This window comes from Carex rostrata, chromosome 3, assembly GCF_964058835.1.
Source record: "Carex rostrata chromosome 3, lpCarRost1.2, whole genome shotgun sequence".
In the NCBI taxonomy this organism is placed as follows: domain Eukaryota; kingdom Viridiplantae; phylum Streptophyta; class Magnoliopsida; order Poales; family Cyperaceae; genus Carex; species Carex rostrata.
The window spans coordinates 728327-787462 of NC_135920.1; the positions used below are offsets into that span (position 1 = coordinate 728327).

Sequence of the window (59136 nt, forward strand, 5' to 3'; positions counted from 1 at the left end):
TCCCATAATTATTTCCATGCGTATTATGAGTATGGGTTTCCACAAATAAAAAAAATGAGTTCCCGAACCGGTCAAATTCCATCCCACACAATTCGTGACAAACAAACAGGCTCTTAGTCTTAACTCTTAACCTATAAATCTTCATAAAAATTCAAAATCTAAAGATGCTTGTTCTATCTGAGTCCGCCCTGTCATTCAAAGCATTTGTCTAATTCTTGACAGCAAAGTGCAGATCGGGAGTTTGAACTGAAGCAACTTTTCTTATAAATTTATAATTTGTGAAAGGACTGATAGATCGATATATGGTTTGAATTAAACTCGAAAGTTTAGAAAAATAAGTTCGCTATGCATTCAATATATATAAATGCACATATGTGTAAATGTTACGTTACGAAATTTTTACAATTAAATTGAAATGATTTAAAAGGAAGAACCGATAAATTGTGTTAATAAAATGGAAGTTTAAACCTTAATTAAGGTTTCCCTAAATAAGTAAGTTAATTGTGAATTGAAACCGCGTCGAAATTTCGAGATTTCGGAACCTTATGGGCTCAGTGCGGATTAGATTGACCGCAGTGCGGATCAACCTCATCCGCAGTGGCTCAGGATTTTTCTGGAATTTTGACAAAAATATGACTAAGTAGTGAGTGCGGGTGAGGGATCCGCAGTGCGGATTAGTTTAGCCGCACTCATGAATTTCTGTATTGCACTGAATTTTCCTGAAATCGACTAAGTAGTGAGTGCGGGTGAGGGATCCGCAGTGCGGATTAGTTTAGCCGCACTCATGAATTTCTGTATTGCACTGAATTTTCTTGAAATCGGCTAAGTAGTGAGTGCGGATCAGGTTCATCCGCAGTAGGCTCGGACTTTTCCTGGATTCGGCTGACAACCGACTAAGTCTCGAGTGCGGATTAGGTAACCCGCAGTGCGGATTGGCTAATCCGCATTCAGGGTAATTTTAACCCTAAAACCCAAATTAAACCTTCTCTCTCTCTCACTTCACCATTATCCCCATTTCTAAGTTATTTTCGGTTAAGAGAGAAGGAAAAGATCCCGTGAGTTTCCGTTTCTTCCAGACTCCCGATTGTTGCGAGAAATCGAGTTTGGAACCGAGAAAGCAGCCGAGGATCTCTCAGAACCCTTCTATTTGGTATTTCTTTCTCTCCTTTTTACTTTCGAAACCTCGAATTTTCTCGATTTCTCGGATTCTCGTTTTAAACCCGAGATTTGTGCTCGAATTGCTCGAGGACTAGTTCCTCTACACTTCTTACTAGTTTGTTTGTCATTCTTTTTCCCGATTTCTTCCGATTTATGAAATCTGATTTCTAGGGTTTCGTGCCAAAATTGAAAGTTGGCCTAATCGTGATTTGATTTGCTTAACCCGACCAATTAGACTTGTAATCGGTAGGGTTGCCTCCTGATCGTGAATTTTTAGAACATTTAACAGCCGGTTTGAGGTTTTGACCAAATTAGGGTTAACCAAACGGTAAATTGAAATGAACCGAGAACCAAGGTAGTGAACCGGTGATTGATGGTCACCAAATGGAGAGTTGTATGGTCCCGAGGACCTAGAGGATTTTGGTAAGAAATAATGAACCGAACGAATTGATACCAAAAACATAGAAATTGAATAGGGAAGGTATAAGCCCTAGCACCACTCGATTAAACTCCTCGATCCTGAACCAATGTTAAACCTAGTATACGTATAATATAGGTGTAGGCTCGGTCGAGCAAGAACTTGCGAGACCATACGAGACGTCCGATCCTTAGCTTAAGCGGTACGCTCGTCATAATAAGGTGCGGGATTCTTGGACTTGTTTGATACTTTGTTTTCAGGAATTAAACTGTTTATTCGTTTGTCATGTTGAATGATTAATTGTTGCATATTTTGGAATTCATGCTGTATATTGATTATTGCATAAATGAGAAGGATTGAATTGTTTTAGTTAAGATTGATTTGCATGTTGGTATGGTTATTAATTGTTTAGTTCTATGAATTGTGCTTGTTGTGAATGAATCTGCCAGGCCGACCTGTTTAGGTGGCTGGATAAGGTAACGGTGACCTATCCGTTGACCTGTGTTTACGAATTTGCCAGGCCGACCTGTTAAGGTGGCTGGATTCAGGTGACGCTGCTGACTTATGCGTCGATCTGTAGAATTTGCCAGACCGACCTGTTTAGGTGGCTGGATTCAGGTGACGCTGCTGACTTATGCGTCGATCTGTAGAATTTGCCAGACCGACCTGTTTAGGTGGCTGGATTCAGGTGACGCTGCTGACTTATGCGTCGATCTGTAGAATTTGCGAGACTGACCTATATGTGTGGCTTGAGATATATTTGCTTGAGATTTAGCAAAGTTGACCTGTATAGGTAACTTTGAGTCCGTGTGTTTGCATATGTGTCAAGTTGACCTGTATTGGTGACTTGTAACCGGACCTTAGGAAATGGTTAAGCCAAACAGCAATTACAGATGGGTGTCCGATAAAGGGTCCAGCTTGGTTGGCCATCTGTAGGCGCTTGTAACCCTACAGATGTGGGTTTGATAACGGTTCAGCTCGAGAGAACATCTGTAATTGCTACAAGCCCTAATGAACTGCGTTAGGAATCGAGTTAAGCCAAAGTACATGTTGTGTGTTGAAATCCATATTGAAATTCCGTAAACTGTGTTTCAGGTTGATTAACTGTTGTCGAGTAGTGGCATTCTGTTATTTATGTTTTCTTATATAACTGTTGCATTGTTTATTGTTTGGGTTTCATCTTTGAATATAGAGTTTGATTGCAAGTCCAATAATCTAAACTGTGGCAAATTCGCACTGAGAATTTTATTCTCACCCCCACCCTCCCGGTTATTTTACAGGTACAGGTACGATTGATTCCGGAGAGGCACGCGAGTAGTGGGCCATAGTAGCTGACCATCTCAGGACCCTAGATATGTTGGTTGTATAGATATAGGGTAGGCCTCATGGTTGGTATCCGGATGCGATACTTTCGTTGTATTATTACTATCCAGACTGTGTACTCTGATTTTATATTAGAAACTTGTTTTGAATTGCGTGTTGTTTGGTTTAAATTGTGATTAGCCTTGTAAGCATACACGGCGTTGTATGCTTACGGCGGGGGACTGTTACTACCCATGGCCGCGGGGTGTGACAGTATATCTCTAGGAAAAAATTAAAACCTGCACACAGTTTTAAAGTTTTCTAAATTTGCATATTATTATTGTGCCTTTCACATTATAATTTCTCAATTTTGAACATCGACCTACAATACTCAGTGAACAGTGGAGCTTCGATCCACACCCGTGCCATCTAGGGGTACAAACAGATACAAAAATTAAGGTTCAGTTCTTCAGTTGTTGAGGGCTAGATCTTTTGGTGTGTGGTTATTAATTTCATGAAGACATGCATATAATACTTTGTCGAGGAATCCGGACCATATTAAAAGAGCAATTTCATCAGAGTTTTGGATATATAGCATACCATTAATTACGTACTAGGATCTGCAATTTATCATTTAGTTGTAACCTGTAACCCAAATCAAATGCAATCTCAATACATGCATTATTAAATTTAGAAGAGGAATGAAAAGGAAATGAACGACATTCATGATTAATAATGATTATGCTAGCTTATTGCATGTAAATCAATCCCCTATGGCTAGCTGTACATACAATTACATATCTTTACCAAACAGCTACAAAAATTAGTTACATGCATCTCAAGTACACTGATCAATGATCACCATATCCTAATTAGAAGTTAGAAGGGCAACTGTTACCAACATAACGCGCATGCATGATATTTACACTATTTAACTCCCACTAAAACTTCTATGAACATATTCACCGGCCTGTCCAAATTAAACTTGATATGAATGTCTATTAATTCACCCTTCCAACTCCAAAGACCCAAACCGGTTCATCGTTCATAGCCCTGTAAGCAAATGAGGAAGAAAGGGAGGTATTTAGTTTGGAATTTTCCAATTATATTTTCAAGATGGGTGATATATAGAAGATATGTGTACATGATATATATTTACATGTTATGTAAGAGCAAGCAATACCGACCCTAATCAATTGATGCTTGAGCAGCTCTCTTTAGGCGCATACGGGCTGCCCATGACAGATTCTCATCACAAATATTTTCCTTCATAGCACTTCGCTTCTGTAGCTCTGAAATTTGATCTTGCCATCTGTTTCTCCATTCTGCTTTACTTTCCATTTCCTGTCAGAATTTCATTCAATTGTTATAGTTTTATTTCATATCACAAGTTATTGAATCTTTTTTACTGTTTTGATCATGTATATTGTATGTAGAGGACAAGATAATTATTACTGAGTTAAATTGATGGGTTAATTACAGATGTAAGGCTCAACTCAATCAATTAGGGATTCTATTGTCAATAAACAAATATCATACCAGTTAAACTTAGACCTGGCAACACAACTTACCAACCAAAATTGAAATCCATGATCTGAATATATTACAACCAACAACAAATGACAAGTTCAATACAAGACAGTACACTTTCCAATTTGATTGAAATTGGATTTTTGTTACATAAATTGGGGCTTAGGACCAATTAGAGAGCCATACCAATACCACGCCAGTGAAATTAATCTAGTAAGTTTTACCGGATCATAGTGCCTGGCCGCCCGTCCTGTGAAGGCAAAGCGGGTAAACCCGCGAGCAAGCTGCTTATCATACTCGGCTCTGCGAGACGGATCCGATAAGGTCTCGTATGCCTCTTGAACTTCTATGAACAACTTAGTGTGTTCCTCCGTGCAATCAGGCGGCGACACATCGGGGTGGTACTTCCTAGCCATGCGTTTGTATGCTTTCTTTACCTCCTCCGATCCATCTCGCGTTGTGATGCCTAAAAGGTCGTAGAAGGATAGCGAGGAGGGGCGGGTCGTTTCTCTTCCCGCCACGGTCGCCCACGTGCGAAAAGAGACGTGATTACTTCGGTGGCGGTGGCCGTGGCGGGGATGATCGCCGGAGAAGCGGAGGAGGGATCCACCTCCGCCTAATCTGATGCCTCCTCCGGCAACGGTCGTCATTATAGGAATAGGAATAAATTTATTTTTCTGAGGAGTGGGAGGGAGGAGAATAGGAATAGGAATAGGGGATAAGTACGAGGTGCTTGTTTGTCTATCCCGATTTTTTTTTTAATTTATTAGTGGAGAGGGGACTGTTTGTTTATCCCGATTTTTTTTTAAATTTATTAGTGGAGAGAGACGGAAGAAGAGGAATTATATGACCTAAAGTAACTCAAATATTGTTTTTAAATCTGGACCGTCCGATCTTGTTTGGCACGCATATTAAAGGGGATTGATTTATCCGGATTCTGATTGGACGGTTGTAGCTCTAAATTCAAAATTTGAGTTACTTGAGATGACCTCTGGAAGATTAGGACATTTGAATGATTGGTGTGTGGATTTGGTATTGATTATTTTGTCTGGTTCCCATTTGGTTATCATGCACAATTGTCAATTTGACGTAGACCCCAACTTATTACAGTTTTTTTTTTTTTTTTTTTTTTTTTTTTTCTGATCCTCTCCGATTGTACTTTCATTTGAGAGATATTCTTGTAGACCCCAACTTATTACAGTTTTTTTTTTTTTTTTCTGATCCTCTCCGATTGTACTTTCATTTGAGAGATATTCTTGCTTTTTCTTTTTCTTTTTCTTTTTTTAATTTCAACGCCCGTGGGCAATATTCTTGCTTTTTCTGAGCGCTAAATCTGAACCAAACGACAGTGATGTTGGAAGGGGCATTTTTTTTGTCTACAATTCTCTGTAATTTGAGAGGAGCTGGATCGTTTATTTAAGAGGAGTTGGATCATTCATTTATAATTCTCTGTAATTTTTTATGGATCGTTCGTTTTGATTTTTGAAGGCTGCAACTCGCCTCCAAGTCCTCATAAAAGGAGCTTCAATGTCATCCGGATGTCATTGTTAAAATCTTTTTCACTATAATTATAAGGAACAAATTAAAAAATAATAGAGGAAGAATTCACTTACACTCTTTTTTGATGACACTGAATTACATTTTATATTTTTAAAGTCTAAACAGTTAAAATGTGCTTTCAAATCAAATTTTACACTTTTTAAAAAAAAATTACTATTTATTAAGATGAGTATACAAATTCAATGGTCTGAAAACAACGATTTTGTAAAATACTTAATAAATTAAATAAATGTAAAATTTGATATGCAATCACATTTTAATTTATCCATCATGTTGAACGGTTTGGATCAACTATTTGAAATTCGAAAACTTTAAAAATTTAGAATGTAATTATGTGTTACCAAAAAAGGATGTAAGTGGAACCTCCACAAAATAATATATCTATATCGCAATATATTTGTATGATATATGATTATTTTATAATTATAGAAAAAAAATAACTATGAAGATCTTGATTTTTCGCCAAGCTACATTGGATAGCTAGATACATCTGTACAGGGGTGTCAATGGGTACGAATGTATGATACAGGTAGGGTAGAAGCATTTTCATACCCATACCCATTAAGAATAATTTTATCCATATCTTACCCTTATCTATTAAGATTTAATCTTACCCTACCTTACCATTTTCCGTTAAAATTATCGGGTAACGAAATGGTAGCGAGTGAATAACGAATAATGACTACTATAATAATTAGTTTTATTATATTTTACAAATAGAACATCAAAACTCATTTATTTCGCACATATGCAATGATATTACTAATAAAAAATAAAAATAAATGTGCAATCAATTTCAACTAAATTGTATTTTTTATCAAACAAGAGAATTAAAAAATATATATATATATATCTTTCAATAAATTTAATTATTTAATTAAAGAATAAAACATACAAACAAAAATAATATGTTTAATATTTTTCTTACAACAAAAACAATACACTAAATAACAAAAGTACTCACTAATTATTGCAAAAATATTATCATATTATTATATTTTATATAATTACCCTATAGGATAATGGGTACGAAATAATCTTTACTCATACCATTATCCTTACCCATGTCCATACCCAATAAGCTAACGACAAAAAAAACCTTACCCATACCCGCCTTATCGAGTATGGTACAGATCGGATAAATGGCTAAAAGGGTATCATTGACACCCCTATATCTGTATGATTTTTTTGGCAACCATCTATGTGAGTTGGAATTAAACCTTTTCTTATACTAATTATTTAGAAAATAAAAGCAGCGTGATAATTGGAACATGATGGTTTCTTAAAAAAGATTATTGGGAACATGATGAATTTCTTTATATAGCACTCAACAATTCTGATATAATGGGTATGAACTTTGATGTACCTCTAAAAACAGCTAAAATTTTCAAATTGTTTCATAGGTCATCTTTTACATAAACTAATAGTGTGATGGCGATAGCATCTTTTATAAATATAAATGTCAATTACTGACTACAAGTGTCAGACACATATTAGTTATCGTGAACAATAATAACAACGTTTTGTTATTATTTTAAAAATATAATAAAATAAGAGGAGGGTTTCACTGTCTCATGCCCTTCATATCTCATCATACCTCATATATTATATCTTCGTTTTATAGTCTAAATTGTCGATCCGAACCATTCAACATAATATCCATACTAAAATATAGTTGAAGATGAAATTTTATAATTTTTGAAATTTTTTTACTATTTTTTAAGATGGGTTGAAAATCACTTTTTTTTTTTAATGGTCCAAAAATAGTAATTTTGTACCTATCTTAAAAAATAGTAAAAAAAATTTCAAAAATTATAAAATTTCATCCCTAGACATATTTTAGCATACTTATCATGTTAAGCGGTTCGGATCAACAATTTAGAGTTTGAAAACAAAGATATAAAATATGAGGTATAATGAGGTATGGAAAACATGAGTCATTGGAACTCTCCTCATAAAATAATTTGATTGGAACAAGTCAAAGCTTCAATTACTTGAGGATAAGAACTAAGTCTATTTACCAAACTCTACAACCCTCTTAAAAAAGACATCAAGCAAAGCAGTCTTACTACAACAACAAAGCTAGTAGTTCCTTGTTCCTCTCAATCTAACAAAAACCCTCTACTTCATTCCTCTAGTCTATTTTGAGACATATACAAATCATACTTGCCATTTTAGGAGTCTAGCTAGTATAACATCAGTGTCGTTTCAGTCTATATAACATCAACTTCAAAACCTATCGAATTGACTTCAAACAGTGAATTCAAACCGTTCAAACCGATCTACTTCATTAGTTGCGCGTTTACATGCAAATTTATTTAGTACCAAGTCAAGCGGTGAAATGAGTGAGTTTTAAAGTTAATTTTAATACATTCATTTTTCAACATTTTTACCGCTTGATTTGATACTAAAATAACTCGAAAATATAAAAAAAATTTGTATGTAAACGCATCACTCATAAAATAAATCGGTTTAAACAGTTTGGATTAATCGTTTGAAGTCTATTCAATCAATTTTGAAGTTAGTGTCATATAACACCAATATCGTACTAGCCGGACTCATTTGTATGATATATGATTATTTTATAATTATAGAAAAAATTAAAAATAATTATGAAGATCTTGATTTTTCGCCAAGCTACATCGGATAGGTAGATATATTTGTATGATTTTTTTTTGGCAACCATCTATGTGACTTGGAGTTGACCTTTTCTTATACTAATTATTTAGAAAATAAAAGCTACGTGATAATTGGAACATGGCGGTTTCTAAAAAAAGATAATTGGGAGCATGATGAATTTCTTAATTTATATAGCACTGAACAATTCTGATATAATTAATGGGTATGAACTTTGATGTACCTCTAAAAACAGCTCAAATTTCAAATTGTTTCATTGGTCATCTTTTACATAAACTAATATATAGTGTGATGTCGATGGCATCTTTTATAAATATAAATATCATTTGACTAACGTAAACACATCAATTACTGACTATAAGTATGGAGAAAAAGAGACACATATTAGCTATCATGAACAATAATGAAAACATTTTGTTATTATTTAAAAAATATAATAAAATAATTTGATTGGAACAAATCAAAGCTCCAGTTACTTGAGGATAAGAACTAAGTCTATTTTCCAACTCTACGTCCCTCTTAAAAGAGACATCAAGCAAAGCAGTCTTACTACAAACAACAAAGCAGTTGCCCTCAATCTAACAAAAACCCTCTACTTCATTCCTCCAGTCCATTTTTAGAGATATACAAATCATACTTGGAATTTTAATATGTAATCAACAAAATATTCTAAATAACTAAATAAGGGGGAATTTCATGTTTACCTCTCAAAATTTTTAAAATTACGTATTTCCATCTCTAAAATTCATAATATCATATTTACCCTTCTAAATTTCAAAACTCACAAATTTACCCATTTTATTGTCTTTACTATTAAAATTCATTTTAAATTTATAAAGTCAGCTATTTTACTTATTTAATAAGAAAAATACATTATTCTAATTAGTCAGTTTCCAAAAAGAAATAGGTTGGCGGTGTTAATTGCGGAGGGAGGGAGTTGAATGTTGATGCCAATAAGTTGAGTGTTTCAGAATTCAGATCCTTGGATAATATAGAATTGGCGGTGTGTTTTTGTGGACAAAGTCAACATGCATCATCATCAAATTAATTCCTTGGTATATGTGGGTTGTAGATTTCAAACTTGTACATCTGCTCCTCTACTTGGATTGTAAGAGATGCGCTCCTTTGCCGTGCGAAGGAAACATAATCATCACAGGACTGTTCTTAATTTTCAGGGAAGTACCCATAAAAGAAACACTTATAACTGTATAAGATGACAACAGCGTTGAAACTCTGTATATACCATCCGAAGCGTCATAATTATCATTGATTATACTTTCATAGTTATTGTTATTAGACCTTTTCAATTCTCAACTAAAACTGAGTTTCATATTTCGAGTAGAACTAGGGTGTTCTTAAGTTCACCCAGCTGAACTCAAGTCTAAAATCTGTCAATTCGGTTTTAAATAATGAATCCAAACCGTTGAAACTCATCTATCTTACAAGTGATGTGTTTACGTGTGAAAATTTTAAACATTCGAATTAATTTAGTATAAAGTCAAGCGGTCAAAATTAGAATGTTAATTTTAATGCATTCATTTTTTGAAACTTTTTTGACCACTTGACTTTATGCAAAATTAATTTCAAATTTTTTTTTTTTTTTATGTAGACGCATCACTTGTAAGGTAAGCGGGTTTCAACGATTCAGACTTGAGTTTACCAAGAGGCTTGGTGAACTCAAGTCTAAACCCCGTCAAATTGGCTTCAAATGACGAATCTAAACCGTTGAAACCTGCCTACCTTATGAGTGATGCGTCTACATGTGAAAATTTTAAACATTCGAATTAATTTAGCATAAAGCCAAGCGGTCAAAAAAAGTTCAAAAAATGAATGTATTAAAATTAATTTATTAACCTTCTAATTTTGACCGATTGACTTTATGCTAAATTAATTTAAATGTTTAAAATTTTCACATGCAAATGCATCACTCGTAAGGTAAGTGGGTTTCAACAGTTCAGATTTATCATTTAAAACCGATTTAACAAATTTTAAACTTGAGTTCATGTTGGTGAACTTAAGAACACCCTAGTTCTACTCGAAATATGAAACTCAGGTTTAGTTGAGAATTGAAAAGGTCTAATAACAATAACTATGAAAGTATAATCAATGATAATTATGACGCTTCGGATGGTATATACAGAGTTTCAACGCTGTTGTTATCTTATACAGTTATAAGTGTTTCTTTTATGGGTACTTTCCCTGAAAATTAAGAACAGTCTTATGATGATTATGTTTCCTTTGCACGCCAAGTAGAGGAGCAGATGTACAAGTTTGAAATCTACAACCCACACATACCAAGGAATTAATTTGATGATGATGTTAACGGATTTTAGACTTGAGTTCACCAAGAAACACCCTAGTTCCACTCTTCATATTTCTAATACCAAACATTTGAAACTATCAAACTATATACATCAGATGCGCCGAGCATACAAAAAAAAATCATATATTTATGGACAATCACTTGAGATCTAATTACCAAAGACTCACGTCTTGGCGAATTAATCATTCTCATCATTCAACAAAATCTTTGAAAGCATTTAAGTCGTCGCCGCATACGTCCTTAGTTTTTTATTCAACATCACCCAATCTTATTTAGGTTACAACTCATAAATATGCCCTTGAATTTTAGAACATCGACAAAAAGAAATCTTTTATACACTATCAATGATGTCACCAAAATTTTCTTCACTTTAAGATCAAACAGATCACATAAGCCAAAAATCGACCTTCAGAGTCAAACAGACTGAAGTTCCAATTAAACAGATCACTTAAACCACGAGTACTCGAAAAGGACACCCAGCAACCTACTGCGCCAATCAGACTTCTATAATCTGCTTCGACCTCTCGACAGAGAATAGTTTTACTGTGCAACAATTTACAACACAAAATCATACAAGGCTGTTGAAGAAAGACTCGAAGAATAATAGCTTTGGCTTTATAAATTTATGAATAACAAAATAATAGCCGAATGAGCATTCAAAATTCTCAACTATAAAAAAGGATCCAGAATTCTCAATATTTAAAGAACAACAAAAAAAAAAAAAAAAAAATCAAGCTACATCCGAATGACTCGGTATACCATTCTACAACATACATCAGTGACAATCAGTTGAGCAAACTTATTCCCCTCTGGATTGAGGGAAAAATAAATAACTCCGCAACCTATAAAAAAAGAAGGAAAATTGCTCTCAGGACTGTCACATTAATAAAAACGGACCAACCCAGAATTCCAATTCTCCGACCAAAGCAGGTTCAGATATTAAATAAATATTTCCTAACACATGCACGCTACCTGACAATTAAAAAAAAAAAACTACTTGGGGGCAGCTGCATGAGGGGCTGATGAGCGGGCCCCGCGGGGACCACCAGTGGAACTGTCAACCTTCTGGTAATCACTGCCCCCACGAGTCCCACGGTTGCCACCTCTGAAGTCTCCGCTACGGCCATAGCCACCCCGGTTCCCGCTACCGCCATAGCCACCCCCACCACGGCCACCCCTTGGACCCTCATTCCGGAAGCTTGGCACACCACTACCACCTCTCCCTCCAAACCTTCCCCTACCGCCGCCGCCACCACCGCCACCACCTGAAGATTTATGCAAATGTAACGATTAGTTAATTAAACATAATTTTAGCCTAGTGCTATCACCAGATCATTACAAAACATACAAGCTACTGCTGTGCATCACTTTCTAGGAGTCGACATTTGGTCTAGTGTTTTATTAGCCAATGTAAAATTGCACATTTTTTTTCAGCACATTTTTCTTTTTCAAATTAGAGATTTTTTTTTAGGGCATATCAGCTTTATATAATGAGAGCAGCTTAAACCCTTCATTATTCATACCCTTGAAACAAAAAACAAGGCCATAAAGACAATATATATACTGATATTCCATAAGTGACAATTACTTTTGCTAGGGTCAAATAACTTGAAAATTTGTGTTAAGTGAACTCCACAACTACTTCAACTATTCAAAAGCGCAACATCGATAAACTTCTTGTCAAATCTCCTTTACATGCTTGTATATTTCGAGCAAAAATCTATCTTTAAATCTATATCAAAATTTGTAGGAGGCTAGGAGCTCAATTTATAAAGAAACAACTTGAAGGACACTAGAAGTTTGATACCCGTACATATTATTAACTTGACAATCTTAATAACTGTAAAAATAACTTGTAATTTTTGAAATCCTAAACTGAATGTGATCAATATGTTTTGCATATCGAACACATGAAAAAAGAATGAAAATTGATGGCAGAAGATGACTCCAATTTTTTTTTTTTTTATCAAAACTTCAATTTAAAAATATGCAGCATACTTGAAGACCATACATCAGGTGACCATACTTGAAAGACACTACAGAAGTTCAAATTTAACAGTCTTTGATGGAGTTTCAAGTGACTCATATTCTATGAAATCTGATAGACATTCAATCTATGCAAGTTAACAGCATGTTTACAAAATATTTTCTATTTCTAAAGTTCTTTTTGGCTTTGATTTGAGAACAGTTGTCAATTTAATGATCCCTTGTCAATGGATCCCCACCCAATTGTTATCAACCCTGCATTTTCATACTACATGCTGCTATCAACAGATACTTAACCTATTTGTTATCAATCAACAACACTTTACTAGTTCAATATGTTTCGTTTTTTTTGTTAAAAGCATTTCCATCACATTTTATATCTTATGTAAATGGATTTTAATGTTTAAATCAATTAAAAAGAAAAGATGTGACAGAGCACACGTGTAATTTTGATAATTCCAAAGGCATAGATGTATTCAAAAGTTTAAAATAGGAGTAAAAATCCCCCAAAAGAAGGAAAAAAGCTTGCCTCGGGAACCAGATGCCCTCTTTTCCTCAACAAAGCATTGGCGACCATCTATTGTAACAGGTGATGCCTGATAAGATCAATAGAAAAATTATGCATAAGCATTCAAGTTTGTACAGAAAATATATGCATGATATTTTATGATCAGACAAACTTTAGGTGCATGATATACTTATTTTTTCCATAAAGACGACAAAGTTTTTACCACTATGGGCAGGCCCTGTAAGAGTATAAACTGGTCTGCACTAGCAATTGCACAACTATGTGGGAATACCAAGAATTAAATTGGATTAATTGACCATCTAACTTTAGCTTCAAATCTAAACATACCTCTACAGCACTTTGGATTGCACTGGCTTCCTCGAATTCAACAAATCCGTAGCAAAACCCTTGTGCCTGTCAATTTACATGTGTAAAAACATATGAATTTCCTTGGGCAAACAAGATCTTCCAAATTGAACACAATTTTTCTCGTGCTTTTGAAAAAAAGAGAACGAGAAGTTTTCATATTTCTGACCCCCCCCCAACATTATTTTTGCTACTTGCACATAACAACTAACTTTTCATAAAGATCGAATCACACGATAATGACAAATTGACTTCATTAAAGGAAACAATCACACATTATAACAAGATTATCCCAACTTGAAGAGTGCTGCCCGAGTCCCCACTATTAGCAATTTCCTGGCTTTACTTTGGCTCATTCCGAGAGAGGAAAAAGAATAGGCAGTTGCTTGAAATAATAGGAACTACTTCATAGATGTTATGTACAACCAGCAAAGTGATAAACATCTCAGCACACAGTGAAAATACCAAAGTTTTCCACAGAAGCCATTCTGTGGATAAACATCTCAGCACACAGTGAAAATACCAAAGTTTTCCACAGAAGCCATTCTGTGGAAAACAGAAGTAAAGAGTGCTATACACAAGTACAAATGACCAGTCAACGATTTGTAAGGGTATTTGTAACGAATCATATTGCAGAGTTATATTGGATGATAAGCCATTTGCAGGTAAATAGATAAAATGTCCCTTTGCAACCTAAAAATATTGGTTGGAAAATAAGAAACCTTGTGGCTTCTGACTTGGATACCGCCAGTCCTAATAGCTCCATATTTCTTGAACTCATCCTCGAGTTGTTGAGGTGTCGCATTTAATGGAAGATTCTTCACATATATGGAATGTCCATCTGGTTAGAGGAAGTAATAAATTCAACTATGAGAAGTTCAGTTTCACAATCTTCAATTTTGACACTGGTACATTGGATTTCTGTAACAGCCAACCAATAAGTCTTTGTAAATTTCTAAAGGTAGCTGCTTCAGCACACAGACAGAACCCACTGATTACATACATTTATAAAGAAACGAAGAAAAAAGAAAAACAGGGATAAGAAAAGACTACAATTAAAAACATAAGATTACAAAAGCAATACAATAGATCAATAGGTAATCATCACCATATAATATCTCTTGTACTGAACAAAAATTAATCTATAATGAGAACATATGGAATCAAATAGATACTGTATTGCATGTTTTGACAGCTAAAAATTGATAGGGAAGATTATATACCTTCCAGTTCTTGAACAGTGTTGCTGTCAGCATTAGAACTGAAGGCAGGAGAATCAGCAACAGGAGCTGGTGCAGGTGCAGGGGCAGGGGCCACCTGCTTCTCTGGCTTAGCTGGCGGTGCAGACCTGGGAACAGGCATTGGTTGTGCAGACCTGGGAACATATGCTGGGGCAGAGGCAGAGGCAGCGTTTTCTTTCATCACCTTGACCTATATGTACCAAGCAACATGTGATTCAACGAATGAATTTCTATTCTCAAATTAAAAGAACACAATGCTATAATATGTTCATACGGAAAATAATAATGACGAAAAGAACTCCTTGAGTGGTCTCTTTTACTAATAATGCAGTGAGAACTTATATTGGAAGTTACACAAAATTATTACAGTCACAATAACTATTGATTTTTAAAACTAGTTAAAGACTTTCAATCAATTTCTATACTGAACAATCAAAGGATTCCATACACAGTTTGTTCACTGTCTTTTACAGACATTTATATGATGATTAATCTAATTTGAACTTGCATTATCATGGCTGTGTGCATCCAATAATAATCTGCCATGACAACTTGCAACTATGGCATTTCATGGAACCTTTTCCCCATTAATTGCGCCAGGTGCATTTCAGGGAACCATTATCCATATTTCTTTCCAAAATTTGCCATGCATGGTGATACAAAATATATTTAGCTTCATGGGTGAACACCTTATATTTATTTGTGCAGGATCCATTAATTAAGTACTATGTACCTTTTGTTGTCAGATAAAAAAAGACAACGACAGCTTCCACAGCTGCTTTTTTTAGAGATGCTGATCTCCATAAAAAAAAATTCACAAAGGACCACTCTAAACAATTTAGAAAATGGCATATTGGATAAGAAAAAAAGAACAAGGACAATCAATTATATCACATTATCAAAAGGTACACAAGATCACTCAAGCATTGAGTCAACAAAGGAATAAAAGGGAAAGCTTGGGAAGCTGAAACGGGCACACATCATTTTTATCATTTACTTGTGGAAGAAACTTACAATGGAAGCATAAGATTTCTTTGGCGCATCATCATTTGTCACGGTGGATGTGGTAATCACAGCAGGAGGACCAGTAGTAATAACCGCAGATGAAACTGTAATAGGCATGTCTTGGGAAGGGGTAAGAGCATTATCCGGCACTTCATTAATGACCTCAGGAATTTGTGGTTCCTCCACAACTGACCCCTCATTCTCTGATGGGTTGTACACTCCCTCCTCATTTGTCTCCTCATCTGCCACTTCTAGTTCTATAACATGTTGCTCGTGCAGCAATGCATCTGAAACGAAGTAAATAAAAAGGTAAAGAATATAGACAGGAACAAATAAACACTGCCTAGGTTATTTCTTAAAAAAAACAGAGAGACTTGATCCCAAAAAAGGCACAGTTAAAAAGATGACAAATAGCTTCCACAGTGGAAAGCATACCAGAAGCAATATTAGTAAAAATTAAGATTTATCTAAAAAGATAGTGTGCCTAAAGGATGAAAAGAAAAGAAATGAAGCATTGGACAAACAAATGATTATAAGACAACAGAAGACACGGGTTCAGCTTTGGCAATGTTTTCCACCAGTTAAAGTTTGAGGAATTCTCTTTAAAAATTAAAATTGATCCTAATAGAATGAAAGCAATACCACAAATAAGGTCAAGTCCTGCGTAAGGAATGCTACTGAGTCAATTGGAAATATCAATAAGGTGGAAATCGAACATTTATGGCAAGCCAACAGATAATAGCAGACATTTTATTAACTCTCAACCATTTATAAAGCAGCAACCTGAACAAGCATGAATTATTTGCTAAAAGCAAATCAATCAGACATGGCACAAGTAACAAATAACATAAAGAACGCACCATGCTTGCTCGGATAATGCACAGCAGTTCCATTGGCAAGCACCTCACCAGCTACATGCACATGAGGGGTGTCAGAGGGATCATGATGCTCAGCCACAGGCATTACAGATGCTGAAGTGTAGCGGAAAAGGTCATTGAGGACAAAATAGCCCTTATCCTGAGGAGCAAGGAAGAAGGTTTGGGTGAATTCACGACGCACGCCATCGTGGCGCCCAGTCAAGTGCCCAGTCACAAGCACGATCACACCCCCACTTTGTGATTCCTGTGCATCTACTGTCTCTATCTCCGCCTTTGTCACCTCCATCGACATTATCTTATCGTTTATTGCCTAATCATATTGCAAATACGCATCCCATTAATTTGCAAATCCAGTTAATCTTTCTTTATTTCAGCAAAAAGGTTTAATCACTGCATGCACTATGCCTTGTAATGATTATTAATTTGTCAACATCTCAATGGTTACCCCAGATTAAAAGTTGGTAATTGATAATGTTAAAAGGTGACAGAAATTAAATATTTAGTAAATGGCTATAAATTACTAATATGCAAACAAGAGAAAGTACTTAATTAATAATATGTATTAAGAAACTAGTAAATGTAACTACCCTGCTTGCAGTTGTCAATTGTACCTGAGATTATTTTATATGTTGTGATTTTTTTTTCTATTTACTTTCCTGAGATTATTTGAGACCTCAATTGATGCTTAATCATCAAAATATCATCACGTAATCTCAAAAGAATCCAAAATTTGTATCTTCAGAATTTCATAGCCTGCTAACTGCTGTACTTTGCCCTAATAATCTATTTCATCTTAAAATTTAATCTCCCGTAAGATCAAGGATGAAGATTAATTTAACTAGAGACCTCACCTCTGTGGAAGTGACAGAGGCCATAACACCATTGGCCTCAGGCCGACCAAGCTTGCTTGTCTCCTGATAGAACCGGTGCACCAAATCAGGAGAGGAGTGGAGTATGTGGTAGTATTGTTGCACAAAGGCATTTCCAATCTACAACATTAGGGAAACAAAAGAAAAAAAAAATTAATAGCAAATTCTGGAAAAACACCAAAAGGCTATTGAAGTTTCCAGTATATGTACGCTATGGTGTTATAGCACCAATCAACTGGCACTACATCTCTAAATCTCAAATTTTAAGATTTTGGATGGAGAATATGTGCCACCAATTTGTTGTTCACCCTCAAATGGGGGTAGTGGGCGGATTTTACTATTAAATCCTCAAGCCTTGTCCAGAATTTTAAAAATAATTGGTTTGTCTCCTATCCAAAAGGATAGTAAAAAGTTCTAAAAATATCAGTCCCTTCAAAGATTTTGTTGTGTAGATCACACTTAGCAGTTCGGATCAGCTAATTGAATCTCAGAATTTGAGATTTTGAGCAGCAGCACAGGCCGATCAGTCGCCTTCACCAAACATTGTCATTCGTTTTTTAGGGTATAAGAAGCCAGTGAAAATTGTCACCTTTTCCAATAAAAATTATTATCAAATCTGACTTTTGAGAAGACCACACGTGTGCTGCTCCGCAAATAAAGTGTATGACAATTCTAAAAAAAAAATCTTAAAACACTTTTGATAATACTGATAAAACACATGGACGAGTGCATGGCTATATGTCTAAAGGAAAAAAGAAAGAATGAACAAGCAAATTACATAATGACGATCCCCAGAGATGGGACCTGACTTTGAAAGAGAACGCATATAGCATTCATAAAATAGGTACTCACAGACAGATCAAATTGATTTGGCAACATTTATGTAAATCATATCGTACTTATTCAAGGAATAAACATATCAAGGAACAAATTGAAGTCGAAGATGTAACGGTCAGCTTCCTATTCCTTGAAAAGAAGAACAAATCTCCGCAAAACCAGAGATCTTGACTCACAATTGAAGAGTTGCCAATTGTTTTCTAGAGCAATTATCAGATCAAGCGGAAAAGGTTTGTAATTACAGTATATACTTAAACATTAAATCTACATGTTCTCCTACATTCATAGACAAAGTTAATGAACAATTAATGAAATCAGAAACTGAAGATGCTGAGCAAAGGTTTCTGAAAAAAGAAATAATCCAGTAATCTAGAAGTGAAAATGATGTTAAAGTGCTAACCAATTGTGCCGATGGGGGTGATCCGGACTGATTCTGCTGTTGCGACGCCATTTCCAACGTCGAAGATCGAAGATCGAGCAGGAAATTGGAAATCCGATCTAAATCTCCCGGACCGCAGATGGATCCACGAGATTTAACTCGGCAAAAGCTCTAAAAAATATTGGATCGGCGCAAAGAAGAGCGTAAATCTCAGCTAGGGTTTTTCTTCTCTTCTTGGCTCTTCGCTCGCTCTAGGCTTTGCTTTTTTTATTAATTTCCTTTTACAAACAAGAGTTGGAATTGGAGATGCGTTTCTTGCGCTTTAAACAGCTCCCAGGTGAAAAGTGAAAACACAAGGCGGCTGGTTTTTACAGTTTTACGCATTTTTCTGGGTACCCTCTTAACTCTCAAGTAAACAAATTGTTTCCGAAATAACCTTCGTAAGTTTGACATTTGGATTTTTAGATAATTATTTAGAGATCTACCCCCAAATATTTTATATCTAAATTTGTTTTTAGATCATAGTTCCGGTACATGAATTGTTAACTTTCATGAGTTATAGACCTTAGATAACAATGCATTTTTGATTTCTAGATCATGGTTCCGATATATGAATTGTTAACTTTTATGAGCTCATGTCTGAAACTAACTCCTTAGATACATTATATTCCTTTAAGTTTCTTTTAACTGCTTGTCTGCTTCTTTCCATGCATGTCAATCTTAAACCGAACTTGCTTAATTTGTTTTAAAGTATATTTAAAGTAATGATTTTTATCGTATGAAATCGTCCAAGAAAGACCTAGAATCTTTAACACATGACACCGTATTATTGGATATATTTGAAAAGAGTTGTCAACTTCGATCATTGACAAACTTCCGTTGTATCAAGTACTAGCAAACAAAAAAAAATTTAAAGGAGGTACATCTATAAGCTTATTTTCTGTTAGCTCACGTATTTTATTAATTAATTAAACATCATCCAAGTTTCCCCCCCTTCTAGATATAGAGAATATATATATAAAAAGAATCAAATGCATGCACTAGTTGTACGTAGTCAAATTATGCTCGCCTCAATAAGTTCTAGAAATATAAATTTCTTGAATATATTCGTGAACGTGCAAATGAATTATGCATCACAAAATGTTATGAGAAGATAGTGTATTATTTTTTAATTTCATGAATGCAAAATCAGTTGGAATTCCAAATTTCTAATATCTTATTTTAGGTATAGTTTTTTTTTTTTTTTGAGAGAGAACTTTTTTATTTTAGGTAAACTCAAAAGAGTCTAAGATCGGATCATCAAAATTGGCGTCTCAGCGGCCATTTTTATTAATACCCAAAAAAAAGAAAAATTTAAAAATGCTCCTACCATCTGTTTTTTTTTCAAAACTGTCCCGACCGCTAGGCCCACGGGCGGCTCAATAAACCCACCAAACCGCCCCATGCAGAGGCAAGCCAGTCCTCTATTTTTTTTTAGAGATATTAATAATTTTGTGAAGAAAAAGTTTTCTTGTTTAGAGTGTACGCCAAAAAATAAGACATTTGATATATTTATGAAGTGATGTCGTAACTCTTTACTACAATTTATACAGGATACGCGCATGGGAATCAAATCTGCAACTGTTCAACATAATATCTATATTAAAATGTGCTTGGAGATTAAATTATATATTTTTTTCAATTATTTTACTATTTATTAAGTATTTTACAAAACTATTGTTTTCCGGTGATCTAGAATTGTCTAAAAACAACAATTTTGTAAAATACTTAATCAATAGTAAGAAAATTTAAAAAATATATAAAATTTAATCTCCAAGCACATTTTAATATGGATCGACTGTTTGAACTTTAAAAATCGTAAAACCGAATTATTGTAAGATGTTGTAACTTACAAATTAATGTTGTAAGTGGATTCCTCCTCATATTTAAATATTGACCCTTGTAAAATTTAGAACTAAAATTTGTTAATTATCTAAAATGAACTTTCAAAATTTTAGATCAAGTTAAATAAACTTAAAAAATGTTCATCTTGTCTCAAGCAAAATAAGTCCAATCTAAATAGATTTCACGTTTATGTCGATGATCTTTTGATACTCTTTTAGATTGAATCTATGAAAAAAAAAAAGGTAAAGAAAAATTAATTATATCAATTTTTACGCAAAATAGCTGCAATTTTCATGCATAATAGATATTTTTTATTAATTCTAGTTATTTCACGTGATTAAACAATAAAAAAATGACAATTATACCTCAAATATTACCTAATATTTGCACAAATAACTATTAGAGGAGCTAGCTTTGATTAATACACACACTTATTAATTATGGTTATTTCATGTGATTAAACAATAAAATACTTTTGCGCAAATAAAAATAATAATAATGAAGTTACATATAAAATCGCCAAAATTAATTATCAGTAATTGAGTATTATACGCGATCTATTTGATTTGACATATAATGAATTTGAGGTCTAATTAATACACCATGCAGTGGAAACCTGTAAAGTATTTTCATAATGGGTGATACACTATATATATATATTTATATATAAAAAAAATTAAACGTTGGAAATTATTGGAAAATGTTGGGTATTTGTGATAAAATACTTATAAAACTAGTTATGCCACAATCAAATATGCTATTCCATCTGATTTATTTTCTGTCTTTAGCCGCTAAAGATAGAAAATCGTTGACTTATTGAAAGTGCTCATTTCAGTCACCTCTTAATTATTATTATTTTTGTTTATTTTGTCGATCACACGGAGACAAACCGTTGTCACATTTAATTCAATCCATATACTTTTGAATGTCAAAAGATCGATATATGGAACTCTCGTTAACGGTTAACGGTTAACGGTTAAGAAAGACAGTGTTGTAAAAAACTGTTGTTTAGATCGATTGATTAATTGATTAATTAGTTACTGGCAGTAATTAAATTGTTGTGAATTTTTTCAATTAATCGACTGATTATTTTTCGATTAATTACTTGAGGATATACCGTTAACGAATACATACCGTTATTTACTACACTGAATAAAAATACATTTACAAAATGTATATTCAGAATTTTTCTTTCTAATTACTTTAACATGAAAGTTACATAACGAAGTTAATATAATTAGATTTAAATATATCATCCCAAAGTTATATATATATTTAAAACCTGCAGACTTGATCTTGATTCTTGAATTTCTCTTGAATTTTTAGCAATTTTATTCGTTAAACCTTTAAATTTCTTCATGCTCGTATTTCAAATCTAAAAAACCACTTATAAAATTTATAAGATATTATTTTGTCATATTAAAATATTTTGTATATAGTTCGTACTTAATAAAAAAAAATACTCAAAGACTCAAAGACGGAACTAAAAAATTTAGATTGAAGAAACCGAAAATAAAATGTATAATATATGACAATTAGAATTTGAACCAAAAATATACATGATCACAAAGTTAAATTATAACCATTAAAATATAAACACACATTTAATATTTTACTAGGAAGATCCAACTATATAAATTTTTTCAAGACAATAAAATTCAATCGAATTTCAATATACATAATAGAAAAAAATTACACTATAAAAGTAACTAGGTAGTCACTATCAGTTTTTTTTTTTTTTAAAAAAGAAATAACTAGGTAGTCACTATCAGGTTTAAAAAAAAAAAAAAAAACTAGGTAGTCAATATGAGGTTTTTAAAAAGTACAAAAGAAAAAACTAGGTAGTCACTATTAGAGGTTGAATAAAACCCGTTAAGGGTATACCCGCCCGTACCCGCCAGCTAGGGTACCCGTGCCCGAGCCCGGGTATGGGTCGGGTACTCGGGTACGCGAGTACGGGCAAAAACCGGACCAGACCCGTTATTTTAGACCAATACCCGAGTTTACCCTACCCGAGTTAACCCGTACCCGACTACCCATACCCGTATACCCGAGTACTGTTCATCACAGTTCAAAATTCAAAAAATTTGATTTTTCGCCCCAAAAAAATCAGAAAAATCAGAAAAAACCAGAAAAAAAAACAGCAAAAAAAAAAAAAAAAAAAAATACCCGTACCCGTACCCGCCTTACCCGTCAAGGGTACACGGGTAAGGGTATAGGACGGGTAGGGTATGGATTTTGAAAATTATACCCGCCATACCCGTACCCGAATACCCTTGTACCTGAGTATACCCGTACCCGAGACGGGTATACCCGGGGTACCCGTACCCGCCCGAGTTGCAAATCACTAGTCACTATCAGATTTTTAAAAAAAAGAAAGAAAAAGAAATAACTAGTATGTCACTGGTATTATCAGCTTTTAGGGCGTGTTTGGCCAGATCACTATTTACGTGGGAAAAAAAAAATTCAGTTCAACTGAATTTTTTTTTTCCCACGGGAACAGTGTTTTTCAGTTCAAATCCCACGCCCGCGCCCATTCCCATTTGTCTGCCGAACACGCCCTTAATGTTAATATGTTGTTGTCTCGTAGACAAAATATTTCCGACTAACAAAATTATATTATTTCACAGTCACATTGTTTCATTTAAATATCAGATAATATGCGCAACATTCTTTCCGAAATTCGGTGCATAAATTACCCACAGGATCACGAATTCGTGTCCTCCGCATTAACTAAAAAAAAAAATTCTTTTGAGTTAATATATTTAAACTGTCTGTTCTGTTTTAAAATTCGCGCAAATTAAATATCTACCAATGTTAAAAGACCTCTGCGTAAGCAAAATAGAAATAATACTAGTTGTAATTTAATGCCTGATGATTTAACTGCAAAATAAAAATAATATGAGGGTCCATCAATAAAAGATACCTGTCCTCTCTCTAATGACGCGCCTCTTTTACTTTTTTTATCTTTTACCTTTTCTATAATTTTTAAAAAACTTTGGAGTTCCTGAGAAAAATAACCGAACGTTGCCTTGTCATGTCATGCCCTCTCTCTCTCTCTGATGCTCCATGCACCGCTAGTTTCCTTCTGTATTTTCTAACTTTCTCGTTTTGTTGACTCCTCCTGGCGTGCATTAATTCAGAAAAATTCGAAAAGGTTCCATTAAGAAACTTTATTATTTATTTTTTTCTATTACATTTTTGGAATTGTTTCTCAGTTTCCTAATAAGTTTTGTTTAATTTTGTGAGAAGATTTTCTTCAAATTGAAGCCGAAGAAAAGAATTTCATCTCTCGTACATAATACATTGCATTTGATTCATTCGGATTTGGGCTTCGAAGAAATTCCCTAAGGTTTGATCAATAAATTCCAACATTTTCGATCACTACTATATATTTTCCTTATTAATTACGTAACTTTATTTGTTTCATTTTCTTTTTTACAGGGATTCGAGGCCCCAGAATCTGCACCATTCCGGTTCAATCCGTTCAATTCGAAGGTTTGTCGAGAAAGATTTGCATATATATTTTGTAAATTTTGTTTGTTGAAGTAATGCCATTAAAATAAGAAATTCTTTAATTATGTTTATCAATTTATCTGTCTATGTTACCAGCTTTTGTAATGTTAGTTTGCTGATATGTCACTCTTTCCTATATATATATGTTTTCAGGGATTTGAAATTGAATGCAGATCATCACCTCAAATTGCTAAAATATGAAGCACTTGCTTCATAGGTTTTGTGGGGCTGAATTGAATAGAACAAATCAACCAACCTAATTAAGGTTGTAAATTTAAGTATGTTCACACATTTGTTCTTTCGATTCTCTGTTTTTCTGTAACTTTTTGGCTTGCTTTTTGATTGGTTTTAACTATGTCTTGACTCGCTTCTAAATTTTTATTTATTTATTTATTAATTTGGCGTAGGATTTGAAGAGTTTGTTATAAAGAAGATGACTATATCAGACAATGCATTGGGTTTCCTACTGGCTTTGTCATCTAGCGCCTTCATTGGTTCAAGCTTTGTTATAAAGAAGATCGGCTTGAAGAAAGCTGGCGAGTCTGGCATCAGTGCATGTTTGTTTTCTTCTTCTTTCAATTAAAAGACTACATATTACCATCTAGTTGCAAATTATCTTTACTGATATCTTTATTTTATAAATAAATTTCTTTGTAAATCACATTAACATCATTATATTCATATGCTCATTCTAGTCCCGAACTCTAGTTTGATCATTTCTTTTTTTTAACTTGTAAGAAATGCACTGTTGTTCATAAACAGACTATTAAATTTTGTTATGTGGTGTTGTGTGTTTCAGCATCAGGAGGTTTTTCATACTTGTATGAGCCACTATGGTGGCTTGGCATGATGACCAGTAAGTTGCTAATTTCATTTTTTATTTCATTTTTTTTTCATTTTAGTATTTCGTCGCTTCAATTCAATACTGCCTTAATATAGTGTGGAAGTCAGTATGAAAGTAAATGAAAGCAGATGAAGCTTTTGTACCCATGCTTGATACCGATTCGGGGTTTTACTTGACTAGCACTGATATGGAACAAAAAATTAGAGAAAAAACTTTGCCATAACACACACAATCCAAAACTTTATCCTATACGAAACAGCACTGTAAAAAAAAAATTGTTCGAAACATGAAAGTACAGCTTTCTGTCTATATATAAGAATTTTCTATGTTTTCATGTACTTTATATAGTGATTGGTGGTGAGGCGGCGAACTTTGCGGCTTATGCATTTGCACCTGCTGTTCTTGTAACTCCTTTGGGAGCTATGAGCATAATTGTCAGGTACCATTTATAAGGATGAGATTATATTTTTTTGCATATTTAGATTTTGGCACAAGAAAGAACCTTCATGCGTCAGACTTTACTAGTTACTACAGATAAATATCGCCCGAGTCCTGAGCTGTAGTCTACTTCTTTGATTCCTTCCATTTTTTTTTTTTGCCAATTTTTTTGCGGAAACTACACCTCCTTTCTCGCTCTTAGATAGTGGGACAGAGCGATAAAGCAGGGGTAATGCGAAATTATTTGGAGAAGTGAGAAATGTGTTTCTTCCTTTTGACAAATCTGTTTCTGTATTAACTGGGAATAATTTATCTTTTTGCAGTGCAGTGCTAGCACATTTCATATTGAGTGAAAAGTTGCATATATTTGGTGCAGTGGGCTGTATTCTTTGTGTGGTGGGCTCCACTGGTATTGTAATGCATGCCCCGAAAGAGAGGGAGATACATTCTGTCAAGGAAATATGGCATCTTGCTTTTGAACCAGGTGTTTTGTCTTTGTTTACTGTTCATTGTTCTTAATTAGTAGTAATAATCACCATCACATGAAGCAATGACATCCTCTTCTTTGTTCTAATTAATCAGAATTTATTTGGTAATTTCAATGTAAGTTAATGCTGCTCTTTCTGAAATCTCTTTATACCGAACTTATATACATATAATATGAAATTAAGGAATGAATAGTAGAATTAATAATCGCTGAATACCAGATGCCGAGCTTCATTGAGACAGAGAGGGACTACGGCCCCAAAAGATTTTGAGACCTAATTATATTTTCTTAAGGAGTTTGAAGCATCATACCATGATTATGCTATAAAATTATCATCTTACTATGCAGAGCTGCTGTGATTTAACTGCTGAATACCTAATTCATTTCTTTTAGTCAATCTAAGGGTGCAGTCCCCATATTACTTTATAATCAAGAATGATTACAAATTATATATTTATGCAATTTATTTTTTCTCTCTTACATGCTTTCTTTCATTTCTATGTTAACAGGGTTTATAGTTTATTCATGCATCGTCGTGGTGTTTGTTCTTGTTCTAATTCTCTATTTCGCACCACGAGGAGGGAGAAAGCAAATGCTAGTATATATCAGTATATGTTCCCTTATGGGTTCAATTACGGTAAGTCAAAGGCATAACAAAAAAATGCACAAGCTTTATGTTACTTTTGGTACATAATTATTCCTTGTAAAGGTGAACTTTGCTTTTCAACTTGTTTTATTGAAATGTGTTGAAAATACCATACCCTCTTTCTTGCTCACTACTTGGAGGGATGATTTGTCAAGAACAAGGGCAATTTAGCCCTTTCCTTGAAAGAGATTGGTGTTATGGGGATGAGGAATAATTGAGATTTGGAAGTTACAAACTAAAATTTTATATATAACACTATCTCACATCTTTGTTTCCTATTTTGGGTGCTCTAACAGGTTATGAGTGTAAAGGCTGTGGCAATTGCTTTGAAGTTGTCATTTTCAGGCAATAATCAGTTCAAGTATGTGCAGACTTGGTTTTTCGTGGCAGTTGTTATTATTTGTTGCCTTGTACAACTGAACTATTTAAACAAGGTAAGTAAATTTTTAATCTAAATAAGAACATAATGATTTAAATCGAAAGCGAGTCCAAGATTAGAACACCATGCAAGAATTTGGTACCATTTTATTATGATTGAGGTTTAATTAATATAGAAACAGTGTAAGTATTAAACTGCTAAAACGTGGCACCAATGCAGTAATTGTTGAGGTTTTTATGAAACATGTCCAGTTCCAATTCTTTATTTCTTTCTTAGTGCACTTTAGTATCTAAGGAAATTCGTCTCTTTTATCCATCCATTTCTGAATTGAACTCAAGAATAAGGCACATGGATAAAAAAAATAGTAATGCGTGTTACCAACTTTCTTGTGAGGCATGTTGTTCAACTTAAATCTAAATTTATATATATCATGTGAAAATGTAGGCATTGGACAAATTTAATACAGCGGTGGTTTCTCCAGTGTATTATGTCATGTTCACAATCTTCACCATTGTTGCTAGCATGATCATGTTCAAGGTCATATATTACTATCCACCCTCCTAAAAGGACACAAATTTGTAGTGAAGAAGTTATTAAATCTCATTACATATAACATGAAAAGGCTCAACCTAAATTTAAATGGGATTCTGCATCCTCTGTCCATGCGAGCCGTTTAATCAAACTAAAGTGGTTTATATTTCATCTTGCTTTTTGGGGAATTTTTTAGCTTTTATGACAGCAGATATGAATTCATCCAAATGGATAGGTGCAGGTGCCATACTGAAAATTGACCGGCCATAACTGTTCTGGTGTTTGTCATTATGTTAATACTTCACATGTACTGCATTTCATTACCCTTTTTCTTAACAGACAAATTTGCACCAGAAAAATAATTTGCTTAAGCCAAGTTTGTTGCCTAAAATGCTTAGACCATTAATTATAGCCTAAGTAAATCAGATTTTCAATTATAATCTACTAAAACAGCACATAATTAATTTTCAGGAGTGGGACTCACAAAACATATCAGACATTGTGACAGCAATGTGCGGCTTCATTACAATTCTGTGTGGCACCTTCATTCTGCACAAAACGAGAGACATGAGCGAAAATTTGGCCGCAATACCAACTCAAGTGCCTGTTATCAGAACATCAGAAGTTGAGATTCCTAAGATAGATGTATGCCTTTCTCCTAATACAGTAGATTCTGATTCTCCTACTTCTACTTCAAAATTACATTCTCCCCCTGTCTCACCTTCATGACAGTATCCAATCAAATTTTAGGGGCCAAATTGATGGAAGAATGTCTAGTTCCACTTTTGCCAAGGTGATATTCTTAATTTTCTGAGAGGATATTAGCTTCATGAAAGAAAGATTTCCAGGCTTAGAAACAGAGGATGATTCTATGTATAGAGAAAATTTCAATTAGAGAAAATGCTAAATTAATTTGCAAAAGTTGAGGCATTGAAGCATAATTCATGGATTTATTGTATGAGTAAAATATGTCATCGATCATTTGTATTATTAAGCTAAATTAATCTCTGCCCTTCATAGTGTTACCCTTTACGATTGGTTCTTTGATTGTATAAAACTTCTAATTCTTAGGGACTGAATAGGAATTAAAAGTTTTAGTCATTATATATTGCTATTTGGTCTACAAAGATCCAGAGCTTTCAGTTTGGTTCTGAATATTTATCAACTGTAACATTTCGGTTTTCTTTGTCATCAATTGGTAAAAACTGAAATAAAATGTTAGTCAGTGCTGCATTGATAAACACAATTAAGCCTTTAATGAAATATAACATTAATTAAATGGTTTATCATATCACATTAACATTGAATAAGATTTAGGGTCCATTAATTAATTGCTAAAACGAAATTGTAATCATTTGCCACTTCTCAAACAAACTTCGCACTTAAGCAAACGGCCTCTTGAATAGATAATAAATGCCTCTCAACTACTGCATTGCTTATCGTTTGATATATATAGGACTGCTGATCAAGTTCACGTGTCACTCAAGGTCAAACATATATATATTGGCTAATATCAAAACGTTTGTACCAAGCCTCCCATGCAATCAAGTCATTTTTCTATTTTTAAAGTCCAAATGATCAATCTGAACCGTTAAATGTGATTTCTATATTAAAATGTGCTTGGAGACCAAATTTTATATTTTTTAGAATTTTTTTACTATTTATTAAGTCACTTTGAAAATCAGATTTTACTGTTTGCCAGCAAATTAGCCGGGCTCTCTCTCTCTCTATATATATATATATATATATACAGAGAGAGAGTAAGGCTACGCTACTTCGTGAATTAATGGGGGTGTTTTAATTCACGCTCATTTCTCTAGTTTCGAAGTCCAAATAGTCGATCCAAATCATTAGATGTTTAAAAAACGTGCTTGGCACATTTTACATTTTTTGAAATTTTTTTACTATTTATTAAGATGATTTTAAAATTGTTGTTTTTATTAAAATTCTGCACCATTAAAAATCAGCGATTTTCAAACCATCTTAATAAATAGTAAAAAAATTTCAAAAAATGTAAAATTCGGTCTCCAAGCACATTTTAATATAAATTAAATATCTAATTGTTTTGATCGGCTATTTTGAACTTTGAAATTAGAGATATGAGCGCGAATTAAAACAACCTCATTAATTCACGAAGTAGCGAAGCCTTACTCTATATATAGAGAGAGAGATGAGCTATGCTACTCAATGGAATAAAACACGTTGGTGCTCCATGACACTATATTTTTATTTTGAAAATCCAAATGACCGATCCGAACCGTTCAACATGATCTCTATATTGAAATGTGCTTGGAGACCAAATTTTACATTTTTTGGAATTTTTTTACTATTTATTAAGCAATTTTGAAAATCGCTGATCCGATGGTCAAGAAATTTTTACTGTTCACAGCAAAACAACAATTTTCAAAATTGCTTAATAAATAGTAAAAAAAATTCCAAAAAACGTAAAATTTGGTTTCCAAGCACATTTCAATATGGAGATCACATCTAACGATTCGGATCGGTCGTTTGGACTTTTAAAATAAAAATACAGCGTGGAGTATAAACGAGTTTTTACTCCATGGAGTAGTGTAGCTCATATATATATATATATACCAGAAGTTTATGACAGTACCCCGACCTCCGACCTTCTCCTCTAAGTTGATAGTTTAACTTATTAGGAGAACCAATATTGATTAACGATCATATACTTATCATAATATAATAAAGAATGGAGGTGGATCTTTTTTTTAATATTTTTTTAGGAGAACTATTGAACGATCATATACTTATCATAATATTATAAAGAATGGAAGTGGATCTTTTTTTTATATATATTTTTTAGGAGAACCATTGAACCAATGAATGAAAGGATGAGTGGTTGATCATATATTTTTTTTTATAAAGAATGGAAGTGGATCATAAACAATTAATGCTTAATAACTTTTGCATGCTTTTTGACTGAAATTTAACTAATGCCTTAAATAACTCTCTTACTTAATTATAGTTTAATTGGCTGGAACTCCATGCTGTTCTACTAATTAATGTTGTTTATAATTAAAGAATTGAAAATTACACACCATTGCAACTCAAAAAATAATTTACCATGCATATGCCAATAAGATAACAAACATTTCTCAGGATCTCTATTTTTATTTTCCACGCAAGAATACTATTAAACAATTAATCAAGCAAACTGCAGTGCTTTACCAAAAGAGAAGTATGATATTATTCTACTAATTTCATTATACAAGAAAAAAATTCTAACAACAGCTAGCAAGTTAACAAACAAACTAATTAATATTAGTGAAAGTGTGAAACTACAAGTTAATTTTCATGCAAACTAACTTGTACAATTTAACCTAACTACGTACATATTATGTACGCATGCATGCTTGATCAGTATTCAACAGGAGGCGCCAAATTGAGGTCAAGCAATGGCTTCTCCACCTTTGCAAATTCCTCCATCAGAGGTGAGTCGAGATCAATGCGCGCTTTCCCGAACTCCTCCTCCTCGCAACTCTTTCTCATGCAATCAACAATTTTTTCAACTGACTGTCCCGACATCTCCATGAGAATCAGCGCTGCTCTGGTAACCTCGTCTGTGATATGATCCCAGTTAACGTTGCTAGTCTCCTGTACAGCATGCAGTTTAGGCTTTTGCTTTTGCTTCATATTCATGCCGCGCCATGGACGGTCCGGGTGGCAGCGCATGTGGCCGAATAACGCCTTCCATGAGTTGAACTGCTTCCCGCACTCGGTGCAAGGTGCAATGGCAGCACTGCTTTTGAAGACTGAGGCACGGTTAGGGTTTGGTTTTCTCTTCATAGGCTTGCACTTGAGAGGCATGATGGTGGTGGTGCCATGTAAGAGACGGGAGGAGGGAGCGGAGTTAGAGGGGAAAGAACCATTGAAAGGTGAACAATCCATGGTGAGCAGCGCAACTTGACTTAATTGAGTCATTAATTAATTGTTAATCTAGGGTTTATATATATGCTACTGGGATCCTGGGGACAAAATTAATGGGGATAAACTACTTAATGGAGTGGCAAGTGGCAACTGCCAACTGGCAATTGTGGAGTAGTGAGCGGTTATTGTTAGTGGGACTATAGAGGTGCGTCGAACAGGCGCCGATAAGTATCCACTCGTTGATCACGATTCACTACGTGGAGCAAGAGCAAGGCGGTTCGAATCAGATCGTATTCGTGTGCGTGCCTAAGAAATTACTTATCGGCCCAGTTTAAAGATAAGTACTGTTCTCGGCCCGGAAAGCATTAGGATTTGGGCTCATGGGTTCCGTTCAGAAGCCCAAAAACCGAAATCACAACCACGCAACGCATCTATCGAAATCAAAACAAATTATTAGATTAGATGTGGCCAACTGGAATTCTGATTTCATTTGTTAATTGAAGTGCTGATGCAACCAACCAGTAGTCCACTATGGCCGATGCTTTCGAAAAATTACCCCAAAGTATTTGGTTATATTATATAAACTCAGACACCTTTTCAGGCCGCAAAGTTAACACTAAAAAAATGTGTTTCAACCTCGTTATAAATCACAAAAGCACACGTCTAATCCAATGCATTCTGATGCAATTAAAGAATGTTTCTCCAAACTAGCTTTTTCAGCAGTATTCTTACTTACATTTGTTGTGAGAAATGAACCAAATCCCTCATTCTAACCAACAGTGATTACAATATTTGCAAATCGGAAAACAACTAGAAAAAACATGTACTACCAGCTACCAACATAACCTTAAAAATACATGTAATTAAATGCTATATATATTATGATAGAGCTAGTTGCTTGTGGTCACACGTGAACCTTCAATTAAACATTCCTAAGCTGGAAAATTACACCGACGAACAAACTCCATGTCATAGTCCACATACTTGGCCCACAGAGGCCTAAACTGGTTCATGGCAATGTCAAGCCATGGTTTCATGTTACCATTAAAATGCACCACTGCTGCATTTTTAATCTCCTCCATGCTTATACTAGGGTTATAACCTAACCCGAGCACATGCCACGATTTATCAAGCGGTTTTGTTGTCGAGTAGTAGGTGATGAGACCTGGCGGTAAGGTTCCCAATTTCCATAGAGTTCGGTTCTCATTCTGTGTAAATAAAAAATATTGTTTTTTGTTAGAAGAATTATTAAAGTGTAGAACCAACAAGTATAATACATAATTTTGGTGGTTCTGCTTGGGTATTGATCTCATTTGATCAAGATTTAGCCACTTTTTAAAATCATATCTTAAACATTCGTTGATACATAAATTACAATACAGGTATTGAGACACAGATGAACGAGGCTCAATTGCACACCACTTGTGTTCTAATTCAACAATGTCGAGGATTAGTTGTACAATTATTAATTGAGCTGTGTCCTGAGTCCAAACAAAAGTAAACTATTGCTCCCTTGCAATTGGGAATCAGTTGGGGCATAAATGACCTGAACTAACACTTGATTACATATTTTACAGTGTTCTGAGGTTCGATTGGGCTTTGTTACGGCCTATATTTTTGTACAAGTCAAAACTACCAACATCTAGTTCACATACCAGATTCTGCCAATAGTGGTACTGCTCGGTGCATTTCTCTTTCCTCCACGCATCTAGGTCAAAAAAGTTCATACCATAAGCCCATCCACAGGCATTTGGGTCAAACTTTTCCTTTATCAGTGGGTGTGAGAAGTTCATATACTGGGCATACCTATTATTAGATGCAACATTATTACCCTTAGTACTATTCTTCTTTGAGGCATATGCTACAAAATAAAATAATATGGAAAAATTTAATTGCTAGGTCCATTGTGTAAAGCATTAGTTGCAAATGTACCAAACTTTCCAGGTGTTGTTCAGATAACTCCCAAATATTCTACAAGAAAATAGTAAAAACTAAAGGTAATAAACATCCAGACAATTCTCTCAAAAAAACATCCAGAAAAATTTATGAAATGCCTTTGGATTGTAGTACAACTACAAAATTTGGTTTCACTACAACCCACTAGTGAAACAAGGCAAAGTTCAGCTACAGTATTTGGTTTATGCTACAACCTACTAGTTGCACGAGGGAAAGTTGATACCTACAGCTTTGAAGCAACAAAATTACAAAATCACCATCTTGCCTCTTAATTAAAAATAAGGATGATATCTCAAAAGTATCTTCGAACTTTCATCAACAAAAATATTAAAGTAGAAAAAACGAGAACAAAATTTCAAAAATAAATTCAGGCAAGTATACCAAAATACCCCTGGATAAAGTGTAGCTTTACCTGTGAAATGATCCAAAGCACGTCTCAACTGCACCATTAACCTTCCCATCCATATCAATCTTCCAAAGGTCGGTAAGGTCACGCTGCACCACCACATCATCATCCAAGAACAATATGCGGTGGAGCTTGGGGTACATTTCAGGAAGGTAAAACCGGAGATGGTTAAGCATGGAGAGATACTTTGGGTTTCTGAATTTCATGTTGGTTGTATCCTTGGTTGCATTTTCAAGCTTGTTCTCAAAGTAGAAACGCTGGAGGTTGGCTGATTCCAGCTGGCGTAATACCGGTACATAAGAAGAGTTGAGGAACTTGTAGTCTTCAACAGCTTTCACTTCTATGTGGGCACCTGCATATTCCTTTAGCCTGAACATGACCTAATAAAAAGGGAAGGAATAATGAAGTTATATTCCACCCATAAAACCCCAAAATGACTTTAATAAACCACCAGAAAACTAGTAGGAGCTAGACATACTCTACTTTCTCCCAAGTCATTTTCTCCTTAGGAGCTAGACTTACCCTAAATTCTGTTTCTACTGATATAAATGAAGAGACCAAGGTGTAAGTGCGGACACTTTTGAAATATAAATGAAGATGGGGGATTGGAGCTATTTCTCATATGCAGAGTATGTACTAGATACCTCAAGGTTTTGACGGCTGCTATGAAAAGCAAACCTAACTTCAATAAAACATTTGTAGTACTGTATACCAATATTGTGCAGGTCAGGTGGCATAGCTGATCATACTACTGTCAACTAATCTTACTGCAGTGTTGTCAGTACACACATATACACAGAATAATTAAAACAAAAATGTAGCAAAATACAAATATAGAATTCAAAAGATATCTCATTTGTACCAGTGATATGGGTTAGTAATTCATGATGGCCATGTTTGGTAGAGAGATAAAGTAGAGGGATAGGGTTATATATGGGAATAACTGTTATCGCCATTCTCACATGGGATCAGAGTCATCTATTATCCCTCCACCTTATCCCCTACCAAACATAGCCTATAACAATATAGAGAATGTGCTACAGCCATGGATAAATGGGGAGAACTTTCTCCTTCCTTACTGTACACCCCCTCTATCCTTCCTTCCTCACTGTTGTCCAATTCTACAAATTTTCTGATAGAATTTGAAAAAAAACTGTGGACTGTAGCCATGTAGGAAACCAAGGAATGTGAGATATCTCCTTTTTGAAGGGTATACATGACATTCAGAGTTATTGCAGGGCTATGCATCGAATTCTTACATACTTGCATTGCACCAAGGTTCATACGGTCAGTGACTACGTGGAAAACATGGCGTGAAGGGTCCTTCGAATTCTTCACAGCTGAGTTGACCACAACTGAGGCTGCGAGCACATTGTCAGAGAAGATTGCATAGTGGTAAAGCCGCGGGTCCTCCAGCTCCGGAGCAGGTTGGACTGGGTCTGTGTACTTTTCTGGGTGAGCCACCCGCTCAGCAGTCAGCTTCATGGCCAGACAGTGGAGGGACTTGGGGATCGATTTTGCTGCAATGAGACTTGAAAATGCGCCACTCTTCTTGGCCTGAGAGGGGGAATTGGAGATTAGATGAAATCTAAGACAAAATAACAGACTGACCTTGAAAATGGATGGTCTGTGCCGTATCATGTTTGAAATGAACTGGTATCAACTTGCCATCCAGTATGGAATGTATAACTGATAATTACAGGAAGAAGAACTGACTGGTTTGCTCTAACCAGGTATGCACAGCTGGCACAGCACCAACCTAACTAATTAATCATGTATCAGAAAACCCTAGTAGTCTACTGTTACAGGTTGGGCTGTGGCTAGGAAGGGTTCGCAAAATTTTAATGTCATTAATTAGTCAAAAATAGAAAGCCAAGCACACAGCACACTCATGGCAAATCAAACTATGCTTAATAGCCAATTAAAGGAGCTTCGTTCAGTGCTGGCTCAATATTGAACCTCACCGGTATGGTTACGTGAAATTATGCAACCTCCTACTGATGGATATACTACATTAGAAAAAAAAAATATCTACAATTATCTACCTTAGTTAACTGCTCATTTGCTGCAAAGATTGCATCTTTGAGCCGCTGGATCTTCAGCTGGGGATCAAAAGAGTCCTTTGAAGAGGAGATGAGCGCACGTGAGGATGAAATGAGGGCACGAGCATCCCTCTCGAATGTCGACATATCCTGTGGCGGATTTGAAGAGAGCAGGGTAGAGAAATTTTGCGAGAGGTTAGAGAAGAGGCGCGATTGTTTGGAGGTCTCCAGCGATAGCTTTCGTGAGGAACCCGCGTAGAGAGAAGAGACATAGGAGAGATCGGTGAGCTGCTTTCGTAGGAGATCAGCTCGTGCTCGAATTGGATCTGGAGAGGAAGTGGCAGTGGAAAGCAGGAGTGTTGAGTAGCAGAAGAAGAGAATGGGGAGGAGAAGAGAGAGAGTAGGGTTTCGAATCCGGATCGCCATTGACGGTGGAGCGGGGGGGAGTGAGACTGTGAGTGTGGGTTCTGGCCTTCCGGGTTGATTGTGATACTTAAAGTATCTGTGTTCTTTTCAACGATGATAATTTTTTAAGGAGGTGGCCTCTGCTTACACTGATCACTGGGTCCCATTTCAAGTATAACCCATTTGTCAGTGACAATGGAACTTTTGAAGAGCACCCTTTGATGGACGTGTAGTAATTTATTGATTGAAGTTATGCAGACCGACCAGATTTCTGGTAAAAGATGACAATAAAAGCGGGGATTGTTAGCGCGTTTAGGTTCCCTGTAGCAGAGAGCGTGTGGTGCTTAGTTGTATGACTAAGCTGCTAAGCTAGTACAGTGACAAATGAATTATTCAGGTTCCGATCGACGGGGTCAAATTTTGTCATTTGAGAATAATTTGAATATAATTTATGAATAATTCGAAATTATATATTAAATCTGGATCAGAGATTTCAGTTCCACAAGAGAGTAAAAAAAATTCATAAATAATTCGGTAAAAACTCTTCAACCGAATAATATGTTATTCTAATTAAAAAAATCCGACACCCAAAAAATGAATTATTTACAAATAAATTCCGAATTTTATCACTATGCAAGCTAGAGTAGAGACTTCGCACCTAATTAGAAAAATATGAATAAAAAATATGCATGCTGTTTTCTATATACATACAACTGATATATTTGAATTTTCGAAGCATTAATGAAGTTCAATGTAAAATAATTATCTAAGTTCTTATTTGAGCTTTTAACAATCACGACTTCTTATATTTTTTTTCTGTGTATATATTACTAGAATTATATTTCGGACTACGCCAAAAGAACGTACAAATTGGAGAACAAATTTGATTTTTAAATTGATAAAAATAATACCAAATGGAATTCGACATAACGTGTATAAAGTTTTAATAGACGATTACATAATAAAGTAATTAATTTGTATCTTCAATTAATGCCTCATGATAGACATTTATTAGTAAAATTATATATAATTTACAGTCACTACGATTGAAGTTAACAATAATAAATAATTAATTTAATTACTAAAAACGATTGATGACATGATACACTTTTAGAGGTCTTGAATCTCAACCAATTTTACAGAGTAAAGTTATACACGCGCAGATCATGAAATCAAATATTCAGGTGAAGAACCATGTCCTTTTTATTTAAAAAATAATAAATAATAAATTTAATTAATAAAAACGATTGATGACTTGATAACAGAGGTGATATATCGTATTATCATGGAAGAATAAGTTTTCACATATCTCATTAAATCACGCGATGAAAACATGAATGAAACCAAACCAAAAAAACCAACACTTGATCACATTCCAAGTATTACATCAATATCATATTATCATACATCAAATACAATGCAGATAACATCACTGAAAACATATCAGGTAACAGTACCCAGAATATTGCTACAACACTATAACATAACACACTTGCAAAACACACCTACATTTTTTTTTTTTGTGATTTTGTCAAAACAATATAAAAGTCCGCCTTATTCAGTCATAATTGGCTTGTTCTCATTGGCCTTGGGCTTCTGCTCCTTGTACTTCTGCTCGTCATTTTTCCTGTAAGAGATTAAATACAGAGAATTAAGAGGATATTTTTGGGTGAAAACAATAAAGAGGAAGGTAGGCCAATTTTTTAATAGCAAAATTAATCTCTGCACAAAGTATACCATTACCAAGGTTAGCATCCAGTACAAGAGAAATAAAGCTAATAGCAGAAAGTATTAGATCAATACAACAAACAATCCGGGTATTAAGGGTGGAAGAACTTCCATATGTTAGTGTCAAGTAATATTTTTGGAACAAGAAAAGCTGAAAGAAAGAATAAGCAAACAAAGCAACAAAATCAATATATCTACTAAGTATTTCTGTAATATGATATATAAAAGAAGAGGAGGGCTCAAATGCCTCCATTTTTTGTGCCTCCACCGTGCCTCCATTTATAAAACATTAATAACTCAAAATTTAAATCATAAATATCAAAATAAAACCGTTAGATGTGATCTATGTTATTTTATCTATGTGCTCATAAATGATAATTTTTTGCTGTTTTTATGTGAATCAATAATTTAAAAAATCAACGTCTAAAAATTATCCACATTAGTACGATTTTACAAGCTCGTCATGAGAACCAAAACAAAGTTGAAATGCTATAATTTTTTACACGTGCATAGACAAAATGATGTAGATCATATCCAACGGTTTTATTTTGACTTTTTAAGTTTTAAATTTTGAGTTATTAAAGTTTTTAAAAATAGAGGCATTTGAACCCCCTCGTAAAAGAATCAATTTATTTACAACTACAAACAGAGCAAAAATCAATTCCAAACCAGTGGTACAAATTTCACAGTAAACTAAGATAACTGTTATACATGAACAAACGAAAATAATCAGGACAGTGAAGGTGGAAATAATTTTACAGTCACCCCTAAAACACCTCAAAATATTATCCACCACAGAAAACTTGAATATCTGATTTATAGGCCACTGGTTGCAAATGCTAATTGAAGACCTTCAGCAAAACACATTAAATAACCCAACTTTTGAATTAACTATATTTTTATAATTCGCCAATCCTGCTACTGAAGAATTAAATCATCCAATATACCAAGGGTGTACACACAAGTAAAATTCACACTTCACCAAGGAAGAACATCAATTTGGGATAACAAAAAGCAAAAAATAATATTTGTTAACAAACTCAACAAATGGTACTTGTTAATTTTTCACAAAACTAATAAAGGAAGCCTTCTCATTTAAATACTAAACAATGCAACAAAGGGTGTTTTATAACCCTTGACCTAAGCAACTGAGAAAGCATCCCAACATCATTAAATTATACAAAAAATATGAACCAAATTTATAATTGTATCTCAGGACATTTAAAACATAAGGTTTAAAACCAATATGAAAGAACCTGTCTTTTTTCTAAGAAATTAGCCAAAAAAAAAGGCTTTAGAAATTATCACACATCTGCAAAACTAAAAGCCAATAGCTTCTATAATATCCCTAAAAGCGATTGGATTTCACTAATTCCTACTTTTGTTACAATAATTCAGGAGGGAAACAAAAAGTGTATCTACTGATTCCCTCTCTATATCTCTCTATTGTAACAATCGTGAGAGCTACTGTCAGACACAACAATCAACAAACAGCAACAACGTACGAAAAAAACAAAGGAGACAAGGAAGAGGTGAGGTTACCGGCGATCGGAGGGGCCACCCTTCTGGCTGAGGAAGGAGCGGAAGAGGGGCGAATTCACGTCGTAAATCATCTTCTCACCGGCGGCGAATTCTAGGGTTTTCCTTTTTCTGCAAAACTGAGGCCACAATATTTTACTTCTTTGAGATTTGATCCGAATTCATGAGTCTTCTAGCCGACATTTGTATGTGCTTCTACGAGGTTCGAGGTTCGCTATCTAATTGGGCCGTAACCGACGTCCAGCCCAGTTTGAATTATGTAAATTTAGGCCCATATTAGAGATTCCTGGCTCAATTCCGTTACAAGGCACTGGTGCAGTGGTGCATGAGTGCATCGGTTCCGCAACTCCGCTAGCGCCAATACTCCGTTAAATCCCTTTTGATATTTTTCAGTGATCATCAGCAACTGTCCAACATGTCCTGTTCTGTTCATACTCTATAGGGGTTTAAATTGTGCAGGAGCTTGAACTATTTGCTAATAGTATAGACTATAGAGTGAGGCTATGGTACTTCACAATATACACCTATCAAGTGTGTTTTGATACAACAGACACCAGATTTGTGTCAAGATGTGCGCCGAATAAAAAACCGATACACATGACATGCTTTGCAAAGCAATCTCACTCGTAATACTTTGAATTTCTTTCCCTTGTAACATGCAAAAGCATACATATGTGCTATTTATGCCTCTCATCTCATTATATAAGTTCATCAGACTTGATTTAGTAGGATGTCAGAATAGTAAACTATATTAAGGAAGAAAAATTTAGTATTTAGTATAGAGTATTTTAGAATATGTCATTTATAGAGTTCTCTCTTTAGAGCTTTATGTTATTATAAATATATCTCATTTGTACTCTACGCAATAATGAAATAAAAAATACAATTAAGATCATTACTCATAAAATTATGTCTCTTGTTTCTAGCCTCTTCTTTAGGAAACCCTAACAATATGCTTGTTTATTAGTTCTGGATGTACTTCTTTCATTGTTTATTGCACTTTATAATTAGACTTGTTATAAGAAGAACGATGGACATTTTTCAGCTTCTATCTGAGGAAAAAAAAATGAGAACAGCTTTGAGATTAACTATTGTTTTTCTTACTTTTTTTTTATACTTTGTTCGTATTAAATAAAATCGGAGACTCGATTTGCTGTTGTTTTATTTTATTTCGAAATTTTATGTGGGTGGAGTAAGAAGAATATACAAGTTGATAAAACACAATTGGAACAAAAAAAATAGGCAGCTTGACTCTGTTTCATATTCTATATTTGTTGTAAAGGATTTATGCATATATTTCGCAACGAATAAACAGATGCAAGTATTTAAAAACATGAATACAACGATGTATTGAACCATGCAAATGCAATGTTTCTCAGAGGACGTGACATCAAAACCTGAGAAGCCCTAATAGGGGCTTCAAACCTCATCACCCGTATGGTTATGGTATACTCTAATACATATGTAAAGAAATGAAACCACAGAAAAGAAGACCAAAGCAAGGATTAAGAAGCCAATGCATCAGGATCCGTGCCATCAGATTGAGATGAACTGCCATCACTTTGTGCCTCAATCTCCATCCTTTTACGCCTCGCACCACCAAATTTCCTTTGTTGCTCTGCCACACACAACAACAACAACAACAACAAAAATAAAGCAGAGAAGAAAACCAAATTATTTCTTCAATTATTAAAAATAGTAAAGCCCCCAGGCAGTGGCGGAATATGAACTCATAAAAGAGGGACCAAAAATATATACGACAGAATTTATTATAACCACCAAATAAATAACATTGATGTCAAACCCCAAGGGTCCACTTTGGTCCCAACAAACAACAATTATCAGAACCCACCAAAATAAGAAGTGTCTCAAATGCCCCTTCCGTCCCAATTCTGGAGTCAAAACCCTAAGAACCCCTTCTTCATCCCTCATGTTATTCTTTCAAGAAAAAAGAATTCAAAATCTTCCTTATGGCAAGCAGGGTAGTTTAGAGAGGTTTATAGGTGACAAATTCATGTTTATATGGGTATTATACATGATTTCACTTTCCTTTTTGTCCGGGCTCGAAGGAGTTTCTTTAGTTTTCCAGGCTGTACTCACAGGTTGTTCGAAATTTAGAATTGATTAAAAAAAAATGAAAATATAGACAGAGCAAATATTTCTACGACTTCAAGGTGACTATGAGTCTATGAGATAATCTTTCCTCTGAATCAGAATATGATATTTCTAACGCTAGACTTTTCTTAGGGGCATTCAGATAATATTAACCAAAAGAAGGAACGATCTCATGATCCATGAACACCCCACAAAAGACCAACCAATTTGACCTTAACCATATTATATTTAATTTTACATCGGCATATAATCAAATTTCCCAAAACAAGATATCTTACTTTTGTTGTTGATATTGTTGCGTGTCATCTCTAGAAAGGCCTCCCAAGTGTATCGCCCAAGCTCCTCTTTTTCCTCCTCAGTTAGTTCAAAGTTCGGTTCTCTTCCACACATAAATGCCGCTCTGTTATTAATCAAATTGAAAAGGTACCGAGTTGGGTATAAATTTTTTTTTAAATATACATAATAACACCAGACTATAATTATGCAAATATTGCTTTTGGTGACATCTCCTCCCAGCTTCACAACTTTTGTGCATGCCAGTTTGCAATCTTATTTCATTAGTGTGCCAAATAAACCAAGTACAAGTTCAGGGATACCTTAGTACATATCCTATTAGACCCTCCCTATTTCTATTGCTAAATTTCTAAACAACAAACAACACAAGTAGGATAAACCTAGTACAAGTACCCAGAAAATGTGCCTATTAAGCCAAACCAGCATGATTTTAAGCAACATATAGTATGGAATTCATGCCAAATTTATTTATTTGGTACCAATGTTCAATTGCATTCTATATATTTCGAAGCTGGGTTGGGTGTACATGTTGCATATTGAAATCAGTAAAATGAATTCTATACATTACCAAAACTGGCATGTGCATATTGAAATCAGTAAAATGGATAGATCTTCAAAGTAGTCCCAAGTAACAGAATAATTGTTCAAGCCTTTAAAAATAATAAGAACATTCCATCTTCTCAATACCCCCCCCCCCCCCCCCCCCCCAAATTTATTTTTGTTCAGCATCCCTGGTAAATTCTCCAGTTATGTAGACCTTAAATTCTGATTTTATTTATTTGTTTACTCATTTTGTTTTGAAATTGAAATTACTAAGGAAAGTAACACAGAAAAACCTGATGACATAAAAAGTCACAGCACCCCATCAGATAAAAGAAAATAGGACCTTTAAATTTGCATACACTTAAGTTTTTTTAGCAGAATTGAAAATAACTCACAGGACCTCATTTAAAAAAATCAAATAGCCAGGTCACAGACTGAACAAAAAGGAAATATATTGACTCTTAGAGGACACACAATAAAACAAGACATAAAAGTTTAGCAACCATTCAAACTTCCTTAAATGATACAGCAATGTAATAATGAACCTAATTTTAATTTGGGGAAATTTCAGGACTCAACAACAAAAATTTCCTCACAATTGCACAAGTTAGTTCGTCTTGGGACTAGACGGTGTACCAAATGAATTTCAAATAGACAATACAATTACCTGTCATACAAGTGAGCGGCTTCCTCTTGGGACCCAACAGTACCTAAATGGATTTGCTTCTTGTCAACTTTAATAGCAGCTTGCCATTTATTGTTTTTGTAATACACCCCTCGCATTACACATGGTTCCTGATCCTCATATTGCTTTCTCCTGTGCCTTTTTCTCCTTTTTATTTCCTTCCCTATATGTGTAATCCAAATAAAGTTCATTAAACCCAAATAAATTGTGGTGCACTGCATGAGCTGTTACGGAACCATTTGTTTCATCTATCATTCCTCTCTGCTTTTCGGGACAAAGGATAAATAGGGAAGTTACCAAAATGGTCCAGTACGATGCTGAACAGATACGAAACAGGTCAAATGATAATCATTTTGTGCAGCAATACTCTGAAAATTGATATTAGTTATAAAATACAAAAATGAATATTGCATCCCCCCCCCCCCCTTTTGTTCTTTTTTATATTCTTTTGGTTGTCGGGGGAAAGGCGACGGCAGGTGAGGGAGTTCGAAGATTTGGTCCCAGTTGCACGAGCAAATAAAAGCAACAAAGAGAATACATTAAGTTGACAACTGACCAGGGTAGTATTGAGAGATATTACTTGGTTCTATCTTTCGGATAGAAGGAGCTGATATGCTTGATGGTCCTGGTTTCTCTTCAGAACTTTCAATCTATCATAAAAATTTTCAAACAAATTAGATAAACTCCAATTAATAAGAGAAAACTGGATGTTGGCACTGTTGGACATGCATCAGGCTCAAATAGCACCATAGAGATGGAAAAGAGGGAGAAGCAAAAGCAGAAACAAAAAAATAAGGAACAACAATTGAGCTAACAATTAGGGTCTTGACAATTTTGACCATGTTTTAATTGGAATCAAAAAAATTCAATGACTAAAATGTATGCTTTATTGCCAGGTTGTTTGGTGACTAGACTGCTTACCGATCAAACTTTATGCAATGCGAGTTTGTTTGACTGTTGCTACATACTAGCCGTTACAAATTTTCAACTCATTGGCCAAACATTCACGACGAATAATAAAAATGTTTTGTCTGTTTATTTCCAACTAGAAAACAAACTACAAATATATGCCTAATAAAAGGTAATATTCTCCTTAATTTCAGGCATGTGTTTAAAAGTTGTATTTGCCTTTTTCTATATTTTTCCTTTTACTAAACCTGAGGAAGGAAGTTTACCGACGGTTGCCGGTTAAACGAAATTGGCGGCAATTGATGCACACTGAATGGCTTTTGATTTGAAATCGGACTGTCGTTTTGATTCTCACTCTGATTCTGTTTCTCTGGGCTCTTCTCACCCGCATTCAAACTATTCACTGAAAATTACAAAATATATTAAACAAATATGTATTGACAATAAAGCTCAACTCATATGAAAGGAGCAAGATTTAAATAGGTAATCATCTTTTAAAGAAAATGCTTACTAGTGGGATTAAATAAATGACTTCTTATTTCTTACTCTGTTTGTGCCTAGAAATATGTATATACTGTATTCAATTACTTACAAAGTTTATGGGATTAGGAAAAAAATTATGATAATGAAGTTTACCAGGATTAAGGCCCAGATGTCTTCGCCTCCTTATGCTAACCATGATTAAATTAAATGCCACCTTCACCATGAAAAAAAAATAAATGAAAAAAAAATAAATAAACATGGTACATGAGCGTACACACTACACCAACAAGATAACTGCACAATTATCTGTCCAAATTGAATTCACAAACAGAGGATACTTTCTAATCATGACCCCAATAAAATAATATATATTTTTTGCTATTTAATCCAAAAAAAAAAAAAATGAATCCAGCCACCTTTACCACATACTCCCAGACAAAGTCAATTCAAACAATCAACACCATATAAACTTTCTTCCCAAACAAAAAGAGGAGAAATTTCAATACTTGTACAAAACAGCAGACAAAGCTTGAATTGATAACCAGAAAATCATTGTAATTCAAATCTAATTAACTCGAATTATAACCGAACGACAGCTAAAAAAGAAGCTAGGTTTGTTAAACACATGTGCGGTCAACCCCCAAAGTAAACGCTCCAAGCTACAGAAGAAATCAAGGAGAAAACGAACAACCAACAAGGCAACAAATGAGGAAAAAAGAATTACCAAAACCATAAAAAAAAAATATATATATATATATATATATATATATATATATATAGCAATTTTATTCGAGCTATCTTCTCTGGAATCGAAACCCCTTAATTACCAAGAAAAGTCTTTGCTCAAAACAAATCTAAATCGACAAAAACGAGCTAAAAATTATCCAAAACTCTTAAAAGCTTTCAGATACAAGGTCACAATCCCGGAAAACAACAAACATACAAAGACCGGGTTGCTAAAATTTCAAGATTAAAAGCTCATAAGACCTAGCTCATAAATAAAAGATGAAAAATAGAGAAGGACCCATTAGAATTTAGAGGAGGAGACAAAGTCAATACCTCGGTCAAGTCGCCGTGAGCGGAGAAGAAGGAAGGCAGGGTTGGTTTAGTATATTATTTCTCCAAAGTTGGTAGAAATTCGGAGGGTATAACTGGAAGAAAAAATATCGAAAGAGAAGAAGTTGGCGACAGGCAAGGTATAGAAGAAGAAGAAGAAGAAGAAGAAGAAGGTGACGCCTCACATCTACCACCTTTCTCTAATCCCTCTTCAGTCTTTCTCTCTCCAGTTTAATTTTTCTCTTTTGTACTATATTTTTATTTTATTTTTCTCCTATCCTTTGTGTGTGCTCTGTGGGTGGAAGGGAAGGGGGAACGTATATTTTGTGCCTTTTCTACCTCGGGACTCCGAAATTACCGAATTACCCTCGATTTTTCAATCATTTCTCGTCTCTCAAGGGCAAACGTGGTGCGTGGACTTCGTGGGAAGTAATGAGGGAACTTGAAGTTACTATTTTGCCCCCTCAATCCAGCTTCGGCTTCTATTTCTAACAGATATATTTAATCAGGTATGATAAAACTATGAGCCAGGCTTTCCAGTTTAATCACCTTTGGCATCTTTTGCACTAATGACCTTCCATTATCTCAAATTAATAATACTTTTCAGAATAGTTTTGTATTTTGTCCAAAATTTTGTTGAGTACAGAACTTATATAACTATTTTTTTTTATATATGGCATTTAGAACATTCTAGTAAGGAATAAAAAGTTTGATATTGTTTTTAATTTTTCGGTAACTTAATAATAAATTTGCAAAGAAAAATGGCCCCGGTTTCTATAATCATAGATTTTACCTCGAGCCAACTATTTTATTGTTATTATTATTTTGATAAAAACCGTCCTCTCTCCCGCACAGTTTAGATTTATTTAGTATCAAGTCAAGCGGTTTAATGTGTGAGTTTTTAAGTTAATTTTAATGCATTCATTTTTTCAATATTTAATTATACCGCTTAATTTGATACTAAAATAACTCGAAAATATAAAAAAATTACATGTAAACGCATCACTCATAAAGTAAATTGGTTTGAACGGTTTGAATTAGTCGTTTGACTTAATATTAATTTTCTAAATTTGACATGTAAATACATTACTCGTGAAATAGATCAATTTAACGGTTTGAATTTGTCTTTTGACGTCAATTCAATAAATTTTGGAAGAATCGAATTAAAAAAAAATTGTAAGATTAAATTTTAAGTGGGACTAAGGGGCACTTATTCAGTAGAATCGAATTAAAAAAAGATGCTAATTAAGAATTTAAGTTGAATCTTTAGTAGAGTATTATCGAATTTAAGTTGAATCTTTAGTAAAATGTGGTTAGAATTTTCTCCAAATAATTTAGCACGAGATCCATTTGGAAACGGAGATAGTGTTCAAGCACTTGTCTTATTATGATTCAACAGAAATACCATTATTTTTTCAATAACACAATTTAAAAAACAATAGCAAAAATGTAAAATGGTATAAATCTAAGCTCATTAATAAATTTCGTGAATTTTACTCAGAAAATATTGGATTGGCTTATAAAAAACAAACAAATCGAACTATATATATATATATATATATATATATATATATATATATATATATATATATATATATATATATATGAGGAGGGTTCAAATGCCTCCATTTTTTGTGCCTCCACTATGCCTCCATTTTTTAAAACTTTAATAACTCAAAATTTAAAACTTAAAAGTCAAAATAAAACCGTTAGATGTGATTTATGTTATTTTCTCTATGTGCTCATAAAAAATTATCACATTTCAATTTTGTTTTAATGTGAATCAATAAGTTCAAAAATCAACGTATAGAAATCATCCACATTAATGCATTTTTTACAAGCTCTTGATGACAATCAAAATAAAATTGAAATGTCATAATTTTTTACACGTGCATAAATAAAATGATGTAGATCATATCCAACGGTTTTATTTTGACTTTTAAGTTTTAAATTTTGAGTTATTAAAGTTTTAAAAAATGGAGGCATAGTGGAGGCACAAAAAATGGAGGCATTTGAACCCTCCTCTATATATATATATTGATCTTCATCTTCTTGATAAGTCAATCAAGTACGTTTCAAAATTATTATTTTTTTAGTTAGTTGGTGGGAGATTAAGGGGTTGAATAAACAATTATTTCGGCACATTTATTTTTCAGTATTTTTTTATCGTTTGATCTTGTATGAAGAAAAAACAACAACGCTTGAACATAGAGTTTGTCTCTTCAACTAATCAAAAGCAGCGATTCAAGTTAGTCATCTAAATCTGATCAATTAATTTTTAAAATTAAACTCACAAATTTCCTTGACAAGCTTAAGCTTGTAGTATCATCAAAGCTTCAACTAATCAAACTGTTGAAATTGATCAACTTCACGAGTGATACATTTACATATAAAAATTATATATTTTTTAATTCATTTAGTATATATAAAATCAGACGGTAAAAAATGAAGATCTATAAGTTAATTTCAATATTTTCATTTTTTATTATTTATGACCGCTTGATTTTATACTAAATAAATACAAAAAAATTATAAATTTTATATGTAAATGTAAAACTCATGAAATAGATCGGTTTCAATAGTTTGAATTTGTCATGTCTATTCAATAATTTTTCAGGAGGTAACACCATGTTACTATGCTACAGTTAGCATGCTGGCCTTTTTCTATTTCTATATGAACAAAATGTATTGAGAATAATTTAAGAGTGAGTCTATGGTACTATGCATATTACGATTTGGCACCGTGCTACGGCTCTATATTTGAGTTTTCAAATCCTAACGGTCGATCCAAACCGTTCATCTTGTTCTCCATATTAATATGTGTTTGGTGACCAAATTTTACATTTTTTGAAATTATTTTACTATTTTTTTAGATTTATTGAAAATCACTGTTTTTGGATGGTCCAGAATTTTCAGATCAAGTGATTTTCTAAATATTTAAAAAACTAGTAAAAAAATTTCAAAAAATGTAAAATTTGGTCTCCAAACACATATTAATATGGAGAACAAGATGAACGGTTTGGATCGACCGTTAGGATTTGAAAACTCGAATATAGAGCCGTAGCACGGTTCAGATCGACCGTTAGGATTTAATATGTATTTTTTTTGTTTTGTTTTGTTTTATCCCTCCCAAAGTATTTCTATTTATATCCCTCGGTTGTATATTTTTTTCACACAAATATACAAAAGTTTCTACCATATAAAAGTACTAGTGCCAGAGATCTAGAGCTGTAAATAAAGGAAATAATGGAGTCAATATACATAGTAAAATTATGCCTTTCTAATTAGGGGTGTTCATCGGTTCAGTTCGGTTGAAATCGAACCGAACTAAACAAACTAAAGTTATAATTTGGTTTCAAAAATAGAATCAAGTAAAACCGATTTACCATTGCAATTGAACCGAACTGAACCAAAATTTTATTTCGGCTTGTTCAGTTTGTTCGGTTCAAACCGAAATATATTAATTTTTTTATTTAAAACAATTGATTTATAATAAACCGAAGTATATTAAGAAATAAACCGGGGTATTAAGAAATAAACTTAAGTATTTAAAGCAATTGATTAAGAAATAAATCGGGGTATTAAGAAATAAACCTGGGCGGTCCAGACCAAATTCATAATATATAAAAGTTCAGTCAGTTCAGTTATTTCGGTTTTGAAAATTTCCAAACCGAGCCAAACCGAACCGAACTATTAAACCGAAAAAACCGAACCGTTTGGTCCAAACTAATTCGGTTCAGTTCAAAACCGACTAAATCGAATCCAATGAACACCCCTACTTGCCAACCAAATATGGACTTGGATAGCTAAGTTTAATGGTTTTGATTTTAACTATACAGATTTTGAATGAATTGTAGGATATAGGTACATGTATTCTTATGAAAGATGAGAATTTAATTGGGATAATCATAGGTTCAGTAGTCAGTACTATGAAACTTATGGCTGAAGAAAAATAGAGTAATTTTGAGGGGTGGAAATGCAAAAGGCCCCCAAAGTATTGGTGTACAGATCCTTACAGTTGCTAAATTTTGATGTTGAAATCAAAATATAATGCAATTGAAAAACAGACATGTATGTTAAGGACCTATTAGGAAGTTTACTTATTACCCCACGTAAACTGCTCAGGTTGCAATCCTTATGCTTGGAATGGGGACCAATTTAGATGAAGAGTTTGTAAAATGAAAATGAGGATGGTTTTTGGATTTTAGTAGTTGACAGGGTCTAATTTGCAAAAATTGTAATAATGGGTGTGAAGTGTGAACTGATTAGTTGTTCAGTTGTAATTTGTCAAATTTGGATGGTTGTTGCGTTTGTAACTTTGTACTGGTATTTTCTGAATACCATGCAATAATATGTTGTTTAGGTTGGTTACTTGTAAGTGGTGGTACTGAGTTCAGTGTAATGATTTTCGTTTATGCAATAAAAAATTGGTGAGATGTACCCATTAATAAAATGAAAAATATTTATAGTGCTCTATAAAATATATTATTTTTATAAGGAAAGCGCATGTCGTTTCAGTGGAATTATAAGAGTATAACAAATTCAATTTTTGGTTTATGAATTTTTTTTTATATAGCAACCTCATTATTTTAAATTTGATATTTCAATTCAATTGATAATATTCTAATGATGGATTTATATATGAGGAGGGTTAAAATGCACCATTGGTTTGTGCCCCAACCATACCCCATGTCTATATCTCCGTTTACAAAGTTCAAACAGTCGATCCGAACCGTTCATCTTGTTCTACATATTAAAATGTGCTTAGAGACCAAATTTTATATTTTTTGGAATTTTTTTACTATTTTTTAGATAGGTACAAAATCACCGTTTTTGGATGGTCCAGATGTAGTGCTTTTGTACCTATCTAAAAAAATAGTAAAAAAATTCCAAAAAATATAAAATTTGGTCTCTAAGCACATTTTAATATGTAGAACAAGATGAACGGTTCGGATCGACTGTTTGAACTTTGTAAACGGAGATATAGAAATGGGGTATGGTTGGGGCACAAAACCAATGTGCATTTTAACCCTCCTCTTTATTTTATATATATATATATTTTAAGACTAATAAATGATACTTTTATCGCTGAAAACAATTAATTTACAAATCTTAGCTGTCTATTGACAATTCGCTAATTTTTATTTGGTTTAAGCTGGCTCCTTTTTGCTAATTGCACACTAGAAATTAGCTGTTATTTCATTAAGCTCTAATTAACTTGCGCAGTAATTATCATTTGAGTGAGCACACGGTACTATGCATAATGCATAGCGTGTATGGGTCTGTACTATAAATCAAGATCTTAGTTTTCAAAATTCAAATAGTCAGAGGTGGAGACAAACTTTTAAGTAATAAGAATCACAAACATACAAGGAAAAAAAATTCAATAATATAATTTTTAAATAAAATAAATATTAAATTTTAACATTTACATATTTGAAGTGGAGAAGTTCCAATAGTCCAAGTTGTACATATTGTACAATATAATAATTTTTTTTTTAAATTAATGAGAGTCAATCACATAAAAATTCATAAAAAGTATGGAGGAACAATTTATGGTACCCATAGCAATATACTATAAAATATATAACAAAATCATATAATAATAAACTGTTTTTAAGTATGGGAGTAAATTGACCTCATTTAATCTATGTCCCTCTTCTCCTGTAAATAGTCAATCTGAATTGTTTAACATATTCTTTATATGAAAATGTACTTGCAGACTAAATTTACAAATTTTAAATTTTTTTAGAATTATTTTAGATAGGTATAAAATTACTATTTTTTGAATGGTATTGAATTTTTAGATCTAAAGTGATTTTCTACCTATATAATTTTTTTAAAATGTAAAAATTGATATATAATTAAGTATGGAGATCGTGTTGAATGGTTTAAATATATTATTCAGATTAAAAAAAACAAAGATATTGATTCGTAATACAGATCAATCCGCGCTATGTATAGCACCATAGCCTCAATCATTTTATGATAAAAAAAAATGGCAATAGCAGTTGACCGGTGAAATTTAGTATTGTTTGTCAGTTAGATCGGTCTTATATATATATTCTCACAAATAAGGAATATTTTGAAATGTTGAATTAAAGAAGTTTGTTAATTTTAACATGTCGATTTACACGCCTACACATAATTAATTTTGATTTATGCTGATTAATTGTAGTAATATATAATTGATGGATTATTTGATTTCATCCATGTTTTAATTAGAGGTTGGACACTTGCAACCGGTACTGTTTTAGATAGTGATGTTATAACAATTAATATAATTATGAGGTTTAATTTGCAAAAAAATAATAGTGGAAAAATAGCAATGCTGTCTCAATAAATTAGTTTACACTTAACTTGCACTTATATATTATATCAACAAATTAAAGAAGTGGTCTTATATATTACAGCTTCCAAAAATTTAAAGTGCAATTGGACATTTAACCATTCAATAAATTTGAAATTATAAGCCTTAATTAAATAAATATTCCAGATTAAGTGACCTATAATTCTTTTTTTTTAATAAAAGGTATGTAACTGTTTTTAATATCTACAAAGAATCTTCATTTGAATTTCAAATCTGCAACTTTCACATAAAAAAAAAAAAATATATCATTTTTATCACTAGATTAGATTAAAGACTGATTCTTAATTGCATGTTGTGCGTTTGAGTTAGAGGCTTGCATTTAGAAGTGTCAATAACAATATCTATTTAACTGTTTACTCGATCAGTTTTGAATTCGATAAAGCAGATATGGGATAGATATATTTTTGCTATGAATTGAATAAGGATTTTATTGTTAGCTAAACGAATAAGGATACGAGTAAATACTACTTCGTATCTGTATGGGTAATTAATTATTAAAAATAAAATTATACATAAAAGCATATTTAATTACGGATCATAGAAAACATTGAACGAGTAATGTATTTTAATTAGATATTTGATTGCACATTTGTATTTTAATTATTATATTAATAATGTGATTGCATATGTGTGAAATGAATAAGTTTTGATCTTCTATTTGTAAAATAAATAAAATTGACTATTATATTAATATTATTCATTATTTGTCCACAGCAGTTTTGGTAACAGATAATTTTAACAGATAAAAATAAAGTAGGAATGTATATAAAAATATTTTCACCCAAACCGTATCGTACGTAGCCATTGATCATAAAAATTACAAGTGTTCATAAAATAGCTTCAAGTCAGTCAACTGTTTCAAAACATGTTACCTTAACATAAAAAATTATATATATATATATATATATATAATTTTTCCACTTTAACCAAGTATGCTTACCAGTATCTGCGTAAAAATCAACACATATATGGACTGAATTTTTGTTTACTACATCCCCTGAGTGTTTTTTTTTTTTTTTTTTGCCTTTTAAACTAAATTGGGAAAAAAAATTAGCCGGATGTATGTACTTGAATTGACCAACAAACTAATTAATAAGTTTAACTAAAATTAAAGGTGCGTTTATGTTATATAAGATTAAAATTAACTAAAAGAAATGATGTCTCTGGTAATTACTATAAATTCAAATCACAAATCATAACTCGTACCAAAATCTGAAATAATAAAATAATCACTAGTTGTTTAACACAATTCTCTAGGTACTCAAGAATATTTATTTATAGAAATAATTAAAAATAATATAGGATTCTAGACAGATTAGATAGATATTTCGATCCGGTAGAAAGAACCCTATATTAAATAAATTAAAATCCTTCTAGAACCCTATATTATTTTTATAAAAAAATATACTGTCATGCTCACATGTCTCTTTCAAATTGAAGTTTATACTCAATTTTTAGTTAATTTTTTTAAAAAGAAAATTGTAATGAAATACTATACTATAATTATCATATCTTATTTTTGATGATTTTTCCAGAAGTTCTCAAGCTCACTAAGTTCTCTGGTGAGTTTAACTCTAAAATTTATATTTTAAATGACAAATTCAAACCGTTAAAATTGATCTACTTTACGAATGATTTGTTTATGTGTGAAATTTATAAGTTTGAATTTAATTTAGTATAAAGTCCAACAGTAAAAAAAAATTGAAGGTATTAAAAGTATTTTATAAATTTTATTTTACTACTTAACTTTATGCTAAATTAATTCAAAAATTACATATTTGACATGTAAATTCATCACTCGTAAAGTATATCAGTTTCAATAATTTAAATTCATCATTTGAAATCATTTCGGTAGATTTTAAAATTAAGCTTATCAATTATTTAGTGGGCTTAAGAATATCCCATTTTCTACTCGCTTTTTTTTTTTTTTAGCTCGCATCCAAAAAAAATATTCTCCAGTGAAGTGCCTATTATAATAGGGGGATACATCAAAAATGAAAATATCTTTTACAAAAAGTTTGACGGACCTACTTGTGTAGTTGTGTGGTCCAATTTCAACAACAAAAACTGTTTGTTCTAAAAGAAATTCAACTTTTCTTGGTATCCGATCTTCACAATTTTCTTTTATGTTAAAAATAATCTCTGATCATTATATGAGGTAAATATTTTGACAGAATAGTTTTTACTTCATACAGAGCACAGAGTATAAAATATAAAAAAAAAAACGGATATAGTCTGTGCATTGTACAAAGCCAAAACTGCTCTGTTAAAATATTTACCCTTATATCGACGATTTATTTAATCATCAACGAACTTTCAAAGGAAGAAAACAAAATGTATCATCAACGAGCAGCTCCCAGCCTGACAGGGGCAGAATCGTCATTTCCACTGACAAAACGTTAAGACTGGAGAAATAGTAGACGAGGGCATGTTCGTAATTTCATTAGTAGGTTTCATTGGCAACGGGTTATGCTAAGCACCGACGGGGTGGCAAGAAATCATGTAAGGTGAGCTTGGTCTTGGAGACTTATTACACTCTCCATTTGACACGTTGGTGCAGAAACCCATGTCATCTATCCATTTATCTACCAAATTCAGATAGACCGGGTCCATATAAAATATGTATCGGTAGCGGTTGTTGGATGGATGGAAAGGTGGTGGCCATAAGGCGTGCGGATAACGTCCGCACACTGGTAAGTTGTACCTGCAGAGGAAGCTAATTGTCCTCTCTCAATTTGTTATTTAACTATTTTTTTTCCCAAAAGAGGCACTGCAGTTTCAGTTTGCATGGCTGTGTTTTTAACATGCAGTGAATACTATCCCCCAACTCTGATTTATCATTTATGCTATGCTATTTTCAGTTTAGTCCTCCCAAACTCTATAATTCATGCTCATATAATTGTAATAATAGAAATTTGTAGAGATTTTTGTTCGTGTTTTAATCAATGTCATAAAAATGTTGTAATACTATGGAAATTATTCCAATATAAGTTCTCACAATACTATATCAGTATCTGGGATAGAGTCAGGCTTTTGAGCTATAATGGCCGATCGCGAATGAAGTCAATCATATACAATTTTTATATTGTAAATAGATGTTAATTTTACAGTATTCATATATGTTTGCGCTAAACTATATAGAAAATTGTACATAAATATATAAATTTTGAAAATAAATAAAGGTCAATTAACTCTCATTTTTTAAATGTACCTCCGCCCGTGATCATTGTTGTCGTTATTGATTTGTCATAATAATAATAATAATAAATTAATAAAATAATAATAATAATAATAATAATAATAATATTATTATTATTATTATTATTATTATTATTATTATTATTATTATTATTATTATTACTCTTGCTGCTACATATCTTTTAGCAATTGTACGGACTACATTACATTGTCATTTTACAACTTGTATCCTAAAATGATGAAACTTAATTTCTAGACCTGGCTGCCAGGAGGCCAAAAGAAATAGCAGTAAAATTAATTGATTCCGCTAAATATTTAGAAGTGTCTTTCAAAACATACAAATTTTAAGTTCGCTTTAAAAAAAAAAAAAATTGTATTGACACCAATAACAAAAAAAAAAAAAAATCTTGCCTGTGCCACTGTCCTTCTTGCAGATTACAATTTATCTGGAGGATTAATAACATCAAATTTTTATTACTTTTTTTTTTATAATTTCAGCCTTTCAACTTTTGCATATCACAAGTATGTATGTTCTTCCTTCTGTGACTACACACTGTTTTTCTTGGAGTACTTGTAATTAAGGTATTTTTGTTTTTTTTAATTTCATGATGTATACAATTATGTGCTTGTGTTGTTGTTAGATTTATCTTATAATAATTAGGAAAAATAATTGGAACTTGGAAGGGAAAACTAAAAGAAATAAAAGAAATTGTAGAGGATATTGTTAGGTGGAAGCATAGTATTTAAAAATTGATAGTTGGACTTAGACCAATTATATTATATTATTAGGAATTTCAATAACTCGGGTCATTTAATAAGCGCCAAAAGGGTTGTCTACTTGTCTCAACTCACAATTGAGATCAAGCTTTGGTTCAATCATTGCATTGGTTGCACCCTCTGCACCTGGTCTACACGTACATAAAAGTAGCCGTATCAAATCATCAATCTTTGTTTTCTGATACGTAAAAGCGTTGATCTCTTAACCTCAAACGCTCTCGTATCATCATATATTATGTATGAATCTAGAGATGAAACCACATTTTAAATTGTGGAGAGATCTATTTACATTTTTTTTTTGATGATATTGGATTATATTTTATATTTTAAAGTCTAAACAGTCGATCTAAATTGTTCAACATCGTAGATATATTAAAATGTGTTTGCAGATCAAATTTTACATTTTTTTAAAAATTTTATTTACTATTTATTAAGATCGGTACAAAAATTCAATGGTCTGAAAACAACGATTTTATAAAATACTTAATAAATAGTAAAAAAAATGTAAAATTTGATCTTCAAGCACATTTTAATATATTCATGTTGAATGGTTTGGATCAACTGTTTGGTCTTTAAAAACTTTGAAATATAGGGTGTAATTCGGTGTCACCAAAAAAGAATGTAAGTGGATCCCTCCTCTTTTAAATTATGAGGATCATATATACATTAGAGATTAATCATTTTTTTTTTTTTTGCGAAAAATAAAAATTAATTTTACATAATTAATTTTACAATACTATGATATTTTATTTCAAATTATATATAAAATTATACATAAAAACAATATATTTTTTAAAAATGATAGTTAACTGACTCCATTTATTCTACTTAAATTTGTCATTGTATGGATCTGATCATAATTGTTGTAATTTTGTATAACAAATTATAATCGGCGCCCTTTGTGTAAGAGGTCGCATGTTCGAAATCTGGATGGAAGAATTCCTTATGGATATTAAATAGTTGGGTGGCTTGACCTCTAACCTTAAATAGTTGATCTAAATCGTTTAACATGATCTCAATATAAAAATGTACCTACATACTAAAGTATATATCTTTTTAATTTTTTTTTAATTTTTTTTTTGGTGTGTTTGGGTGTTAACTATTAAGGAATAACAGGGTTAGTTGGGTTAGCAACTATTCCACAAAAATAGCTATTCTCAACACATGAGTTAGCTCTGGTAGTGAGAAAAGCGTGCTAATCCCAAATTGAAAATAGTAGTTAATCTAACATTTTGTTGGGTTAGTAGAATAGTGAGCTAACCTCGCAAAGGACTAACAGAAAATAGTTGGTAGCTCTTAATCCAAATGTGAGTCAGCTCAAAAGAATAGTGCTATTTTTGAGTTAGTTCTATTCTTGTTCCAACCAAATGCACCCTTAGATACGTAGAAACTCACTTATTAATAAGTAATTTCAATCTATCTAAAACAATAGTAAAAATTTACACAAAAGAAAAATATAAAATTTAATCTATAAGTATATATTAAATGATTCAGATTTATTTTTTGAACTTTGAAAACAAAAATATTAATTTTATAGTATAGATTAATATGCACTAGCTACAGTACCATAACCACAACCACAACCGTTATATATTATATATTAGTATATTACACCGTGAATGTTTGTGCTATATTATTTTTTATATTGTTTGTATTATTTAATATAATTAAAAAAAATAAAAACTACATACGAAGCTTCCTTTTTATAATTACGAAATTTAATTATGTTTAGTCACTCTTGTTTATTCAGTTTATTGTATTAATCTCTTTTAGTGACCTCAGCCAATCCCTGTTTCTTATTTGTTTAATTTTATTAGGACAACCTTGCAAGTACATAATTACGTTTTGGCTTTCTGCAGCGCACACAATATATGCAATGTTGTTTGAATTCAATAGTACGTGCGCTGCATAAAGCTAAACCCGCTCCGTTAAAACTTTACCCCGTTGAATATATAGCGGAATGGGAGTTTGAAATAATAATGAAGAAAATTGTCGCAGAACGTGTGTAGCCATCTAAATGGAAAGACCTAAAAGCTAAGAAGAAGTTACCAACTGGTGAGACTGATTGGATGAATTAAGTTCTACGGGCAGCTAATTTCTGCCAAAAATCGAAAAAAGAGTTATTTTTAAACAACAAAATTATCCTATGGAACCTGCTAGCATGCTACGCGTAGCATAAAGGGCCTCCGTGCAACGGCTCAATATTTAACTTTTCAAAATTCTAACGGTCGATCCGAACCGTTCATCTTGTTCTCCGTATTAATATGTGTTTGGAGACCAAATTTTATATTTTTTGGAATTTTTATACTATTTGTTTAGATTTATTGAAAATCGCTGTTTTTTTATGGTCTAGATTTGCTGAAAACAGCGATTTTCAATAAATCTAAAAAAATAGTAAAAAAATTCTAAAAAATGTAAAATTTGGTCTCCAAACACATATTAATACGGAGAACAAGATGAACGGTTTAGATCGACCGTTAGAATTTTGAAAAGTCAAATATTGAGCCGTTGCACGGAGGCCCTCTATGCTACGCGTAGTATGCTAGCATATTCCTTATCCTAGGAACCTGCTACCATGCTACGCGTAGCATAGAGGGCCTCCGTGCAACGGCTCAATATTCAACTTTTCAAAATCCTAATGGTCGATCCAAACCGTTCATCTTGTTCTCCGTATTAATATGTGTTTGGAGACCAAATTTTACATTTTTTGGAATTTTTATACTATTTGTTTTGATTTATTAAAAATCGCTGTTTTTTTATGGTCCAAATTTGCTGAAAACAGCGATTTACAAGACTTGGGATTAATAAAACATCTCTACCCGGATTCATGCTCCGAACTCCGAAGTTACCAAAAAGCATGGTGAGGAGAGTACCACACAGAGAGATATACCAAGAGGTGCCTCAGGAGAACCAGCAGATGGAAGGAAGGGGGGTTGACCTCAAACTCAACCTACCCGCCAAACAACTTTTAAGCCTTGTTTATTTGTTTAAAGTTTGTAATGTGACAACTGACAAGCGTG

At 33.2% G+C, this 59136-nt stretch overlaps 7 protein-coding genes across 14 annotated transcripts; 1 reads left to right on the forward strand and 6 right to left on the reverse strand.

The window, feature by feature from the left end:
• Positions 1–3580: 3580 nt before the first annotated feature.
• On the reverse strand, positions 3581–5141 carry LOC144552110 (chaperone protein dnaJ 20, chloroplastic-like). Its single transcript, XM_078300212.1, has 3 exons — positions 4633–5141; positions 4066–4222; positions 3581–3931 (listed from the first exon to the last, which is right to left on the reverse strand). Exons 1-2 carry the CDS (start codon positions 5056–5058, stop codon positions 4067–4069), a joined length of 582 nt encoding a protein of 193 aa, XP_078156338.1. The 5' UTR covers positions 5059–5141; the 3' UTR covers positions 3581–3931; position 4066.
• A 6436-nt stretch (positions 5142–11577) lies between these two features.
• LOC144552111 (nuclear transport factor 2-like) lies at positions 11578–19370 on the reverse strand. 2 transcript variants are annotated; one of them, XR_013510951.1, is made up of 9 exons: positions 19019–19370; positions 17764–17901; positions 16895–17222; positions 16044–16321; positions 15012–15219; positions 14511–14629; positions 13771–13836; positions 12940–13510; positions 11578–12873 (listed from the first exon to the last, which is right to left on the reverse strand). XR_013510951.1 is itself a non-coding variant. In XM_078300214.1 (9 exons), exons 1-9 carry the CDS (start codon positions 19067–19069, stop codon positions 11922–11924), a joined length of 1509 nt encoding a protein of 502 aa, XP_078156340.1. In that variant the 5' UTR covers positions 19070–19370; the 3' UTR covers positions 11578–11921. The 2 variants fall into 2 exon arrangements, 1 of the variants encoding a protein (XP_078156340.1); XM_078300214.1 differs by having other exon boundaries at positions 11578–12172; positions 13441–13510.
• A 4575-nt stretch (positions 19371–23945) lies between these two features.
• On the forward strand, positions 23946–28750 carry LOC144552112 (putative magnesium transporter NIPA1). The gene is made up of 12 exons (XM_078300215.1): positions 23946–24038; positions 24134–24233; positions 24326–24379; positions 24816–24954; positions 25197–25253; positions 25590–25680; positions 26003–26163; positions 26676–26803; positions 27109–27246; positions 27636–27728; positions 28194–28367; positions 28473–28750. Exons 4-12 carry the CDS (start codon positions 24831–24833, stop codon positions 28482–28484), a joined length of 978 nt encoding a protein of 325 aa, XP_078156341.1. The 5' UTR covers positions 23946–24038; positions 24134–24233; positions 24326–24379; positions 24816–24830; the 3' UTR covers positions 28485–28750.
• Positions 28751–31078: 2328 nt separating this feature from the next.
• On the reverse strand, positions 31079–31644 carry LOC144551060 (uncharacterized). Its single transcript, XM_078298859.1, has one exon. It carries the CDS (start codon positions 31629–31631, stop codon positions 31101–31103), a length of 531 nt encoding a protein of 176 aa, XP_078154985.1. The 5' UTR covers positions 31632–31644; the 3' UTR covers positions 31079–31100.
• Positions 31645–32305: 661 nt separating this feature from the next.
• On the reverse strand, positions 32306–36495 carry QUA1 (Nucleotide-diphospho-sugar transferases superfamily protein). Its single transcript, XM_078300216.1, has 5 exons — positions 36018–36495; positions 35236–35529; positions 33979–34352; positions 33266–33416; positions 32306–32818 (listed from the first exon to the last, which is right to left on the reverse strand). Exons 1-5 carry the CDS (start codon positions 36438–36440, stop codon positions 32543–32545), a joined length of 1518 nt encoding a protein of 505 aa, XP_078156342.1. The 5' UTR covers positions 36441–36495; the 3' UTR covers positions 32306–32542.
• A 1262-nt stretch (positions 36496–37757) lies between these two features.
• On the reverse strand, positions 37758–39844 carry LOC144552114 (wound-responsive protein-like protein). The gene is made up of 2 exons (XM_078300217.1): positions 39690–39844; positions 37758–38046 (listed from the first exon to the last, which is right to left on the reverse strand). Exons 1-2 carry the CDS (start codon positions 39758–39760, stop codon positions 37974–37976), a joined length of 144 nt encoding a protein of 47 aa, XP_078156343.1. The 5' UTR covers positions 39761–39844; the 3' UTR covers positions 37758–37973.
• A 1089-nt stretch (positions 39845–40933) lies between these two features.
• LOC144552115 (Integrase-type DNA-binding superfamily protein) lies at positions 40934–46078 on the reverse strand. Of its 7 annotated transcripts, none has more exons than XM_078300225.1 (7): positions 45775–46078; positions 44869–44929; positions 44499–44635; positions 43904–43973; positions 43306–43486; positions 42080–42201; positions 40934–41304 (listed from the first exon to the last, which is right to left on the reverse strand). In XM_078300225.1, the coding sequence occupies exons 2-7, from the start codon at positions 44909–44911 to the stop codon at positions 41192–41194; spliced, it is 666 nt and encodes a 221-aa protein (XP_078156351.1). In that variant the 5' UTR covers positions 44912–44929; positions 45775–46078; the 3' UTR covers positions 40934–41191. The 7 variants fall into 7 exon arrangements, with proteins under 7 accessions (XP_078156351.1, XP_078156349.1, XP_078156345.1 ...); XM_078300223.1 differs by having other exon boundaries at positions 43880–43973; XM_078300219.1 differs by having other exon boundaries at positions 43880–43973; positions 44481–44635; positions 45775–46066.
• Positions 46079–59136: the final 13058 nt, after the last annotated feature.

Excerpts from the sequence above, each read along its gene's own strand:
- LOC144552110 (XM_078300212.1), bottom strand. The coding sequence starts at position 5,058 with ATGACGACCGTTGCCGGAGGAGGCATCAGATTAGGCGGAGGTGGATCC. Across the intron at positions 4,223-4,632 it reads CGGCCAGGCACTATGATCCG|GAAATGGAAAGTAAAGCAGA; the intron begins GTAAAACTTACT and ends AAATTCTGACAG.
- LOC144552111 (XM_078300214.1), bottom strand. The coding sequence starts at position 19,069 with ATGGCGTCGCAACAGCAGAATCAGTCCGGATCACCCCCATCGGCACAA. Across the intron at positions 14,630-15,011 it reads CACTGTTCAAGAACTGGAAG|ATGGACATTCCATATATGTG; the intron begins GTATATAATCTT and ends TCCTCTAACCAG. Across the intron at positions 12,173-13,440 it reads GGCATCTGGTTCCCGAGGCA|GCGGTAGGGGAAGGTTTGGA; the intron begins AGCTTTTTTCCT and ends GTGGTGGCGGCG.
- LOC144552112 (XM_078300215.1), top strand. The coding sequence starts at position 24,831 with ATGACTATATCAGACAATGCATTGGGTTTCCTACTGGCTTTGTCATCT. Across the intron at positions 25,681-26,002 it reads GCTATGAGCATAATTGTCAG|TGCAGTGCTAGCACATTTCA; the intron begins GTACCATTTATA and ends ATCTTTTTGCAG. Across the intron at positions 26,164-26,675 it reads GCATCTTGCTTTTGAACCAG|GGTTTATAGTTTATTCATGC; the intron begins GTGTTTTGTCTT and ends CTATGTTAACAG.
- LOC144551060 (XM_078298859.1), bottom strand. The coding sequence starts at position 31,631 with ATGGATTGTTCACCTTTCAATGGTTCTTTCCCCTCTAACTCCGCTCCC.
- QUA1 (XM_078300216.1), bottom strand. The coding sequence starts at position 36,440 with ATGGCGATCCGGATTCGAAACCCTACTCTCTCTCTTCTCCTCCCCATT. Across the intron at positions 33,417-33,978 it reads TGCTTTGGATCATTTCACAG|GTATGCCCAGTATATGAACT; the intron begins GTAAAGCTACAC and ends ATCTAATAATAG. Across the intron at positions 32,819-33,265 it reads ACCACTATTGGCAGAATCTG|AATGAGAACCGAACTCTATG; the intron begins GTATGTGAACTA and ends TTATTTACACAG.
- LOC144552114 (XM_078300217.1), bottom strand. The coding sequence starts at position 39,760 with ATGATTTACGACGTGAATTCGCCCCTCTTCCGCTCCTTCCTCAGCCAG. Across the intron at positions 38,047-39,689 it reads GGTGGCCCCTCCGATCGCCG|GAAAAATGACGAGCAGAAGT; the intron begins GTAACCTCACCT and ends AATCTCTTACAG.
- LOC144552115 (XM_078300218.1), bottom strand. The coding sequence starts at position 44,911 with ATGGTTAGCATAAGGAGGCGAAGACATCTGGGCCTTAATCCTG. Across the intron at positions 44,636-44,868 it reads ACATCTGGGCCTTAATCCTG|TGAATAGTTTGAATGCGGGT; the intron begins GTAAACTTCATT and ends TGTAATTTTCAG. Across the intron at positions 43,974-44,480 it reads CGGTAAACTTCCTTCCTCAG|ATTGAAAGTTCTGAAGAGAA; the intron begins GTTTAGTAAAAG and ends TTTTTATGATAG.